The sequence below is a fragment of the Pelobates fuscus genome, chromosome 7 (assembly GCF_036172605.1).
Source record: "Pelobates fuscus isolate aPelFus1 chromosome 7, aPelFus1.pri, whole genome shotgun sequence".
Classification (NCBI taxonomy): domain Eukaryota; kingdom Metazoa; phylum Chordata; class Amphibia; order Anura; family Pelobatidae; genus Pelobates; species Pelobates fuscus.
This window is the reverse complement of record NC_086323.1, coordinates 138,997,754-139,069,842: the sequence shown is the minus strand read 5'-3', so window position 1 is coordinate 139,069,842 and position 72,089 is coordinate 138,997,754. Positions and strand designations below refer to the sequence as shown.

General features: G+C 41.2%; 2 protein-coding genes across 4 annotated transcripts; both read left to right on the top strand.

The window, feature by feature from the left end:
- The first annotated feature begins 13,159 nt into the window (after nt 1-13,159).
- IMPDH2 (inosine monophosphate dehydrogenase 2) lies at nt 13,160-44,357 on the top strand. 2 transcript variants are annotated; one of them, XM_063426698.1, is made up of 15 exons: nt 13,160-13,399; nt 16,320-16,368; nt 16,539-16,640; nt 17,120-17,194; nt 20,091-20,297; nt 20,596-20,683; nt 20,943-21,142; nt 27,762-27,852; nt 28,879-28,974; nt 29,980-30,051; nt 35,678-35,821; nt 36,520-36,664; nt 37,628-37,771; nt 43,670-43,753; nt 44,115-44,357. In XM_063426698.1, the coding sequence occupies exons 1-15, from the start codon at nt 13,302-13,304 to the stop codon at nt 44,134-44,136; spliced, it is 1,617 nt and encodes a 538-aa protein (XP_063282768.1). In that variant the 5' UTR covers nt 13,160-13,301; the 3' UTR covers nt 44,137-44,357. The 2 variants fall into 2 exon arrangements, with proteins under 2 accessions (XP_063282768.1, XP_063282769.1); XM_063426699.1 differs by lacking the exon at nt 29,980-30,051 and having other exon boundaries at nt 13,161-13,399.
- Nucleotides 44,358-51,286: 6,929 nt separating this feature from the next.
- Nucleotides 51,287-71,132, top strand: NDUFAF3 (NADH:ubiquinone oxidoreductase complex assembly factor 3). 2 transcript variants are annotated; one of them, XM_063427524.1, is made up of 6 exons: nt 51,287-51,391; nt 56,800-56,915; nt 64,218-64,410; nt 65,227-65,293; nt 67,160-67,260; nt 70,701-71,132. In XM_063427524.1, exons 2-6 carry the CDS (start codon nt 56,824-56,826, stop codon nt 70,791-70,793), a joined length of 546 nt encoding a protein of 181 aa, XP_063283594.1. In that variant the 5' UTR covers nt 51,287-51,391; nt 56,800-56,823; the 3' UTR covers nt 70,794-71,132. The 2 variants fall into 2 exon arrangements, with proteins under 2 accessions (XP_063283594.1, XP_063283595.1); XM_063427525.1 differs by lacking the exon at nt 51,287-51,391 and adding an exon at nt 52,524-52,584.
- Nucleotides 71,133-72,089: the final 957 nt, after the last annotated feature.

Genomic DNA, 72,089 nt, shown 5'->3' with positions numbered 1-72,089 from the left:
GAAATATTGCAACTATTGGAAGCAGTATGGGAACCGAAAGAAGTTGGTATTATACATTGTCGGGCGCATCTGAGAGGAGATGGTGATGTAACCAAAGGAAATCGGATGGCAGATAATGCAGCTAAGCGTGCCGCTGAATCAGGAAGACAGGAATATGTGGAACACATAGCTGCTCTTATACCGACTCCACTGTCTCAATGGACTCCAGTTTATACAGCTCAAGAAGAAGAGTGGTTAAAGACTGAACCTGGAAAGTACCTGGAGAACAAATGGTATCAGTTAGAAGATGGGAGAATAGTTATTCCAGCATCACTAGCTGTAGAAATTGTCCAGAACTATCACAACGGGACACATTCTGGAAGAGATAATATGGAAGAATCTCTCAGAAAACATTTCTACATACCAAGATTGTCCAACTTGACTCAAGCCATTGTACGAAGATGTGTAATATGTGCTAAGAATAATGCAAGGCAAGAACCAGTAAAACCACCAGGAGTTCAGTATATGGGGGGACTCCCTATGTCCGATCTACAAATTGACTATACAGTTATGCCTAAATCTGGTGGACATCGCTACCTACTAGTAGTTGTGTGCACCTATTCAGGCTGGGTAGAAGCATGTCCTACTCGTACAGAGAAAGCAGGAGAAGTTGTGCGATTCCTGCTACGAGAAATAATACCCCGATATGGACTACCATGCTCTATAGGATCGGATAATGGTCCAGCCTTTGTTCACCAGTGCCTACAACAACCGACTCATATGCTTGGTATTAAGTGGAGGCTTCATACGGCATATAGACCTGAGAGTTCTGGTAAAGTAGAGAGAATGAATAGAACTATTAAGAACCAGTTGGCAAAGATGTGTCAGGAAACCCAACTTAAGTGGAATGTTCTTTTGCCTATAGCTCTGTTACGTATTCGAAGTACACCTACCAGAAGGATGGGTCTCTCACCTTTTGAAATCATGTATGGGCGTCCACCTCCCGTACTTGGTAACTTAAGGGGGGATTTGAGTCAGTTGGGAGAAGGAATTACTCGGCAGCAGGTTGTAGAGTTGGGTAAAACTATGGAGGAGGTACAGAAATGGGTACAAGATAGATTACCTGTGAATATTTATCCCCCTGTTCATAGTTACCAACCAGGAGACCAAGTGTGGATTAAAGAGTGGAATAGTATACCGTTAGGGCCTAAGTGGAGGGGTCCTTATGTTGTTCTTTTGTCTACCCCTACAGCAATAAAGGTGGCTGAAGTGACTCCGTGGATTCATCACTCCAGGGTTAAACCAGCAGCAGTAGATTCTTGGCAAGCTACACCAGACCCAGAGAATCCCTGCAAGATCCGGTTAAAGCGCACGACTCAGTCGGAGTGACGAGGAGACATTCGGATTACAATTATATTTAAAGAGATTGGTAAGTGAGTGTTTTGACGGCCATAATAAGGCCTGACCACTCACCCACGTATTATAAGTCAGGATGTCTCGAAGGGACCCCTGTGAAGAAGAGCAGAACTCCATTCCCTGCAGCCCTTACATCCTGGAAGCTGAGGTGCCATCGCACGGACGAAGACTGAGGATGACGACGCCGAAAGAAGTGTTATTGATAATGTTTATATATGTGTCTTTTTATATTCAGGAAGGTAGAGGTACCGACACTCCTAGCTGTGAGGTTTGCATTAAGACTACTATAACAGGTAATCATATTTCCCAGACCCTAATTTGGCATTCACAATATGAGTGTAAGGGATATGTGTCTAGGTGTAGATACCTAGGTATAGAATATAGTGTATGCCATTTAGGAGTAGGAGAACCTAAGTGCTTCAATCCGGAGTATCAACCCCGTACAATTTGGTTGACCCTCAGGAATGGAGATCCACAGGGGACCCTAATAAATAAAACTGTGTTAGAAACCGTACATTCTTCGGGTGTTCTGCTATTTGATGCATGTAAAGCGATATCAAGTGGTAGGAAGCCGTGGAATGTATGTGGGGATCTTAAGTGGGAGAGAACGTATGGGTCTAACGATAAATATATTTGTACCAGTAGTAAAAACAAGTACGTAAGTCCGAGATGCCCAGATAAGGAATATAATTATTGCTCATATTGGTCTTGTGTGGGGTGGGCAACTTGGGGACAGACAGCAGACAAGGATATGATTGTTACTAAGTTGCCTACCAAACCATATTGTAAGTCTATGGAATGTAACCCAGTCCATATACTTATAAATAATCCTGAACAATTCTTAGATAGGTTCGGTAACTTATTTGGGTTTCAGATATATGGGACAGGTTTAGATCCGGGGACAATATTGTTTATAGGGATAGAGACCGATACCGTAACATCCCAAACTCATCAGGTTTTCCATTCTTTTTATGAAGAGATGAGTGTAGATAATAAGATCCCCCATAATGCTAAAAACCTGTTTATAGACTTAGCTGAGAGTATTGCTGGTAGTCTTAATGTGACCAACTGCTATGTGTGTGGAGGTACTAACATGGGAGACCAATGGCCTTGGGAAGCAAAGGAGGTAATGTCCGGTTCTGAGGCAGTTGAACAAATAATATCTTCACAAGCCGATTATCAGATGAGTGTTAGAGGTAAATCTGAGTGGAGATTGAAAACCTCCATCATAGGTTATGTTTGCATGGCAAGGAAAGGAATAATGTTTAATACTTCTGTAGGAGAATTAACTTGTCTAGGGCAAAAAGCTTATGATGACAATACAAAGAATACAACTTGGTGGTCGGCTTCAAATGTCTCAGAACCACCCAACCCGTTTGCAAGATATGCCAATTTAAAGGACGTATGGTTTGACTTATCCATCACATCTAGTTGGAAAGCCCCAGCAAATTTGTACTGGATCTGTGGTAAGAAGGCCTATTCGGAGTTACCACAGGACTGGGAAGGGGCATGTGTGTTAGGTATGCTCAAACCCTCCTTCTTCTTGTTGCCCATTGAAATAGGTGAGACTTTGGGAGTTAAAGTGTATGATGTGAATCATAGGAAGAAAAGGGGACCCATAGAGATAGGCGCCTGGGAAGATGATGAATGGCCTCCCCAGCGTATTATAGACTATTATGGGCCAGCCACGTGGGCAGAAGATGGTACTTTCGGATATAGAACCCCAATATATATGCTCAACCGCATTATAAGATTACAGGCGGTGGTTGAGATAATTACTAATGAGACCTCACAAGCGCTCAATCTTCTAGCGAAGCATAATACCAGGATGAGGACAGCAGTTTACCAGAATAGATTAGCTTTGGATTACCTATTGGCAGTAGAGGGAGGTGTATGTGGGAAGTTTAACCTGAGCAATTGCTGTCTTCAAATAGATGACGAAGGGCAAGCAATAGCTGAGCTTACTAGCCATATGTGCCTACTCAGGTATGGAAAGGGTATAATCCAAGTAGTTGGTTTGACTGGTATGAGCAGTTTGGAGGGCTTAAGGCATTGGTAGGCGGAGTCATGCTGATTTTAATGTTGTGTCTACTCCTACCATGTCTTATTCCTTTAGTAGTTAGGTCTGTGCAGAGTGTTATAGAAAATATAGCAGAGAGGAAGGCTGCTGCACAGATAATGGCCATATATAAATACGAGGCTCTAGATCAGGGAGAACCAATGCAGGAAGAGGAATGTTGAGGGATTCACATCATTAAAAAGTCTGGTCTGGTTCATGGCAACCTGAGGTATATGCAAACTAAGGTTAAGTGATGCCTCAGTAATTGTGAAATATCAGAGGCATCAAAGGGGGGAATGTGGTGGAATCTCGGTAAAAATAAATTTAGTAGGCCGAGATTACCACGTGGCATGTGTACGTGCATATACTGGTGTATCGGTCGGTTGGTTGCACGTGGTAAAGATACGATCAGTAGTGTACGGAGCATGTGCGAGAATACCGGATATAGTATTCCCCTCCTCCATTGTGCTGGACAAGCCATGCGGTAAGGCAGGAAGTTAGTTCTTGTTCGTTTCGATTGGTTAAGAGAATGTGTGGGTGGAGCTTATTATGGGAGGAGTTATGTGCCTATATAAGGAGCCTACACTATTGCCCGGGGCTCAGAACTTGTTGTATTTTGGTGACATTAGTCCCTCTGAGTCCCGATCGGTGAACCGAATAAAGAATCTCTTCCTTCCTGAAGAAACCTGTGTCCATCTCTCTGTGCTTGGCTTCCGTCAGTTTCTCCGGTATCAGTACAAAAATACTGAGAGACAACCACATTGCTTATAGATGGGGGTTTCCAGTAGCCTTGAATGTTCAACACGAAAATTCATCCCTGGTGTTTAGAGACCCTTCCCAAGCACGCCAGAAATTAATAAAAATGGGACTAAGTAAAGAATACGATACTCAAGACCAAGAATCGAGGAAATAAACAAGACTTTATAGGCCTAACAGATAACAAAGAGGTGTTATTCCTTTGCATGGATAGCATAAGTAAAGAAAATCATAGGTAGATTTACGCACATGGCAATTTCCACTTAACAGCCACTTAACACTTACAGTGAAAAAAGAAAGAAAAAAAAAGTTTGCACTAATTTTTAAGACATACAAATCGATCTACTAGGCACTTAAGAGTATATAGCAAGCGGAGTGGATCATTGGTATGGATAAAAGGCTGAATTATTTTTTATTTATTTTTTGTCTACTCTGAAGAGCGACAGTTAGTGTTACTTTAATACAACTTTCTTCCTCCTGAGCTCTCTCACCTGTTAGACGTCAAGGAAGATTAACACATAGAGTTATTGTGTTATTTTGGTATGAATGTTGTGTATTCACTGCAGTTCAGGCTTATTACCTGGACTGTATCGACAGTGTGGAATTTGGAGAGAAGCAGTGAAAGGGAGGGCGGAACAGGTATTGGCAGGAAGGGAATAGAAGGGGAAGGAAGGGGAAGTATAGAGCATACATTTCAAGATATCTCTCAAATAAACACTGAAATAACTCTAAAATAAACACCAAGGGGTTGAACTCCCCCTAGAAGAGAGGGTGTTTATATAACCTCCTGAGTGACTATAATGTCTATGTGGCATTCACTCAGGAATCTCACTGGATTGTAGACCCTACAAAACTGTGGAAGTCCACAAGATTTCCTTTGCTATTTTTTTTCTAATTACGAAGCTGAAATAACAAAACAAAAAAAAGAAAAGAGGGGCAGCCCTAATATTCTCCAGTAAACTGAAAGGTGAAGAGATTTTTCAGAAGAAAGATCCTAATGGGCATTGTCAAATCCTTATAGCAAGAAATAAATGACATTTTATATACTCTAATTAACATAAATGCTTAAAATACGTCCCATCTCAGAACTTTCAATAACTCAATTGCTAAAATAGATACATTTGCGATGGGTACTCTCATAATAGGAGGTGATTTCAACAGTGTTCCTAACCATATTTATATACAGGAGTCATGTGAAAAACGCTCCCATTCTTACAGGCCCAGATACTACCAAATTTCAAAACGTATTATGGCAAGACGCTCTGTACGATTGTTGGCGTGTGATCAACCCCATAGTTAAAAAATATACTTTTTACTCCAACACCCACCATTCATATTTGCTTATTGACCTGTTTTTAACTTGGAACAACTCTTTACCTTTGATTGAAAGCATTGACATTAGCCCAATCACCTGGTCAGACAATGCCCCACTGATAATGAGTATGAAAAAATAATGATCATTATAAAGTAAGATCTAAATGGAAACTAAATGACAACCTCTTGAAGACGAATGTTCATTTTGACTTACTGTTTGAGGAAGCTCAGAGGGCCATACAAATAAACGATAATGGGGAAGCAACGGATGTGACCCTCTGGGTTTCTCTTTCTCTCTGGGCTTCTCCCTCTGTTTATCAAATTGGGTTCTTCCATTAAAAGGAATACCAGAGAAAATCTGCAACAATTATATATAAGACTATCAGACATAGAAAGGCAGCATAAAAACTATTTAGATGCCAATCTATAATTAGACTACAAATTAATAGCCTGACAAGGGAAAAAATAATACAAATATACTTCGTGTAAAGGAGAAATGGTACTATAGCAATAATATAATTGGCAAATCTTTAACCAATAAATTAAAACATAAAGGTAAGTAATCAAAAAAATGATTGATGATAGTCACACATATTTATTTCCACAAGGCATCTCTAAAGCTTTCCGAGATTATTATTTTAATTTGTTCAATCTAGACTCAAAATGGAAATCCATGCAACAAATTAAATCCTTTCTGTCTAAAATAAAACTTCCAAAGATAACTAAAGAGGGGCTAGACTTTTTAAATAGACCAATATCCTTGAGGGAGATTATCAAGGTAATTGCAACTCTCAAACCAAATCCAGGCTGGCCAAACAGAACATAAGGTCATTTTATTCGCCAATGACGCTCTTCTGACTCTGACGAACCCCCTTTTGTATTGAAACTGATGATGGAATACAGCAAATTTTAAAATTTTAAAATGAACACTTTTGGGCTTGATTGTTTAGAGAAGAAACAGCCCATTTGACCTATACCTATGAATGTGGATGGAATGCTGATTGATTTCATTAGAAAACATTTCTGATGCATTGTGACTGCTGTCAAAACATATATATTTATAATAATGTCAAGCTCCTCTGTTTGTACTCTATATGTATCAGACTCTAATAAAGATGATATAAAATAATTTAAAAACAACAACTTTTATTGCAGCATTGTTATATATATACACGGAGATTTTAAATGTATGATTTATTTAGGAACACAGGTTATTAGTCTGTATAGAAAATATGTACCAGAAAACAGAAGTAAACTCTAAAAAGGTCAGAAAATGCACTATAAAGTTCAGACTTCTGTGTAACAGCACCATCTTGTGGACTAAAACCAAATAGAGCAAATCTAGAACTATATTTATATATATACAGGGAGTGCAGAATTATTAGGCAAGTTGTATTTTTGAGGATTCATTTTATTATTGAACAACAACCATGTTCTCAATGAACCCAAAAAACTCATTAATATCAAAGCTGAATATTTTTGGAAGTAGTTTTTAGTTTGTTTTTAGTTATAGCTATTTTAGGGGGATATCTGTGTGTGCAGGTGACTATTACTGTGCATAATTATTAGGCAACTTAACAAAAAACAAATATATACCCATTTCAATTATTTATTTTTACCAGTGAAACCAATATAACATCTCAACATTCACAAATATACATTTCTGACATTCAAAAACATAACAAAAACAAATCAGTGACCAATATAGCCACCTTTCTTTGCAAGGACACTCAAAAGCCTGCCATCCATGGATTCTGTCAGTGTTTTGATCTGTTCACCATCAACATTGCGTGCAGCAGCAACCACAGCCTCCCAGACACTGTTCAGAGAGGTGTACTGTTTTCCCTCCTTGTAAATCTCACATTTGATGATGGACCACAGGTTCTCAATGGGGTTCAGATCAGGTGAACAAGGTGGCCATGTCATTAGATTTTCTTCTTTTATACCCTTTCTTGCCAGCCACGCTGTGGAGTACTTGGACGCGTGTGATGGAGCATTGTCCTGCATGAAAATCATGTTTTTCTTGAAGGATGCAGACTTCTTCCTGTACCACTGCTTGAAGAAGGTGTCTTCCAGAAATTGGGAGTTGAGCTTGACTCCATCCTCAACCCGAAAAGGCCCCACAAGCTCATCTTTGATGATACCAGCCCAAACCAGTACTCCACCTCCACCTTGCTGGCGTCTGAGTCGGACTGGAGCTCTCTGCCCTTTACCAATCCATCCATCTGGCCCATCAAGACTCACTCTCATTTCCTCAGTCCATAAAACCTTAGAAAAATCAGTCTTGAGATATTTCTTGGCCCAGTCTTGACGTTTCAGCTTGTGTGTCTTGTTCAGTGGTGGTCGTCTTTCAGCCTTTCTTACCTTGGCCATGTCTCTGAGTATTGCACACCTTGTGCTTTCGGGCACTCCAGTGATGTTGCAGCTCTGAAATATGGCCAAACTGGTGGCAAGTGGCATCTTGGCAGCTGCACGCTTGACTTTTCTCAGTTCATGGGCAGTTATTTTGCGCCTTGGTTTCTCCACACGCTTCTTGCGACCCTGTTGACTATTTTGAATGAAATGCTTGATTGTTCGATGATCACGCTTCAGAAGCTTTGCAATTTTAAGAGTGCTGCATCCCTCTGCAAGATATCTCACTATTTTTGACTTTTCTGAGCCTGTCAAGTCCTTCTTTTGACCCATTTTGCCAAAGGAAAGGAAGTTGCCTAATAATTATGCACACCTGATATAGGGTGTTGATGTCATTAGACCACACCCCTTCTCATTACAGAGATGCACATCACCTAATATGCTTAATTGGTAGTAGGCTTTCGAGCCTATACAGCTTGGAGTAAGACAACATGCATAAAGAGGATGATGTGGTCAAAATACTCATTTGCCTAATAATTCTGCACACAGTGTATATATATATATATATATATATATATATATATATATATGTGTGTGTGTAAAAGCAGTTTATTTACAGATTTTGTGAGCTGCTATATTCATCACCTCGAGGACGTGAATGAGTTTTGCATTATAGATCATTTTTAGTTTAGTAACTTTTCAATGACATTTTAAGAAATCTCTGAATTCATTGGCCCACAACTGATTAAAAATAAGTGCCAAAAAGCTTGAGTTTCCCTTCCTCCTTCTAAAGTGGCCTCTAATGCAGAGAAAATAGACAATGGTTTCAGATAAGAATCTGCAAGTTTCAAAATAGAGTGTTCTGAAAAGTAATCTAAAGCACTCAATGTAGAGCAGTCACTATGGAAACAAGTGGAACCACTCTGCCCTTTTCCATGTTTGCAACCCTTGTTTTATACATAACCCCCATAGAGCAGCTAGAGATATAACTGAAGCTTGGGTCCTAATACATAAATAGCAAACCTAAGGGCATAACTCCAGACACCAGGCTGGAACAAGCCATGAAATTGCAGGCACTGCACAATAAAATCAATTGTACACTTTTATCAAAAAGGGAGAGAGAGAAAAAAATAAACTGAATTTGCATTTGTTAAAGCCAGATTTCACACTCCACATTGCTTTAAGAAATTCCAATCTGTTGTTATTGGAATGACTCAAAGGAACACTACAGTGTCAGGAATACAAACAGGTTTGGTCCCGGCCCCCTTATCCAACCTTCTCCAGCACTGCTTGGGTCTTTTGCGGCTGACTCCTGAACCCTTGACTGAGATCATCAAACTTGATAAGCTCAGCCAATCGAATGCTTTCCCATAGTAAAGCATTGGGAGGCTATCACGTATTTGCGGCAAAATGCCATGATGCGCCAATCAAAATCTGCACCTGTATGCAGAGCACAGAGACGCTGAACGGCATTACTGCACTGACCCAGGAAGCTCCTCTAGTGGCCGTCTGAGTGACTGCCACTAGAGGTGTCCCTAGGCATCAATTAAAATGTAAATACTTTTAATTTTAACTTTTAAATACTTTTAATTTTAGTGTTTACATTAAAAATCTTGCAGTTACAGACTATAGACACTATAACAATGACATTAAAGTGTAGTTGTTCTGGTGACCAAAGTGTCTATTTAACTATGCCTGCAAGAAAATTCAGAGCCTAGAAGAGAAACGGGAAACCTTGTTATGGCAAAGAACACATCAGTGTGCGTAGATATTGAGAATATCAGGAATTGGGAGACATTCTAGCTGAACATTACATTTTACATTGACTGTATTATATAATGATAAAGAATAGGAGTGTGAGAACCCAAAATTCCATATGGTTTTATTTAATAATGTGAAAAGCAAGTAGCACAGTATTTGGATGGTAGTGATACCTTAGACGAGAAGACCCAGCTTAACAGATGTTTAACGATATAAGCTTACTGATCCTACAGTCAGTTAGAATAGCCTATCTAATTCCATACTTAGCGATGCTGATTCACTGACGTGCCTATCTTTTTTATATTATAAAATTGTGCATGCCTTATCTACTACTCCAATAGTATTGCATGATGCAAAGCCTGGGGATTGCCGTTGGGGTACCTCAGGCCTGCCTTCAGGGCCGCCATCAGGGGGTGACAACCATGATGGCTGTCACGGGCCTACATCCACTACAGACACTGCATCCACTAAACACATTTCATCTAGTACATACAAACACTACATCCACTACACAAACACACACTACATCACTGTACACACACTACATCCACTACTCAAACACACTCTGCGTTCACTATACACACTGCATCCGCTACACAAACACACACTCTACATTCACTGCACAAACAGTATCTAATACACACAAACACTACATCCATTACACACATTCTAATTCACTTCCACTATACACACCACATTCAGTGCTGCATCATTGTCAGCGGACCAGGTAGGGCGTGGGCGGGCCCGGGAGGGAGGGGTGGGGGGGGGGGGGGCCCAGACCTTGTGCTTTGTCAAATTTCTGATGGCAGCCTGCCTGCCTTTACTACTCTTATGCATTGCAAAAAGAAAAAAGCAGCTCTCAACCCAAAATACCCCCTCCACCAAACTCATTTCATGTTGCTTCTGGAGACAGTTTGGAACTTTGTAGTGCTCTGTAGCTAGATGTTTCCACATTATTAGGACTAACAGTTCAGTTGAGCAGATCTAGTAGAGCTGAAATGTCATGAACTGACCTGTGGCAAAGCTGGCAACCTTTGAGAGTCCCATATTTAAAGTCACCGAGCTCTTCAGTAAGGCCCATTGTACTGCCAGTGTCTATGGAGATTTCATGACTACGTGATTGTATGTACCAGTTAGCAATGGGTGAGGCTGAAACATCTAAATTAAATAATAATAAGAAGGGGTATCCACATGCTTTTAGCCATATACACTGAACAAAATTATAAATGCAACACTTTTGGTTTTGCCCCCATTTTCCATGAGCTGAATTCAAAGGTCTAAGACTTTTTCTATGTACACAAAATGCCTATTTCTCTCAAATATTGTTCACAAATCTGTCTAAATCTGTGTTAGTGAGCACTTCTCCTTTGCCGAGATAATCCATCCACCTCACAGGTGTGGCATATCAAGATGCTGATTAGACAACGTGATTATTCCACAGGTTAGGCTGGCCACAATAAAGTTATACAATGCATTCATATCCGAATGGGTAAACTCTAACCTGAAGTGTCTGTTTCATACTCCATCTGTTAGATCATTCTGGTCTTGGTAATGTACCAAACATTAAAGAGATAGTTTAGGCACCATGACCACTTCATTTTGGTGTAGGGTTTAAAGTGTCATTACACTTTGTCCTATTTCTCAGTTCTTAGCCAAGACCTTTTCGAGCAGGGGACCCCAAAAACAACTGCAGTTTGTCTCTTTGCTTGGCTACAGATAATGTGTAGTACCTTCTCCCTACTAGCAATATCATTTCCATCCATGTTTTACAGCCATTCATTGCTGCTACTAAACTGTGAGTAAACCATTTAGTAGTGATGTAAGACCAAGTGACATTTCAATAAGTTGAAGTGTTCATGGTGCCTACAGTGTTCCTTTAATTAAAGAGACATAGTGAGCATTTTACCAATAAGAGTTTTTGACATCTGGTGAACTTTGAATTCTCCTTAAATACCGAAAAGAGCAGTATTTTATCTTTTGGCACCCATTGAAAATGTATACCTCGTAGATATATTACAGTTCAGAAGAAGAAAGTTGTGTACGTTTGTATTAAGCCATTTCAGTATCAGTTGAATATTAGGAAATATAATATCATGGGCTTCCCTAACATCCTGATGGAGTTAAAAGGATACTATAGGCATTGAAACAACAAAGGAACACAATAGTGTTAGGAATACAAAACTCTATTCCTAACACTATAATGTCCCCCTCTTTCCCGGGTGTTGAAAGGGTTAAATACCCTTTAATCAGTTACCTTAAAGGGACACTCCAGGCACCCAGACCACTTCTGCCCATTGGAGTGGTCTGGGTGCCAACTCCCTCTACTTGTAACCCTGCAACTGTAATTATTGCAGTTTTTTATAAACTGCAATAATTACCTTGCAGGGTTAACTCCACCTCCAGTGGCTGTCTAGTAGATAGCCACTAGAGGGCACTTCCTTGTCCACAGCACAGAAAACCTGTGCTAGAGCGTCGCTGGACGTCCTCACCCTATGTGAGGACCTCCAGCGTCGCTCATTTCCCTATAGGAAAGCATTGAAATGCATTTTCAATGCTTTCCTATGGGGAGCGCTAATGCGCATGCCTGGCATTGCCGCGCATGTGCATTAGGTCTCCCCGGCCGGTGGGCGGTATCAGTCTCGCCCACCGGCCAACGCAATTAGAGGGAGGAGCGTCGCGGAGGAAGAAGCAGTGACGTGGGACATCGTCGCTGCCTCAGGTAAGTTACTGAAGGGGTTTTCACCCCTTCTGCAACCGGGGATTCGGGGGTGGGAGGGAGAGGGGACTTGCAGTGCCAAGAAAACTGATTGTTTTCCTGCACTGGAGTTTCCCTGTAAAGTTAGATTTCTATGGGAAAAACAAGTCTTATGGCTTGACTGGTGTGTGTATTTGTGTTTAGCAATGTATTAACTATCCACTTACTTCCGGTGGAAGGGGTTTTCATCCACACTTTTTCCCTACCACAACTATGTTAGTATGTATGTATGTATGTATATATAGTTCCCTGTATGTCTAGGGAACTATTCACTAAGCATTGCATAGGTAAAACTATTCATTATCTAGCAAATTGAAACTTCCTTATGAATGGCAGAGCATTCTGAGAGTTGCAATTCTTAGATACCATGGCACAAAAAAAAGTTGGTAGCTGCTGCTATAAGCGATAGAATACCAAAACACACCATTTTTATTTATATGGATATTTATTCTCACCAGCAGCTCATAAAAATGTTTTGTTTGAAGCCTTACTAGAGGAATTTGTATACATATATAGCCAAATTCTATTAGTTTTCATGAATAAATTGCCAGGCAGGAATCACAATTTGAATGCTGTCACTTGTTAAAAAGCCCTAATTTCAAGGACTGCACTCTGTCACCCTATTACAACCCTGAAGCCATTATATCCATTGCCCACTAGCACTGGCTTGATGCCACCCATGTGAGCAGCCGGTCCCCAGGCGCATGTCCCGACAAAGCGACTTCCTGTGATGTCATCAAGGTGGGCGGTGAGCCCTTTAAATGGGGGGAGTGCCATGCTGTTTGGCCTCTTGCCGGGGAGTTGATAATCAGGCAGGGAGAGGAGGCTGGGGAACCACACTTGCCCTGCTTGCTCACCTACTGTCATCTGATTTCAAGGGCGCCCTGTGTGTGCTGGGGGGAGGTAGAGATGGCAGATTACCTGATCAGCGGGGGGACCTGCTATGTGCCGGATGATGGGCTCTCAGCTCAGCAGCTCTTCGGAGCCGGAGAAGGGCTCACCTACAAGTGAGTGGGGAGGGATGGGGGCATGCTGGGTCCTTAAAGGATCTGCTCAAGGTCCAGACATGGGGGCAAAGTCACTCTGCTCTTCAAAACCTACCAGTGTCAGCAAGCTGGGATCTGAGATTTCTTCTACAATAGTTATCCACTAGCACCACTGCTAGATAGTATTATCCAGTGCTGGGGGTCTCCACTCCTCCAGCTTCTCCTCCTACTGGGGCACTACTGCCATTACTTCCAGGCAGCCTATGGAGCCTAACAATGACCGCTGGTAGTATCCAACCATGATTGTCCTAGTTCATAGGGAATGACCTTCAATGTACCAGTAACACAGCCACAAAATACAAGGGCTCACAGTTCATTAGGCTAAATTATCATTATGTATATATTTTTTATTAAAAATATTGTGTCGTGGAGCATTTGGGTCGGATTTCAGAGGCACCATCCTATACCGTCACACTGTGCCAATACTTAGTAAATGCTGCTAATAAGTAAAACGTGGGGCAAGATTCTAACAATGAAGCAATCACCACAACACACGATAGAATAGTCACCAGGAACAGTCTAGCTGCAGTTGCAAAATTTTACTCAATTTTTCTCTTGGTTGCACCTCCCCCTCCCACCTTTCATTGGCAGTTGGGTTTTGGGTTTCATTGTCACATTCCTATTTTATATCTACGTTTGTTGCTTTTAACCTCCATAAAAAGAGGGCAGACAGGTTTCAGGATTTAGAGTTTAGGTAAACTAAGATCTCTTCATCATGACTGCTAGAGTTTATAAAAGAAGAACTCACAGTAAATTAAATTGCTGCATTGAATTACTTATCCTTCATTACAGCTTTGTTGACTGTTACTGATTGACTAGGGCCACTAGTCTTTCTACTTTCTTATCATAATTTAAAAAGTGTCTTTGATCCCTAGGTGTAATCTGATGAGTTTGTATACAACATATTTTTGAGTTAGATAAAGCTTCAAAACAACCAAAAAGTTTAATGTAATTACAGCTAATTCTAAAGTAAATACAGGACCGAAAGGCTGCATAATACGTTTGAACTATAGATGTTTATATTAAAAAACAAAACTACTTTATGAATATTCATCTTTTATTTCATTTTTTAAAAACAAGTGTTTAGACCACAATACCAGAGTTTGGTGGACAAAACACACTGATCTGGATAATTTTTCCAGTTTGTCTCTTTTTGTCAAATCATTTAGAATTCCTAAGTCTTTACATTTTGGAGAATAACCCAGTAAGTATTCACATGTGACAGAGCAATAATGCATGAAGTTACCCATTTTCCAAAACCGAGTGTTGTTAAATTTGTAGCCCTTGCTTTACATACTAGTGGAACTTGGAAGGTAGTTACTGTGAAAGTGCAAAGCATGATGCATCACATTTAGAAACCGATCCTTTTCCAGGAAGTAGAGTGAAAAAGCTTTGATGTCCGATATTTAGCCTCTGTCAGTCTGACCTATTCCACTTAATGCAATAAAGCACTGTCTGAGCACCATTAACGGTGACAGTCTGCACTGGACCACTTCCGAATATACTGTTTGTCATCAGGATACAAAATTATGTTTTTCAATAAACATTTAAGTAATTACTTAATTTCTGATCTTTCCACCAGCAGTCTACATTAAGTTTTTCATTTTATGTATGCATTTATTTATTGCTGCACAATAACGTATATCCTCAATAAACCTCAAAAAGGGAACCAACACAGCGATAAGAGTAGCTTTATAATCTGTCCATAAAAGTGTCCATTATGCATTTTTTTATTTATTTTTTACTCCTATTGCACGTGGTGCCCCCCTTCTTTCATTCAGTAATGTCTGATTTCACAGCAACCTTCTAAAAGGCACAAACAATATAATTTTTTTCCAGACCAATTTGTATTTCCCAGCATTGTGAAATGCATGGTATAATTGTAATGGCTTTTCTCTCAAAAGAATGTGGCATCTTTACATTTTAATATTTTTTATATATGACACAGTGCTGTATCCTCTGATTAGGGCATTCCGAACATCCTTGTCCATATTTATAGGGTTATTCTCTAAACCAGAAACTTATGGGAATTAACCAGGAACCAAATTTTAGGTCAATATAATCACATGAAAAACTCTATAACTCAATTTATCTTTGCTAGCTCAGGAAATGTTACCTAAAATTCACTGGTCAGCTCCAAAGCATTTCAACTTTAATAAATAAACCTTTTAGGGCATGATACGGGTATACCTGCCCACCCGACATTATGGACTGCTACTCCCATCAGTCTTGGCTAGGCAAATCCTGACCGCCTGATTCTAGTTAGTCCACTGAATCGTTCGTGTCCACTTTGTGAGATGTGATCTATGGGGATCTTGCAGGATCATTCATAGACTTCAGTGATGTTCTTTTGCAGCTCCTGGCAGATGATGTGTTAGGAGCTAACCATAATCCCTAGGGTAAAAATGGCAGTGACTACCTACCTTTAATTGCACTCCACAGCCACTGGACCCTAACAAGAGATGTCACATTTGGGGTCTTTGCAAAATATAGACATTTTGAGTCCTGTTATTAGAAACATAGAATGTGACGGCAGATGAGAACCATTCGGCCCATCTAGTCTGCCCAATTTTCTAAATACTTTAATTAGTCCCTGGCCTTATCTTATAGCTAGGATAGCCTTATGCCTATTCCATGCATTCTTAAACTCCTTCAACCCCTGCTTAATCTTAATCTTAATCTTCAAGGAAATGGAGCAGTTACTAGCAGATAAGCTGTGGTGGCACCCAATTATATTGTTAGAGTGAATGTCTAAGACCATTCATTTATTTAAGAGCACCTGCTCCTGAGAAATCAGATTTTTAATATTTTTGTTTAGTTTTAATCTTGTGATTCCCCATTACAAACTGCTAATGTTTTATTTTGAATTTTTTTTTCCCAGTGACTTTCTCATTCTCCCTGGGTACATTGACTTCACAGCCGATCAAGTGGTATGTATCAGAACCATTTAACCAAACAGTAGTTATAAAACCACATGCAGTAAACCAATGCTTAAGTTTTCTATTAAGATGCTCTGTCTTGTCTTTTCCTTTTCATATTTTATTATGGTAATTTAAAATTACATTGTGGATGACCATGTTCTGGTTTTTATCATTTTAAGGACCTCACCTCGGCTCTCACCAAGAAAATAACCTTAAAGACACCCATGGTTTCCTCACCGATGGATACAGTAACGGAAGCTAATATGGCCATCGCTATGGCGGTAAGTTCTTAAATCAAGATTGTGTCTGAGCAACAAGACTGTCCCTGGCATATTTGGTAGATTGTCTTGTTTTTTTTAGTGTCTTATGTACTGTATGTACAACTCTTCAATGATATACGATATTTGTTAGCTATATGGTGTTTGTTAGTTTGGAGTTTGTTTTACTTTGATCTTGAGCAGGAAACAGTTTGAGCTACTAAAGGAAGTGATGAGTGTGCAAAATAATATCTTCCCCGGTTTACTAAATTAAAGCAAATTAAGGGCAAATATTGCATGCTTCGTTTAATAAAATATATTTTATGCTTATTTTGTTTGTTTTTTTGTTAAGGCTTTTGTGTAGATTTAGAAATATTCCGACACCTTATGTTAATGCTATAGCCAATTTTGTGTCGGTATTAGGTTCCTTTTTAATTTTAGGTTTTAATCAGGAACTAGCAGTGGCTGCTTACATGTTCATCTTGGTTTTACTTTCTGTCTAGCTAACAGGAGGCATTGGAATTGTACACCATAACTGCACACCAGAATTCCAAGCAAACGAAGTTCGCAAAGTAAAAGTAAGTATGGTGTGTAGACACTGTAATAACCACTACCGTCTCCTTAGACTACTTTTAATGATGGCAATGTCTTATGTTGGTACCTTAGCTTCAGAGAAGGATTAAGGCAGGTTACCACTTAAGCCCCTTCCCCCTTCCATGATTCTGAGGCCAATGTCTAATCTTTGGTCCCTAGGCGGCTGCCTAAAGTTACCTTATGGCTAGTCCTATTCTGCTCAGTTTTTTTAATTACATTTTCCATGCTGCTTATGGACCCTAAGCATTATTTGAAATGTAGCTCTCAAAGATTAGCCATTGATGTATGATATTTTGAGAAGGGGTGTAAAACTTTGGATTCCACTTGTGGTGGGCTTAACCCCCTAAGGACAACGGGCGTACTCCTGGGCCATGTGATCGCGAGGTCCTTGCAAGGACCTCGCGATCACATGGCCCAGGAGTACGCCCGTTGTCCTTAGGGGGTTAAGCCCACCACAAGTGGAATCCAAAGTTTTACACCCCTTCTCAAAATATCATACATCAATGGCTAATCTTTGAGAGCTACATTTCAAATAATGCTTAGGGTCCATAAGCAGCATGGAAAATGTAATTAAAAAACTGAGCAGAATAGGACTAGCCATAAGGTAACTTTAGGCAGCCGCCTAGGGACCAAAGATTAGACATTGGCCTCAGAATCATGGAAGGGGGAAGGGGCTGTTGTGTCCATGGTGGGGTGCCGGTGGTTGTGCTGTCGCGGTCAGGCGGTTGCCCCCTCGAAGCTCTTGTTCCGGTTGACCGTGGGTTATTCATTTTTTTTTTTTTTTTTTTTTTTTGCCGGTCAGACACCAACCCTGCTGCGGTGTGGTTTTTATTGGGAGGCGAGTGCTTCTTCCTGCGCCGTACCTGCTCCGCCATCTTGCTTAGGCCCTGACGCCCCCGTTTGGGCGTGGGTTTAGTCGCTTGGGCTTAATGGGAAGCTGTAGCCGGTGCGCTGGTGCCGTGATGACCCTCAAAGGTGGGGGGGGGAGAGGGGGAATCAAGAGCCCCTTCTGCCTCTCCGTGCTCCAGCAATGCAGGCAGCGGGGAGACCGGCCGTATCTCCCCAGCCGCTGCCGCAAGCAGGCCCCAAAGAAGCTTCAGGTTTTGACCGCCGGTTTGTTTTCTTAGGTGGAAAATCTTTATTTTCAGTCGTTTGGTTTCACTTGTCCGGAGCTCACTTCATGTGCGTCTTGTCTGCATGGCGGTCAGGCCCCGCCCCCCCCCTTTTTTTTTTTATTCTACGTATATATTTATGTAATATTTTTACATAATTAAGTAATTTTATTAATTACAATGTGCGGGACCTGCCAGGTAATGATAATCCAGGCAGAAAGTCAGAGAATTTAATTTGCTAGTACTATAATTAACCCTGTAACTTTCTAAGACCCCATAAAACCTGTACATGTGGGGTACGGTTTTACTCGGGAGACTTTGCTGAAAACAAATATTAGTGTTTCAAAACAGTAAAACATATCACAGCGATGATATCATCAGTAAAAATGCAATTTTTTTGCATTTTTTCACACACAAATGGCACTTACACGGACAACATAATTGTTGTGTTGTGATACGTTTTACAGTTTTGAAACACTAATATTTGTGTTCAGTGAAGTCTCCTGAGTATAACAGTACCCCTCATGTACATATTTTATGGTGTTTTCAAAAGCTACAGAGTCAAATATAAGGCTTGTGTTTTAGTTTTTTCACATTGAAATTCGCCAGATTGGTAACGTTGCCTTTGAGGCCGTATGGTAGCCCAGGAATGAGAATTACCCCCATGATGGCACACTATTTGCAAAAGTAGACAACCCAAGGTATTGCAAGTCTTTTTTAGTAGCCACTTTGTCACAAACACTGGCCAAAATTGGCGTTCACATTAGTTTTTTGCATTTTTCACACACAAACAAATATTACCTCTAACTTTGACCAGTGTTTGTGACTAAGTGGCTACTAAAAAAGACTGGACATACCCCATTTGCAATACCTTGGGTTGTCTACTATTGCAAATGGATGCGATCATGGGGGTAATTCTCACGGTCTCAAAGGCAACGTAACCAATCTGGCGAATTTCAATGTGAAAAATGTTACATGCTATATTTGACCCTATAACTTCCCAAAACACCATAAAACCTGTACATAGGGGGTACTGTTTTACACGTGAGACATTGCTGAATACAAATATGTGTATTTTATTGCAGTAAAAGCAAACAGTATTATGACATTCACTGTTAAAATGTCATGCAGGACTAATAAAAAATGGTTTTTTTTTCGTAATTTCTCAAAAAAAAATTTATATTGTATTCGTATTTAAATTATGTTTCAAAGCTAAATATTTGATGTTTCTCCTGAATAAGATGATATATAATCAGTGTGGGTGCACTTAATATGAAAGAGGTGAATTACGGTTGAACAGACATATAGTCAAATTCCAAATTTTGTTTACGTTTTATTTTGATCAATACTTGTACATTTGACAACCTACACATGTTTCAACTACTCTACCAATGTTATTAAGAAAGTAATTTTTGTATGTGTTCTCTTTAAAAAACAAAATGTGCTGTATAATCTGCCATGTCTTACAATGTTAAAATGTTGTGAAATAAGCATGCAACTGCTGTCGTGGCCCTGTATGCCAAATGTTCTTTCATGCACAATGAAAATAAAGAATAAAAAAAAAAACTTGTACATTTGGCTCAGTCCTCAAGGTGTTAATTTCCCATAATCTCCTGTTAGACTTGGAGTAGCAGATCGTGGTTTAACCTGCTATATGACTCTGTGGTGTGGCACATATGTCGTCTAACATTTGGAATATATGGTCTGACATTGGTTGACATTATTTTTTTAAAACTGTTTTATGTTGGTTTCTTTCTTTTCCTTGTAGAAATATGAGCAGGGTTTCATCACAGATCCTGTTGTGTTGAGTCCCAAACACAGAGTGCGAGATGTATTTGAGGCAAAAGCCCGGCATGGCTTCTGTGGAATACCAATCACAGACAATGGGAAGATGGGCAGCAAACTGGTAGGAATAATCTCATCCAGAGACATAGATTTTCTGACGGCAGAGGAGCACGATTCAGCTCTTAGTGAGGTGAGTCCCAGCCAATGACTAAGTTTGCAAAATGCATGGTATGTGCTGATTAACGGCTATCCTCTCCTAAGGATGAATTACCATTTGTTATGTGATGTTGGCAATAAAAAGGCTTGATATGTTTCATTTAAATATATACATTCAAGTGCATTCTTGAAGAGTTCCACAGCTCTGTATAATTACAGATTTGCTATTTTACCCTAAATTTAGCAGTTTGGTTTTTAATTAATTCTCTAGCACATTAACCCCAGTGCTTATATTTGCAAATAAAATCTTTTTTTTTCTTGTGTGTTTTCAGATTATGACAAAACGGGAAGATCTCGTTGTTGCTCCCGCTGGAGTTACCTTAAAAGAAGCCAATGAAATCTTACAAAGGAGTAAAAAAGGTTTGTGGGTGTGCTATTTCTTTCTTTCTTCCCTTCGCTTTTTGCTTGGTATTTCAGAGTTATGTGCATAAACGTGGCTCATATACGCCCGCAAATAGACACACTGAAATCTCAACATAGTCACAAATAGGACGTGCAGAAGCTACATTTATAGTAAAAGCATATTATTTCAATCATGCCCATTTCTTGGTGTTTTGGAGTTAAATGGTTTGGCACGTGGAGCATTTTGGTGATTGTAAACGATCTTCCCTTGTTTTAGGTAAGCTACCTATTGTTAATGAGGATGATGAACTGGTCTCAATTATTGCTCGTACTGACCTGAAGAAAAACAGAGATTACCCACTCGCCTCCAAAGATTCAAAGAAACAACTGCTGTGTGGTGCGGCCATCGGTACACACGAAGATGATAAATACCGGCTGGATCTCTTGGTGCAAGCTGGGGTAGACGCCGTTGTCCTTGTAAGTCATGCACAACCTATAGGGTTCATTCAAAGTAATTTTACAGTTGATGCAGAAAAGTCACATTTTGGGGGAAAATACTAAAATGAAATCCACACAAATGTATAAGCTGAATGCATCTTTTGTAATGTGTAATTTAATGATGATATCCACTCGGTAGAGTATATTTATACATCACTTTTTTGTGTTCTTTATAACATTGAAAACTTTTTTGTGTTATGTTTAACATGGAAAACAGTGGTTTAGACAACATTCTAGCACCTAAACAGTTAAACAATGAAGTGTGGTGAGTGAAGGGAGGGGAGCGAATGGTCAAAAGGAGATGCAAGGGAAAGGTAACTGGTGGGAGAGTAAGGGCGAGCCGGGCTGCTACAACTTGGTTGAGTGATTCATTGTCTATTGGACCATATTCTTTAAAATTTCACTAAACTTTCTTGAATGTAATGTAACATTTTTCTATAGTGTTTCTAAATTGAGGCAAGTCTTGACCTCTTGAGTAATAGTGAGTTTGTCTTTTCACTTTTGTGCTGTAGTTTTTTTGCTGCCGTAAGGATATGAAGCGCTAATAGCTTCTGAGGCCCCTTAGCTTCTATAGGTAGCATATCTAGGAGGACCATTTCAGGAGATGCTGGGAGATTTATGTGTTTTTTTTTTTGTTAGGATTAGATGGATTATGTCTGTCCAGAATGGTTGTAGCTGTGGACATGTCCTGAAAATGTGTAGAATTTTCTGGATGTTACCCTAGATTTGTGAGCTCTCCAAAATGTTTCAGATGTTTGAGGGTATACATGTCAGTCTGGAGGGTACCATGTACCACATTTGTTGCTCTTTTCAAAGTGATTCATGCATCTTGAAGTTTTGTACATCTGTAACATCGTGTTTTACCAGGTTGCTAATGAGAATATTTGGTGTAGGTTTTTTTCCCACCTAATCATATAGCGTAGCTTCCCCGCTGATCTCATTGTGAGGAGTTGGCGGTAGCTAGTAGCAAGCGGTTTGGAGTGTGATTTGTGGTTTAAAATTATTTATTCAAAATCATTAAGTCCTGTAAGTGTGGAGGCTGGATTTTTTGAGATTTCAATAGATGTTGAATATGCAGGAATGGGAATATTTTGTTAGCGGGAAGGTTGTGTAGGCATGTCAATTGAGGGAATGGTAAGAGGTCTGATTCAGAATACAGTTGATGGAGGTTCTTAATTCCTGCTATTTGCCAATTATTCAGTTGCAAGCTATGAGTGAAGTGTTTTTTGAAGGTTGGGAAGTGTTCAGATAACTCATTAATGAGTACTGTATCAGATGCCGTATCAGAAAGAGGAGATAGCATGGAATCTCGGGTGCCAATTTGGATTAGTGGATTAGGCGCATGTTGTCTCGGTGGTTTAGTGTGATTGTCTGTAAGTTTGAGAGGGTTTGCATGCTTTCCTTGGTGCCATATGGGTTGAGGTAAGGGCCCGCCAGTGGGTCAGGTAGGAGAGAGGTATGCGTGCGCACAGGTCAGTGGTCAGCAGCCCCCACCTCAATTTTTTATTTTATTTATTTGTTTGATGTTTAATATTTCTAACAATTATGGCTGTCACCTGATGTATGAAACACCTTATGTGTGCACGTCTAGAGTAGGAAATAATGGGAATGAATTGATTTCATGTTTCTGTACAAACGTGGTGTATTGCAATATATTTTCTTCAATTACCATTGTGTAACCAAGCATATTTTTTAGAACTGTTTTTATACTCCAAATGCTTCTGCAGCTCAGAGTTAGGTGTTACCAGGTTAACCAGGTTAGGTGAGAATTTTAAACAAATTTTCAAGTTTTAAGCCAAATTAAAATTAAAATTAATTTTTTTTTCCATGTCAGGTTATTATTTCGATTAATTTGATTTAATTTAAAATTTTGTTATCAATTTAGAAATTCTAACATACTTTTGTGAACAACTCTGAGTCGTTTTGTATGTTCATTTGAAAATCTTTGTTTTTAAGTTTGTTTTCCTTACTGGCCCTGGAAACCTGGTCAGATAGTGTAACGGATCACCTGGCACCCCGACTTGGTACCTCCGTTAATGGATGCTCCTAGTGCTTCCTGAGGACTCCAAGCACACTGGCAGACACCACAATCACCGAATCCGAGAAACCTTTTAAATTCTCCCAAGCATATGAATGCTGTAGACCATTGAATAGGAACCATACGAATAGGCTTGTACTCCTAGCAGTCAACTGGAACAGCACTCAATAAATCCTTCCCCCCAATAATGAGACGACACATCACTTTGAGGGTAAAACAGGAACTCTGGACTGGCTCATCCTGCCTGGCTTTTATTACAATAATCCGCATACAGGCCACACCCAGGGGGAGGCATAAAATAACCAATCACATACATGGTTCAGCCCACACATCCCCTCCCCTCAGATAACATTAAACCCAATTATCCGGTACACTTTTCCAGCCAAGTTCTGGATGTACCCCAAAAACAGGGGGTACACCTTTAAATCCAGCATCGCTGGATAGCCCTTATTCAGGGGGGAAACATATCCAAAATTCAAGTCATTCGGATGAACAGTTCTGCAGATATGGGTTTCCAAAGATTTGACCGACCGCATGGGTAAAGTATCCGAAAACAGTTCCATGCATTTTGGCCCTGCGGTCGGTCACAAACAAGGGAATGAAAACAGACGAATTGCCTGTGTTATAGAGCCTAGAGAGGGTTTGAATGAATTCCCTTGTTTGTGGGGTTCTTTCTACCGAACGGCGGGTCATTCGGTAGTTTCTATACGAATTCCTGGAAGTATGGAGGTCTCAGCGGTGTTTGCCTAGTCAAGTGTCCGATTTTAGTTCCAGACACTCGACGGCAAAACACCGCTGTTCGGTAGTTTAAGATGGCCGCCGCCACGTGTTTGTTTCCCGATTGGCGGCCACCCAGAGGACAAAGCATACATTACATGGATTGCCAATTACCTGTTTGCAACATTGTTGCAAACTGTAATTGGAGGCACACTTATTCCTGGGTGGTCTGGTTGTTTGGTAGTTTCACTCAATATAATGAATGGAGTGATTCTACCGAACAATCAGCTGAATGCTGCATACATATCACCCAGGTTAAACTTAACACATGAATACATATACAATATTACAGGCAGTACACTAGAATATGCTTCACAGTCTTAAAGGGACAGTAGTCCCAAAAGTCCCAATGTGTCCATAGATGCTGTTAAAAGGGCCAGTAGCAGCAATATACAGTACAATATGCCCAAATATAAATCTTTAACTGTACCAATTTTCCAGGGGCCATAGTCAGCAGGTAAGAGGCAGGCAGCCAGGCCCCTCCAATGCCCAGTGGCGAGGTAGGTTCCGCCACAGATAGCTTATGACCTGAGGTCACTATACCTCTATGTGCTAATCCTGGAAATAGCTGTGCAGAGGAAGCACATGCCTGAGGCCAGGGCTAGTCATTTGATGACCATTTGTGTCTTTTATGGATATGTAGAACAACTGAAGGCAAAAGGTGATGTAACTACATACTGTGTATGTCATTACCCAGAATTCCCAGCAGCATAGTCATATACTTTGTAAGATGAATCTCTGTGCTTTGAATTTACATTCCCTAAGGGGAAATGTCCCTTACCAGGATTTTATATTATGTTTACTTATCCCAATAGTTTATATATATTTCTGAGCTGTGAACAAGACAAATGTAGGGGGTTGGGGCCTGGCTGCCGAACGGACTGGTTGCTTTAATCTTGAATTTACCTCAACAACCTCCACTATATCTAAGCGGGAGACGAGCAGCATACAATCCTGTTACACCCTGACTCTTCTTGGCTTCCTGACGAGCGACCTGAGCTTCAAACACTATTGTGCTGGTGCACGTCATTACATTCCCACTCCGCCCCCCTTCCGGTGGAGTTTATCCCGACCTCAGCATCCAGGCTCTACTCACCTGTCACTGGTGGACCTGCGACATAGCTCACATTCCTGCAGTGTAAATCTTGTCCCCTTACTGGAGCCAAGATGGCAGACGCCACGACACCTACCACACCGCGAGGCCTAATGGAGACTACTTTGGTGCGACTAGATGCCATCTTCATGGCCTTTTGGTTCAAGCTTGAGGAAAGGCGAAGAGAAGTAAGCCTGCCACAACACTTGCCTCCCAAAGCCAAGCTTGATAGTGATAGTCATTAGACATCGAAAGAAATGGGGAAAAGGGTCCCGACCGCTTTCCGTACTTCTGAGTCCCGCACGGTCCAAGACCCGCTCCTGCAATCCCAGGCTGAAGCCCTCGAGGGAGATAATCCCAGTGCCTATCCCACACCCTCAGAGGATGATTCAACGCTGTAATCCTGTAACCACAGCCTTCCGAGATCCTGGTCCCGGTACCAAGAGTGGTCGGGGCAGTGGGAACTGCACACGGGCTCTTCAAGTGGCCTGGGGCCAGCAGAGGCGAGCATGGACCTCTGGGACTCAGTCCAGATATGGGACACTTGTGGCAAGCATTGGGGTTGGGTAATCCCGCGAAACAAAGCCTGGATGCATGTGGTACACGAAGCTACTTTGCCCCCTTAATGCCCCATACCGTGTGCCCTACCTGTAATGTCCGGGCAATCCACCCACCAGTGATAAGCCATAGCGGGGCAGTAACTATGCTCTCTGTTCATCAGTGGTTAAAACTACGCTCAAACCATCTGTTAATATAGCCTGATCCTCATAAGCTATCACCATGTCTGGTTATATGATATCAGTTAACAGTCCTTATTAATTGTATTAGTTTTGTTTCATATGCTTACTATAAGCTTAGTTAAATTTTATGCAGCACCTTACTATGTCCTGATTGGAAGGCTATCTCAGATCTAAGCTTTTCTCTTCTACCTACATAGGCACTAGTCCTGTTTGATTCATTAAGCTATATTCTACGGATCAGGATACATAGATAGAAACTAATGCCCAATGGAGCTGCAGTGGAACTACCCTCTAGACACCTATGCCTAGCATACTGTTATAAGCATACTGTCAGTTTACTCAGCCTGACCAATCTTATGTTCTTTTTAAACTACATACTAGATTTATTTGTCTGACTCATTATTATTATTATTATTATTATTATTATTTTATTATTTTATTTTATTATGTATATAGCACCAACAAATTCCATAGCGCTGTACAATGGGTGGACTAACAGACACATAATTGAGATCAGACCACTGGACGTACAGGAACAGAGGGGGTTGATAAAGCATCACCACTTCACTCTTAGTTACTAATCTCATGTCTATCTATGTTTCCAGTTGATGTAACATATTTTGTCCAGTGAAGTATTTAGACATATTGCTTAGCCTGTTTAGTAAAAAAAAAGAAAAATGTGCAACTTCTTCATACTCCATGGCAATATATGTACTTGTACGTAAATTCATAGCTTGATAATGCTAAGAAAAAAACAAGACAAATGTAGAAATCCACACCCCTTTTTCCTACAACTGGGTGCCTCCATCTTAAAGGTACACTGTAGGCACCCAGACCACTTCAGCTCATTGAAGTGGTCTGGGTGCAATGTCCCTTAACCCTACAGTGGTAATTATTGCAGTTTATGAGAAACTGCAATAATTACCACTGAAGGTTAAATCCACCTCTAGTGGCTGTCTACCAGAATTGAAACAGACCTTTGGTCCGTTATCTGACGCTGGACGTCCTCACACTCTGCACGATGACTTCCAATTTCAGATGATTTTTTTCCCTATAGGAAAGCATTGAATAATCCTATCCTATGGGGAAAATCTAATGCCGCACATGCGCTTTAGTTCTCCCCCATCAGCGGGGGTGGGGCGTGGGCGTTAGGGGTTTTAACCCCTTCAGCGCCGAGGGAGGGGGGCACTGTAGGATTCTATAGTTCCAGGAAAATGGCTTTGTTTTTTGGCACTATAGAATCCCTTTAACTATCTGTCTTTTGCACATGGCAGTTATCATAGAGGCAGGATACAGAGAAGTGGATATATGAATCAATGTTTCTAGTCATTACATTTTTTAATTGAAAAGAAAATGGAGTATCGGGTGGAACAGAGTACACAGTGATTTTAAATGTTTTATTCAATGGTAGACCGTACAATTTCTTGTGTATTAATGTGCATACCGAGCATACAATTTATCTGCTGGTGCTAGAAGGGCACCAAATGGAAAATTCAGGACATAAACTAGTAAAACAATAGCATGTAATTCTCACGTGATTTAAAGCTTGCCTACCTTGCCCTACCATTAATTACTTTTCTTTATGAGTTTTGGATCACTTGTGCGATTACAGAGGAAACCTATTGCATATTAGACTGGACTCACTACAGGGCAGTCCAAAAGGTCACTCAAGTCCTGTCATCAGATGATCCTTTCGGACTGCCTTGCAATTCTAATAACACAATATAAAGAACTTTGTAATGTATGCAGGCACATGCCCGCAGGTTCATTTTGAATTTGATTCCCTGGCTGTTTGTTAGATCTCTCTGTACTTGACTATGTGTTCTGGACATAGCATTAACCTGTAATTAGAGAATAGATTGATCTCCTGCCACAATTTCTGCATCTGGGGGTAAAAATAAATTGTGTAGTTTTGATTTCTTTTCTTATTTTCTTTTCGTCTCTTTTCAGGATTCTTCACAAGGAAACTCAATTTACCAGATAAATATGATAAAGTACATTAAGGAGAAATACCTGGACATGCAGGTCATTGCTGGAAATGGTAACTATTACATATTGCTTGATATAACATTGACTAGTTTTGTTGTCAATAATTTAAAGATGTTTATTTGTCTTTGTAGTAAAGTACTAAAAAAAAAAAACCTGTATATTTACAATACTGTATCGACACACTTAACTGCCATCTGTCTAAATTAATTTTTAAGTAGATCAAACATACGGCAACTAAAAAACAGTACAAGGAATTCTGGGGGAGAATTGTGAATGTGTAGCAGTTGTAAGGGAAACCAATTGGTTGCCGGAATCCTAGAACTTTCCCCACAATTGCAGAGAATGAACAGTCATCCTGTTTATATCAAATTGATGGTTCTCAGTTGTCTCACGTGCATTGATATTAGCTTATCACATGCCAGACTGTTGGAGAGTCTAGAGGAGTAATTTCCATTATAAATAGAACTTGTACACAAACACATTCTAATCTGACATTCCAACTGAGATATAGAGTGTAAAATCAACTTGATTGTCGGGAACACATGCTTGACCACAAGCCAGTGGTTTATGGGAAGCACCTGTGCTAAAAGGGAATATTTGTTTATTTTTATTAATTGCATAGGGATCCATTGCAGGTCCATTTTGGTTGTAGGGGGATCTTACAGATCACCATTAATGTTTTTGTTTTTATTTTGTTTTGTTTTCTTGTGTATTCTTGTGTTTGTATTTTTGGTTTGCAATTTTCATCTGCATTATTGTAAGAGTTATGGTCATGTTGTGCTGGGGGTTTTGTGGCTATTGCAATCCATTTAAATTGTTTGTAGAATTGCCTTTCCTTTGGTGCTGGTTGTTTTTAGTAAGTGCATTTAACCACCAGTAGAAACATTATATGCTGAAAAGGTAGTTAATGCATGGTAATGTTCACTGTGCATCTATATGCCCACTACCCAGTAAGCCTTCTGGGATGAAAACCGTTAAAATCATGGTATAAAGTTAACACATGCTTTGCTGCAACCAGTTAAATCTCTGAGATTTTCCTTTAAGATATCTCTTATTCCTTCCCCCTCCCTCATCCCAGTGGTGACGGCTGCCCAAGCGAAGAATTTAATTGATGCTGGAGCAGACGCCTTAAGAGTGGGAATGGGAAGCGGCTCAATTTGTATCACACAAGAAGGTAATGCCATGTATTTATTCTGTATTGGATAATATTTTTCTCCCCGCTTCCTTCTCTGTTTTCTCGTATTTCTGGTCCTCCTACTGTAGCTGATTAGAAGGCAGACTACATATGTTATCTTCCTCCATACATTCAGACAAATATTTTATTATAATACATTTAAAAATAAATATATCTTTAGTTAGAAATTAAGGGGACACTATAGTCACCAGAACAACTACAGCTCAATGGAGTTGTTCTGGTGAGTATAGTCATTCCCTGTAGGCATTCCTCAGACGGCCACTAGAGGTGCTCCCTGGGTCAGTGCTGACGTTCAGCATCCCCACATCCTGCATGGAGACACTGAACTTTGCTCATAGAGATGCATTGCTTCAATGCATCTCAATGCGGATATGCTGATTGGCCAGGGCAGCGTTTGGCTAAGCCACCTCCCCCTGACCCACATCCTTGGCTGAGACCTTCAGAATTGACAATCTCGGCCAATCCAATGCTTTCTTATGGTAAAGCATTATGATTGGCTAAGATTATCAATTTTGATGATTCCAGCCAAGGGTGTGGGGCCAGATGCAAGGAGCCCCACACGGCGCTGGATAAAGGTGAGTAAATCACCTTTCTCACCGTAGGTAAGGGGGCCGATCACCTACATGGTGGTTTTAGAACTGTTGTGTCAGGAATACTCGTTTGTGTTCCTGACACTAAAGTGCTCCTTTAAATGAAATAACTTGTATATCCCCCCTCCCCTATTGCTCTTGCCAAGTATACCCAAATGGTTAGATAACCATGGAAATTAACTTTCACTTATAGAACATTTGACCAGTGAGATTTGTGGTCCTCAAGTTGGCGCTGGCATATTCTGTGGAGTAATGAATGTTAATCAACCTGGATTTTACCAAACTGTAGGCCATGGCCTGGATTTAGTAGCTGCCATACCATATTCCTTATATGGAAGTAGTGCTGGGCTCAGCCCTTGCAAATGAATGTGTTTTATTTTGTTTTTTTGTTTAGCTGCACCAACGATCCCTCCAGACCTAAAGTCTCACAGCCCCAAATGCCCTTCTAGTGTGACAGGCACTTATAGTAAGTTGCAAAGCCCAACCCTGACTGAGCCCAGAGGCCGCATGGTCCTCTGCTGCACTCCCTATTGCTTGATGACTGATATGCTAGATGCAGTTTGCACTTGGGGTTCTGCGGCTTTGGGAATCTGGTTAGTAAAAAGGTGGGTGGTGGGGTAGGAAATGCGACTTGTCATTGTGAAAGCAGGGTTCTAAATTATAAATATATTCTAATTATGTTTGTTCTTAAGTTCTGCCACTCACACTGTTCTCCTGTGTAAGTATTTTATATCATTTTTCCATATTTATTAGAAATATCGGGGATACTTTTGTTGCCTGAAGCAAAAAAAAAAAATTAGAAAAATGCAGGCCAATTTTAAAAGTAAATGCAAACGCACCAATATGTACCCTTTAGCAGGATTCAAGCTACCTTTCTCTGCCCTCAGCCAAGGAGAGGCGGGCTACTGATGGTTGTTGTTGAAAGGCCAATGCATTTCCCTGACGTGGCAGATAAGCGGCAGATACTGCAACTGTACCACCTCTGTGTCTTTAAATTTCTCTGAATAATCACTGCATTTTCTTCCATTTCATTTTTATTTTTATTATTTTGATGTGAACCCTGCTTTTTTGGGAAGCGTGTGCACTGTTCTAATCCATTGGCACATAGACTTGGGAGATTCTGATGCTATGGAATAGGATATCCCAAATCATCTGTTGCCACAGCTCAGGATTCAGCACAAAGGGTTGGTCTCGTAAGCGCTCTATAAATACATTCAGACTAAAACGCCGGCTGCTTAATTTGGCAGAGAGGCTGCTAATTATAAATCACGCAGCTTTGTTTGCTAGATATCCATGTGTGGTATGAGATATTATAGGCAGTCTGTCACTTTAACAGTGCTTAGCATTGGCGTGCAGAGCATATCAATGTATACATGATTTGTGAGATGTATCATTCAAGAGGAAAGTTTATCCTCTGTTACCCAAGTTTGCTTTGTGAATAAAAACCTGTAACTCCACCTTAATTTCTATTCACTGTAGCGGTGATTTGAATTTGGAGTTGCAATGTCAAATGTCCCTTTTTTGATCTATGCAAATCTGCTACCATAGCAAACATGACCATGTAAAAACTGCAGTTTCGGTAACACTTCTCTCAACACGTTCATTCTTGGTTAGCGGAGACCATCTCTTAACTGACTGACATGTCTGTGGCTCTGATGTTAAAGGAATTGTTTGTGGGGGGACGGGGTGTAATATATGTAACTTCTTCACTGATGTGTGTGTTTTTCAGACTAGCCTGTTTCTTAACATAAAGCATTCAAAACTGTCAAACATGGGTGCCCAAAAGGAAGATCCCCAGATGTTTTAGAACCACAACTCCCATGATGCTCTGCATGCCTTTTGAATGCTTTAGAATGACAAAGCATCATGGAAGCTGTAGTTTTCCAACATCTGGGGGCCTACCTTTTGGGTACCCCTGTCATAGTGTGTTTTATCACGATTCCAGAGTTTATAATGTACACACTGAGATCATGTGTTTGAGTTACTAACCCTGCATGTATGCATTATGTTACTGTAAAGGGGAATTATCACCACAAGCATTCTTTGTGTTAATTAAATAAAGCATCATCATTTGTATAATGGAAGTAATACGATTATCATGTGAGTTTTAGTTGATCGATTCTAGCCAAATACCTATAGTTTTTTTTCTTCATTTCTTGATTACATAAAGCAATTACATTTAGTGTGTAGACTCTGCACAATTGTGTCTCCTTTAGTCAAAACTAAAATAGGGTGGGGGATGATGTGGGAATATATAGATCCTTAGTAACCTGATGTGCAGGGGATTCAATGCAGCGACGTCATCTGACTAATAGTTTTTGGCAAGAGAAGTGAGGTTTGATAATTCCCCTTCAATCATAGATTAATGTACTTGCTGCTCAACTAAATCTGCAGCAAGGGAGCTGAATGTAAACAATACACACGTTTATGCCTGCTTAATATTTTATATAAATTTGATGCACACAATGTAATCGCTTTTTAAACACCTGACATACTGTAACTGAATTCCCATTATTTTTGTATATGATCAATGTATGATCATACACTATAACTAGAGAGAACTTAATTTTCAGTTATTTAAGTCGTTTATACACAAGTGCCGGAGTGAAGGGGTTAAAGGACAACAGTGGCATAAACATTTTCACCCACATATTCTATAAGCCGTTCACATATATGTATTATTCTATACTCTCTCTCTGTGTGTGTGTGTGTACACAGAGCTTAACATTACCATTTGCCACTAGCCATTGGCAAATGAAAATTCAGTCTTGGCGAGTAGACATTCACACCTGGTAAGCATGCAGTGACAATTAACTTTAAAGACCTGGCTAGTAGCAGGGTGTTATGTGTTGACACTTTACTATAACATTGCTCATACCCTATCACCCCCACATTGCAGCCATGGACACATGTCCACATATACGCACATGCACAGACTATGAGACACACACAATGACAAATACAACCATACGGTTCCAATGTGTATCTGGCTATGTGTATTTCTGGCATTGTCATCCTGTGTATGTGTCTGACAGTGAGTATCTTTGTGAATTTCTGTGACCTTATTTGTGTGGGAAAGCTGATTGTGGTGTGGTGTGTTGTGTGTCTGTCTTGGTGCATTGTGTTTATGGTGTGGCTGTGTGTATGTATGATGATGACTGTCTTCAAGGGCTGACAGTTATAAGGTGAGTAGGAGGATAACTGTGGCAGGGTGTGGAATGTGAGTGTGACAGGTTAGTGGAGTGACTGGGAGAGTGAGTGAGGCAATGACTAGAGAGGGGATGACTATGTATGAAAGCTGAGTGTTGGGGGTTGATAGTGTGTGAGCAGGCTTTGTTTTTTGTTCAGCTGTCCCACACTGTATAGTTGTAGTTGTCTGGCAAGCTCTGGCATTTGAAGTGTTAGAGCATTACTGCGATAACCAGCAGAGAAAGAAAGATATCTTATACAAGCCTCCCCAAAAGGTACTGGTACAATAGCAGCAACCCTAGGTGATACATATAAAGTTAAAATATAACTTTTAATAAATTGGTTAAAATAATAGCAACGCGTGTAATTAAAAAAGGGACGTTAACTAACTAGAGGGTGGTGGAGGTTGACAGGGGACTAGACTGCAGTTGAAATTATACTTTATTTACTCCAGTTTACCACCCAGCTTTGATGATTTTATAATGTACTACTAGGTAGCCGGTTGACAGTTTGGCTGCCGTTTTATCGCTGAGAGGATAAGATATTTTGTCAATTAGGTGGCTTAGAGAGATGGGAGTTGGGGGGTTATATGTTTGGGACTACTGAGATTACCATAGACAGGGTCCTTTAATTCTTACCCTCTATACCCCTTCGCCACGGATGTTGCCATCAGACAAGGGCAAATAAGGCTATCCTTATAATTTGTTCTGAGATTTTATACTTCTCAGCCTCAAGTACGATTTAATTACCGTATATACTCGAGTATAAAAATTTTTTGTGCTGAAAAACCCCAACTCGGCTTATACTCGAGTCAATAGTCTGTATTATGGCAATTTACATTGCCATAATACAGACTGGGGCTGCAGAGCTGTAACTTACCTCTCCTGCAGCTCCTGTCAGCTCTCTCCTCCTCCGCGCCGTCCGTTCAGCACCTCGGTCAGCTCCCAGTGTAAATCTCACGAGAGCCGCAGCTCTCGCGAGACTTACAGTGGGAGCTGACAGAAGAGCTGACCGGACAGCGCGGAGGAGGAGAGAGCTGACAGGAGCTGCAGGAGAGGTAAGTTAGAGCTCTGCAGCCCCCCTCTCCCCCCACTGAACTGCCAATGCCACTGGACCACCAGGGAAGGAGAGCCCCCCTCCCTGCCATATATCAAGCAGAAAAAAAAATATAATTAAATTAAATTTAAATTAATACAAATAAATAATATAAAAAAATAAAAATAATTAAAAAATAAAATAAAATTGCCCACCCCCCACCAAGGCTCTGCAACACAAACACACTGCACTCATACACATACACACACTGCACTCATACACATACACACACTGCACTCATACACATACACACACTGCACTCATACACATACACACACTGCACTCATACACATACACACACTGCACTCATACACATACACACACTGCACTCATCCACATACACACACTGTACTCATACACATACACACACTGCACTCATATACACACACGGCACTCATATACACACACGCTGCACTCATATACACACACGCTGCACTCATATACACACACGCTGCACTCATACACACACGCTGCACTCATACACACACACGCTGCACTCATACACACACACGCTGCACTCATACACACACACGCTGCACTCATACACACACACGCTGCACTCATACACACACGCTGCACTCATACACACACGCTGCACTCATACACACGCTGCACTCATACACACGCTGCACTCATACACACACGCTGCACTCATACACACACGCTGCACTCATACACACACGCTGCACTCATACACACACGCTGCACTCATACACACACACTGCACTCATACACACACACTGCACTCATACACACACACACACACTGCACGCATACACACACACACACTGCACTCATACACACACGCTGCACTCATACGCACACACTGCATTCATTATACACACACTGTAAATAAATATTCAATTGATATATTTTTTTTAGGATCTAATTTTATTTAGAAATTTACCAGTAGCTGCTGCATTTCCCACCCTAGTCTTCTACTCGAGTCAATAAGTTTTCCCAGTTTGTTGGGGTAAAATTAGGGGCCTTGGCTTATACTCGAGTATATATGGTACATGCTTTGCTATTAGTTTAACCAATTTATTAAAAGTTATATTTTAACTTTTATATGTATCACCTAGGGTTGCTGCTATTGTACCAGTACCTTTTGAGGAGGCTTGTATAAGATATCTTTCTTTCTCCCCCCCCCCCCCCTCTCTTGGACCACTAGTACTCTTTCCTTTGCTTTGCTTTATTTACTATTAGGGGTTACCCCCCAGTTCTAATCCAGCGACCTGACACACTCTCTCTTCTCCACTTTATTCCAATGTAAAACATTTCTAATTCAACAATTAGGCCCCAACTTGGTGTTTCCTTTGTCAATTCTACACAATTCCCAGAGTAGTGTATAAAACCTCTCTTCATAATGGTAGATCAGCTGCAATAGTTGGGTTTTTCTTCTTTCTTTCCTCTTCCACAGTCCTGGTTTCTAGAAACAGGTGACGGAAAAAGATGATCTGGCAGGCATGTGACCGTGTGGGCTCAGCTTTGACAAGTTGTTTTGGAACCTTGTAATTCACTGTATGCTTCTTGTGTTTTAAATGATAGGACGGTCATTCATAAAACCACTATATGTTTTAAAATTACAGATGTAAAGCTGTCTGCATGACACGTGCTGCTTACTCTGTGCTTTGTCTTTACCCAAGAATAGATTTCCTTAATATATACACATTAAAACCCTTACATAAACATATAGGCAGAGACCTCTGAATGAATGTAATCTATCTTTGTATTTTGAATATAAAAAAGGCCCCACTTTTGCAATGAAGCTAATATCACATGTCTTTCTGTGTGTGTCCTTGATACAGTGCTGGCGTGCGGTAGGCCTCAGGCCACAGCAGTATACAAAGTTTCTGAGTATGCAAGGAGGTTCGGCGTCCCTGTAATAGCAGATGGCGGTATTCAGTCTGTTGGGCACATTGCTAAGGCTCTATCCCTTGGAGCATCTACAGGTAATTTTATTAGTTTACAGTATTCAAAGTGAAAACCTTTCCTATTTCTTGCAAATCTAATTTGTTATACAATCCAGAGGTTATTGATGGGTTTTTGTTTTTTTATTCGAAAATAAATATTACAATCATGATTTTGTGGGTTGATATGTGACACATTGTAACTGGTGGCTTATTTAACATAACATACCAGTTCTTGCGAGCATTGCATTTGTTAGACAAAATCAAGCGTTACCAAATAGTTTTTCTACACAGGTAGATAGTAATACAAGGTAGGTGGAGTTCTGAGTCGGGGTTCCAGAAACTCCGTTGTAGAGTGTTTGTAACCGGCATATCATCAGGAGGATTATAAAATAAAACATGGGCTCAGTATTGCATCAGTAAGACTAAGTCCGCTGTTAATGGACCTTGTAGATATCCAAGGCAAAATTTAGCAAATAAAAAATTACTGGAGATTTTCTATTATACACTTCTTCCATTTGCTCATAATATGCATTCCGGCACTAGTGGAAACACTATAGTTGAGTAAAACAGCCAATTTGCCAAGTTTAGCTTTATTACTGTCTTTGTAACTCAAAAGAGAAGCACACAATTTAGACCCTTATTTGACATATCCTGTGTCATGGTTAACTTGAACTGTATACCTTGGACTCTAACTCTCTATACGTGATCAGTAACACTTTGTGGTTTCTTGATTGTAGTCATGATGGGGTCACTGTTAGCTGCCACCAGTGAGGCCCCTGGTGAATTCTTCTTCTCTGATGGCATACGGCTAAAGAAGTATCGTGGCATGGGATCGCTGGATGCCATGGACAAAAACTCAAGCAGCCAGAAGCGATACTTCAGGTGAGAGCGCACTTTGAGTCACAATAGACTAATTCATGTAGTTTTAAAAGTAAGGGAATGTTAATTGCATAATTGTGAAATCGCAACCTAACCAACATTTCAAGCTGGTACTGAGAATATGCGGTGCAGTCAGAAATGTTATGGTTCAGTAACTCACTTCAATAACCACACTCGAAAGGGGCAACTGCTCAGCTCCAACCGATGGTGTATGCTGCATCTAAATCTGGTCTCATCCGTGTGTCATTCCCTTTCAAAAAAAATAAAATAAATAAAATCTTTATGAAATACTCAGATTGACTGAGGGTATGGATTGAGAGAAAGGGACTCCCGGGTTATCGTTGGTAGACTTGTCAAACCTTGAGCTTTACATTTCTTTCAAGCTCTTACTGACGTGTCTCTGACAGAAGCTTACTTTCAGATTTCTTGTCTCTTTGTATAAAGTCAAACAGCAGGTGCCCAGGTCAACCTCCTGTGCTGTCCTCCTGGAGGTTGTCTGCTCTTCTAATCCAATGCTTCTCACAGAGAAGCATTGGGATTAGAAGCATATGCGCAGCAAACGCCGAGCTTGTCCAGTCAAATTCGTCCCACAAGAAAGCATTGAATCCAGTGGGCGCCTATAGTAGTTTTTTAGATTGTGAGCTTGTTTGGTCAGGGCCCTCTACTGTTCCCGTATGTCATACGTGTTTTGTTAAAATTAAATATTTATCTTATTTCTTATTGTAAAGCCCTGCGGAATATGTTGCTATGTAAATAATTGTAATTAACCCATGCAATTACATATGAAACGTCAAAGTTGCACATAACCCCCATCTGTCCTGTATTCATTGGTACTTTCTCAGCTCGGGTCACTGTTCTGTTGACCCACAATTATGCCCTGTCAATAACCTGTGCATTTGCAAGGTAGGTTAAAAAGTTGGATTAAGTACTTATTGCGTGTTTGTTTGTTTTTTTCCCCCTCTTTAGTGAAGCTGATAAAATTAAAGTGGCTCAGGGTGTCTCTGGGGCTGTCCAAGACAAGGGATCCATTCACAAGTTTGTTCCATATTTAATTGCTGGAATCCAGCACTCCTGCCAGGATATCGGTTCAAAGAGCTTAACACAAGTCCGGTAAGTGTACATTTAATAGGAGGGTGATTTGCATGTTTCTTTTAACCCATCCTGTCCTTACAATGTAGTTACACGTATTCCTCTTCTCAGAAAGAACTTATCTCTTTAAGGGGGCACCATAACCACTACTGCTCTTCTTTTTTTTTTGCTTTTTTTTTAGGGGTTTGGCTAATTTTATAGTCTGATACATCATATAAATATGTCCAGTCTTAGATGGTAATGATAGGCTGAGGGTGCTAGGGGTGAGTTAGCTGCGTGCTTCAGCATTTCATTTCTGTCCACGTTGCACAGAGTCACACTTGATAATGTGGAAGTTAGTTTTCAGTTTATCTGTTTACTTTACATAGCTTTTGCTATCTGTAAAAACCACATATGTGTATGAAACCACATAGGTGTATGAAATCAGTATCCCCGTCACTTATTTACAAAAGATATTAAATTTTCTACACTTTTTCTTTTATTTCTATGGATTCTTAAGAATGTTCATTCATTATCGGATGAAATTAGGACATTATTTTTCCCTTCGTATAGTGGCAGTACTCACAAGTGGGATGTTCCTTACGTTGTTGGACAAGAAGCTCCCCCTTCTTTGAATCTTATAGCTGTGCTCCGCCTGCTGCCTCCATAAAACCTGCAAGACCGAATCACCCGCCAGTTCTTCTTGTCCCGGCAACGGGACGGACAGGTTCCCCAGTTCTGGTGGAGAAAGGTGCGATCAGCACAGGCTGCAGATCGGGGAGGTGAGTGCCCGATAGCTCCCCAGGCGGGAACTGAGTGGCACAGTACTTCCGGTCTAGCGTTACGGAATGGGACCGGGTACTTCCTTTTTGTGGCGTCTACGGTGAGTTCCCAGGCGGTCCTCCTCGATGGCATTACGCATGCGCACAGCGGTGGAACGCACGCCCGGGAGGCATTGCGTTCCACCAAACATGGAATCGCGTGAAACCGTGTTTTTGGCACCAAATTTATTTATTTTTTTTAAAATTTGTATATAAGCTGTGCAGAACCTTTCTGACCCCAAGGGTGGGTGTACAGTTCTGGTTCTCCGTGTCACCAGCCCTCCTACACGGACATTAGGTGATTTAAGGTGAGATTTAACTCTTTAAACTCTCCTTTTATTCACCTATTATTATGCATGCTTCTATTTATTTTTATTTTATTTTATTCTGGTTCCACAGATATGTCCAGTCCTATAGCTCCGGATAAAGCTGATAAAGACAAGATGTCAACATCTGTCCCCAAAAAAGCCACAAGCAAATCTAAACACTTATGTTGTCTGGAATGTGCTGTACCTCTACCTGACGGATGTCACAAAAATACGTGTAATCAGTGCTCTACGGAATTGCTAGAGAAAGCAAAGCAGACTGATATGGCATCCTTCCTGGGCTGGTTTCAGGAAAATTTGTCCCAGACATTTGAGTCTTTTAAAGATGCTGTGAAGAAAGAACCGGCTATTCAAGAGAAGCTGCCTAAGAAACGTAGGAGGAATAGATCTCCTTCTGTGTCTGACGTCTCTTCAGGAGAATGCTCTTTTTCTTCACCTTCTGATATTTCCAGCCTAGCTTCAAGTGTGGAGGAGGGCTTCCCACCAGAAGAGCTAAAGAAATGTATTAAAGAAGTGAAACAGCTGTACAAGAAACTGAACCTACCCGATGTCACCTAAAATCTTGGATCTCCTTCATAGAGAATGGAAGAATCCTGAAAGACGTGCATTTATTTCAAAACATTTTAAACTGCTGTTCAAGCTACAGTCGGAAGAAAAATGGGAAAATCTTCCTAAAGTAGATATTCAGGTTGCCCAGCTGTCAAAGAAAACCACTATACCCGTTGGCGAAGTCTCAGGACTTAAAGACCCAATGGACAAACGAGCCGAAACTTCATGTAGAAGAATCTTTCAAGCCGCAGGATACCAATGCAGAGCCGAAATTGCAGGTTCAGCGGTTCTCAGGGCTCAGAGCGTTTGGCTACAAGCCCTGGAAGAGTTCCTTATGGGAAAATCAGATACAGATCCTTCCCATCTTATGTTCCTACTGAAATTATCCAATGAATTCCTTTCGGATGCCTCTGATGAGTCTCTTCGTTTAGCAGTAAGAATTATGGGGTTGTCGTCAGTGGCCAGAAGAGCTCTTTGGCTACGAACATGGACAGCTGATTCAGCGTCTAAGGCAGCCTTATGTGAATTACCCTTTGAGAGGAACAAACTTTTTGGAACTCCTTTGGAAGACATTATTAGACAGATGTTGGAAACAAAGAAAACCCTTCCTCTGGAATCAAGAACACAGGGATATAAAAGATTTCAGTACAAGGGTCAGCGGTCCTTTCGTTACCAAGGGCGGTTTCGAAGGTTTCAAAAACAGGGTGGAAACAGCAGCCAGTGGTCTAGACAAGAATCCAACAGGCAAGACAAAAAGAGGAAGTTTTGACGCCAAAAGAGAGGGCGGACGCCTTCGGTTCTTCGCCCACGAATGGAAAAAGAGTACATCAAATGGGTGGATTATAAGAACAATTTCAGAAGGTTACAGAATAAAGTTTTCAACAAGACCACAACCTTCCTTCCTACTGTCAAGCTATCCTTCAAGGAAAAAAACAGAAGCACTCCTAACAGAAGCTCTTCTTCTTTTAAAAAAAGATGTGGTAGAGAAGGTACCCAAACGTTGGGAATTTCAGGGAGTTTACTCACGCCTGTTCCTGGTTCAAAAACCAGATGGATCCTTTCGGCCGATCCTAGACCTAAAACAAGTCAACACCTGCATACTGTACCAGAAGTTCCGCATGGAAAGTATTCTGTCTGTAACATTTTACAAAAAGGAGATCACATGGCAAAGTTAGATTTAAAAGATGCTTACCTCCATGTACCGGTTTCAGAATCTTCCTGCAATTCAAGGCTCTACCCTTTGGCCTGTCCTCAGCTCCTCGAGTTTTTACGAAGATCCTGGCACCCATAGCAGCAGTCTTACGTCTGAAAGGTATCTTGATTGTTCCATACCTGGACGATTGGTTCTTGAAAGCCCAATCGAAACAACTGCTAAAAGATCATCTCAAGATTGCTATGAAGGTTTTAAAAGATCAAGGTTGGATCCTGAACCTGAAAAAAATCCAAGTTGACTCCGTCACTGAGTCTAGAATTCTTGGGTCTACGGGTAGAATCACAGTCCCTGTCTCTGTTTCTACCAATAGAGAAACAAAGGAGGATTTTAAGAGCTGTATCAAAGCTGCAGAAAAACCTAAGCTCAATCAGGGATGCTATGAGGTTACTAGGCCTCCTCACTTCTGCAATCCCAGCAGTGGCCTGGGCAAAGGCTGAATCAAAACCATTGCAATGGGACATTCTTTCCCAATGGACACGAAAACAGGAAGATCTAGACTCTGTCTTCCACCTATCCGAAGTGGTGAAAAAGCAACTAAACTGGTGGAAAGACAGAAGCAACATTTCAAAAGGCCTATCGTTTGCACAAAAACAGTGGATTACGATAACCACAGATGCTTCCCAGACTGGTTGGGGCGCCCATGTAGGTTCTCAGTTCCATCAAGGTCTTTGGAACAGGGAAGAGGCATGCGCTTCCTCAAATTTCAGGGAATTAAAAGCGGTTTGGAAGGCACTGGTATCCTTCAGTTCAGTCATCACCAATCGGACAACGCCACTACAGTGGCTTATTTAAATCGCCAAGGAGGCACAAAGGTAAAAGCTCTACAAGATCTCTGCTACCGTATAATGTCTTGGGCCCAAGCAAATCTTCTCGCAATCTCAGCTACCCATATCAGAGGGTCTCTAAACGTTATTGCAGACGACCTCAGCAGAAGTCATTGGTCTCAGGCAGACTGGGCGCTATCAAACCAAGTTTTCTTGGAGCTAGTTTCTTGCTTCGGCAGGCCAGAGATAGACTTGTTTGCCACAAGGAGAAACAGAAAAGTACAGAGATTTGCTTCTCTCCAAGCAGGAGATTACCCAGATGTCCTGGACGGTCTATCGATCCCTTGGAACTTCGACATGGCTTATGTTTTCCCTCCTGTCACTCTTATTCCACGGATTGTTCAGAAGATAAGATTGGAGAAGGCAAGAATTTTAGCAGTCCTGCCCTTCTGGCCAAAAAGAAGTTAGTTTTCAGAAGTGGAAAACATGACCATCTCACGTTGGTCTCTCCCAATCTCTTCCACCATATTAGAGAATGTGACTCTTCCCGTAGAAACCCTGGAAATGTTTCACCTGATGGCATGGTTGCTGCAAGGATGATCCTTCAAGGACATGGTCTTTCAGACCATTTATGTGACGTTTTGTTATCTTCTGTCCGCTTGTCCACTTCGAAAATCTATTTCAGGGTTTGGATGAAGTTCAGAACCTGGTGTTCACTTCGAGGTTCGGATCCTGCCAAAGCATCTGTCCTGAAAATTCTTTCTTTTTTGCAGGATGGTTTTGAAGCCGGCGTAGGGGTCTCTACGCTCAAAGGCCAGATTTCAGCTCTTGAGTCACTTCCTGGTTCGTGACATTGCCTCAAACATGCTTGTACGAAGGTTCATTAAGTCCATACGGTTGAAGAGGCCTCCCAGGTTAGTACCTTTTCCTACCTGGGATTTGTCTCTGGTGCTTCAAGCCCTTTGTGAACCACCGTTTGAACCGTTAATTCAGGTCCCCATCCATCTGCTTACCTTCAAGACGGCTTTCCTGGTGGCTATCACCTCCGCTAGGAGAATAGGTGAGATCCGAGCTCTATCTTCTTCTCCGGAGTTCACCATATTTCATCAAGATAAAGTGGCCCCGCACCCCAGGCCTTCTTTTTTGCCTAAGGTTATCTCAAGTGCTGCGATTAACCAACCTATTATTCTGCTGGCCTTTTTTTCAATCACCTACATCGGATCTGGAAAGAAAGTGGCATCTCCTGGATGTTAGATCCCTGAAGATCTACCTTCAGAAGACTGAGGGGTTTAGATCCTCAGATCATCTCTTTGTCTACTTTCAAGGCAAATACAAGGGTCGTGCTGTCTCCGGACCCTCCTTGGCTAGATGGCTGACAAATACCATCAGGTTGGCTTATCACTCCAAAGGGATTCCTCTTAGATTCCCGTTAAAGGCTCATTCCACTAGGGCTATGGCGACCTCCTGGACTGAAAGAGCAGCAGCATCACCTGAAGACATCTGCAAAGCGGCTACTTGGTCTTCCTTGCATACCTTCATCAAGCATTATAGGCTGGACATATTTTCATCATCTGAGGCTGCTTTTGGGCGTAAGGTGCTGCAAGCTGTGGCCTGCTGAGTCCCCACCCTTTTGTTTGGTTACAGGGATCTTGCTATATCCCACTTGTGAGTACTGCCACTATACGAAGGGAAAAACAGTAATTTTACTTACCGTAAATTCCTTTTTTCTTAGTATAGTGGCAGTACTGGGTTTCCCTCCTCTTTCATATGGATTAAATGTATTTGCATTATTCAGTCTCCGTTTGGTTCTTTTTTATTACTGGCGGGTGATTCGGTCTTGCAGGTTTTATGGAGGCAGCAGGCGGAGCACAGCTATAAGATTCAAAGAAGGGGGAGCTTCTTGTCCAAAAACGTAAGGAACATCCCACTTGTGAGTACTGCCACTATACTAAGAAAAAAGGAATTTACAGTAATAAAATTACTGTTTTTGTTTTCGAAATTTCATTTGGGTGATATTGGTTCGCAGTTTTTCCTTTTAACACTGATTTGCTATATTCACAATTTATTTATGTGTTTATTTTTATATAGTGCAACAAATAAAAGCATATCTTTAGTTTTCACCATTAGTACAAGGTTTCTCTTGATGTCTTTGAAAGCATTACAGTAGACATGGTTTCCGAGTACGATACCACATTGCACCCTACTATTAAAAAAAAAAAAAAAAATAGGTCACAGAAATGAACTTTTTTTTTTTTCTTTTCTTTCAGAGCAATGATGTACTCTGGTGAACTTAAATTTGAGAAAAGAACAATGTCTGCACAGGTGGAAGGAGGAGTGCACGGACTTCATTCGTAAGTATTTTTTCTGACCGGGACAGATTTTGATAAGGTGCTAGGAGGCTATGTGCACTGATTTTCTGTCATATTGTTTTGATGTTGTTTTGACAAAAAAGTTTTTTAAAAAAAGCTCTTCCTGGTACAGATATGTCAGACCCTGTGCGCATTAAACTTTGCGCAATGTTGGACAGCAGAGATTAGGAAGTCCAGTGCTGTTCAAATGATTGTACGTAATAATTCAGACATGTAATCTGTGTATTATCTGTGTGGGAGCGCACTTGTTTAAGATGTTGTATTCCATAATGTAAGTTGCATCTGTACGCGTGCAATTTTAAGAGTCTGCTCAGTTTATAGCAATCTCTATTTTGTGTTCCAGGTATGAGAAGAGACTGTTCTAAAGACATTAAAATGTGACAATTTCTTCACCTGATGCCAGCTACGACCTACAGCGCATGAATGTCTCAGCTACTTTCACTGCATGCCTTCAACAGCGAGTGTTTCTGATACAGCACTTGCTCGACCTCACTGAAAGGAATTCTGGCTACTGCAGGGGCTATAAGATGAAAGGCTACTATTACGTACTGTACAGGGGTTTGAAATAAAACTCTGAAACATCTCATTTGGTTTCCTTATTCTAGTCCTAAATGTCGGGTAGATATATGAAGAGGGGTGGGGTTAACTGTAATTAAAATATCTTTTTATCAAACTGTATGCTGAGTCTGAACAATAGACCCCATTGATTAGTTAATTAGGCCACGGCTTTAACTAGGGATGCTCTAAAGATATGTTACGTGGTTTGGCAGAGATTGTGATATGTGATATGGCCATCTGAACATTAGACACACACAATTTTCAAAGTTGTACAACACTACCCTTACTGTGCAGAGTGGATGAGGCAAGGTGTGGGGCTTTTTGTTTTTTGTTTGGAATGAAATTTTAGAGCAAAAAGTGTTTTCCCACCTTTTATTAAAATTTATAATAGGAACCTTTACTACTATTAATGTGTGTTGTATTAATAAGGTCAAATGTCTTTAAAGGCATACTGTCATCTAAAGCGGAGCAGCTCCAATCAGTCGCCCCTACTCGTGATTACTTGCTGGCAAATGTCATTAAATTAAATCTGTACTGAACTAAAAAGGGGCTGCTCACCCAGGCATTGACTAGGAATTTGATAACTTCAGACCAGGACTTGGTCCAAAATTCCATTAAATAGAATAGTCATGGTTTGTTAAAAATTCCATTAAATAGAATAGTCGTGGTTTGTTAAAAATTCCATTAAATAGAATAGTCATGGTTTGTTAAAAATTCCATTAAATAGAATAGTCATGGTTTGTTAAAAATTCCAATAAATACAGTAGTTTGTACATTTATTTTTTTCTGACCTGTATATGTGTTAGCAATTGCAGCTCAATTTGTTCCATTTATTTACGGGAGGACGGAAGCTTTTCATCTGATACATCCCTTTAAACTCGTGCCTGTTTTAATTATTTTTATATGCAATTTGATACTGAACATGTCTGATTAAAATATATTGCAAGAGTAATAGGTGATTGTTTGCTCTTTATTAATCAAATGTACACATCTTGCGAACACGGGGCTTTGTTTAATGCTGTCACGCATTCACTGGTTAGCAGGAGTTACGGTATATTATCCAATTGTAGAGCTGTGGAAAATATATCGAAGAAAAGTGCTCCGACACCTCACATAAAGAATGCCGATCAAACATACTAGTATGCTAGCATATCGTGGAGGCAATCCGTCACTTGTTGTTTTTGCTCTCCCTTCCCCCCCTCTTTTCCCTTGGTATCATGTAGCAGAAGGGAAGATAACCTAAACTTATTTTTCCTTGGTGTGTCCAACACTGATGCCTTCTTGTGGATTGGGCTTGTTCAGTCCAATCACAGGCTTTGCAAAATGGATCATTTTACTGGCTCAGAGCACATGATGCATGTGAGCAATCTGAGTTCGGAGTGGAAATTGGTTTGGCTTTGTTAATTTAAAAAAAAACAAAAAAAACTGATCTGTTATTTTGCTCTGCCTGCAAAGGAAGCTCTATAATCTATATGCTGATGACTGATACAGTTTATGCCCAGAATTGACATTCGGTAGACCAGAAGAGACTTCCACGAATTGTAACTTCTTGAACTGCTTGTAAACCAGTTGGAAAACATATGTGTGTCTCGTTGGGTGCCTGTGCTGCAGGGTCAGATGCCTTCACAAAGTTACAAAGGTGCTATACAGGACCTCACTCATTGCCTAAGTAGCTTAGCTGACACTTTCAGCCAATTAATGGAGAATCAAGAAGTCTGCTTTTACTCTGGTAAGGCACCCCATAGGAAAGCATTAATTCAGTGATTTTCTATAGGGTTTTTAAAGATGCTGGATGTTCTCATGCAAAGCTTGAGGACGTCCAGCATCATTTCACATAGTTGGACACCTTTAGGGACCTGAAATCACCTCTAGTTGCGCTTGTAGGCAGCCAATAGAGGATTAGTCAATTGGTCAATAATTACAATTGCAGGGCTATGGTGACATGGACACTGCACCCACACCACTTCGATGAGATGAAGTGAGTGGTCTGGGTGCCTATAGTGTCCCTTTAAAAATATGTCAATAAGCAGAGTAATAAGTTGCTCTTTAAAGTCATCACAGTTATAAGCCAAACTATGTGCACCATAAAATAGCGTAGGCCCTATTTCCTAACAGTCCTGGATTGGTTGGGAGAGTCCTAATTTGGGGTTGTTGTCCTATGATCCCAGGATTACTCTCCAGTGTCCCACAATAATGAACAGGTTTAACTAAATTCCAGGTACGTATTTCAGTGCACAAATTACTGTAGAATCCAAAATTGTTAGTATTTGTAATCTTTTTATAAGTGGCCGTATAAAAAATGTCACAAACCATATTTGCTCTTTTTAAAATTTCCCAAAAAGTGTGTTGTCCATTAATTAGATACATAATAATTGCGCATGTGGCCTATCAGATATAGTGAGTCACTCTATACTCTTAAGAAGCCTTGTATCCTCCTGACTAGGGCCTGGATGAAGCTTTGATGAGACCTTCCTTTACAATACAGCACTTTAATATCCAATAGTCTCTTCTGCAGGGACTCCCCAAATCTGTTTGGTCCTTTCCTTTGGAGCTGTAAAAATCCAAAATATACCAGTAGTTAAAGGACCACTATAGTGCCCTGAGGGTGCCCCCACCTTCAAGGTCCCACTCCCGCCGGGCTGAAGGTGGAGGAAGGGGGTTAAACACTCACCTTTCTCCAGCGCCGGGCTCCCTCGGCGCTGGGGACTCTCCTCCCTCTTCTGACGTTACCGGCTGAATGCGCATGCGCAGCAAGAGCCGCGCGCACATTCAGCCGGTCCATAGGAAAGCATTCTCAATGCTTTCCTATGGATGCTGGCATCTTCTCACTGTGAAAATCACAGTGGGAAGCGCTTCTAGCAGCTGTCAATGAGACAGCCACTAGAGGCTGGATTAACCCATATGTAAACAAAGCAGTTTCTCTGAAACTGCAATGTTTACAGCAGGCAGGGTTAACCCTAGAGGGACCTGGCACCCAGACCACTTCATTGAGCTGAAGTGGTCTGGGTGCCTATAGTGGTCCTTTAAAATCTTACCAAATCTTAGCCAGAAAGCATATTACAATCTATATCTTATGTTATTTTGACTTACAAGCATCTCTGTCAGCCCCATGAATGAAGACAAAATACAGACAACTTTATCTTAACTTTTCCTACTCTTGACAAGAGTTATAGCTACCTGGCGATAGCTAAGGTGGGGGAAACAGATCTTTCTATGGAGATTTACCATAGTCATCAGTTCTATGCACGTGGGTAGAGTGCTTCTGTCAGCTCCGGGCAGATAGAGTGACCAGGAGCTAAAGCGGACCTTGATGAAGAAGATGGCAGTATGAACAAAGGACAGTTTAAGTCAAGTATAAACTCCCATCACCTGCCCTCCATGGCTGGAATATAAGTGGAACAGTCACAGTATATGCAGTGTTTAGGTGATACGGTCACTATGTAAGCATTGTTTAGGTTATACAGTCACAGTATAAGCGGTGTTTTGGCGATAGTCAGTGATGTGTCTACTGCGAGGCAAACAAGGCATTTGCCTTGGACGGCAATTTCCAGGGGGCGGCAATAAACACCGCCCCCAAATGCCCAGGCAAATACCTTGTATACCTTGTTTTATGGGAGCCCAAGAGCTGGCAGGCTGGCCACCTTTGGGCTCCCCCGGGAGGGCGGCGAGGGAGCACTTTCCCCTGAGCTCTCTCTGCTCAGCACCCTCGCGTGACCCGCAGTATTGCCGGGAGCCGGAATATGACATCATATTCCGGCTCCCGGCATCAATCTGTGGCGCGCAAGGGAGCTGAGCAGAGAGAGCTCAGGGGAAAGTGCTCCCTCGCTGAAAACGTCTGCCCGCCTTCCTGCCCAGCAGCCCCACTGGACCCTAGGTAAAAAATATACACCCAGCTATCCCAAAAGTAGGGAGGCTGGGTGGATTTCAATTTTAAAAATGAATAATAATTGTGAGTGGGGGAAATGTGTGTGTGTGTGTCCGAGTAAGTGTATGTCTGTCTGTCGGTGAGTGAGCGTCTGTCAGTCAAAGTGCGGCCTTGACAGGAAGGGGTGGGGAAAATGTAAATTAGGGGCGGGTGCCCGAGCACCGTCCTGCCTAGGACAGCACAAATCCTAAATACACCACTGGATATAGTCATTGTGTAAGCAGTGTTTAGGTGATTCGGTCACAGTATAAGCAGTGTTTAGGAGGTACGGTCACAGTATAAGCAGTGTTTAGGAGGTACAGTCACAGTATAAGCAGTGTTTAGGAGGTACGGTCACAGTATAAGCAGTGTTTAGGAGGTACGGTCACAGTATAAGCAGTGTTTAGGAGGTACGGTCACAGTATAAGCAGTGTTTAGGAGGTACGGTCACAGTATAAGCAGTGTTTAGGAGGTACGGTCACAGTATAAGCAGTGTTTAGGAGGTACGGTCACAGTATAAGCAGTGTTTAGGAGGTACGGTCACAGTATAAGCAGTGTTTAGGAGGTACGGTCACAGTATAAGCAGTGTTTAGGAGGTACGGTCACAGTATAAGCAGTGTTTAGGAGGTACGGTCACAGTATAAGCAGTGTTTAGCTGGTACAGCTTAGTATAAGCAGTGTTTAGACGATACAGTCGTCAAGTATTAGTCACTCACATTGATTGAATTGGCACATGAATACACATGTAAGCAATAACGCCACATCAAGGCTTTAACCCTTGTTACAGACCATTCACAAACCACACTTTTCAGGCATCAAGACTTCCATCCTTGCTACTGTCTGCATACATCTTTCATGTCTCCATTCACACACAGAAGCATGCATTATGGATTTAAGAGCATTATGGGAGATGTAGTCCACAACATTTGGGTTGTCTACTCTTGAACTATGTGATGATCACAGTCCACGACATCCCTGTGCAACCAGGCAGGCAGAAGAAACTTGTCACGTGTCAGATGCCACTTTGAAATCAGTACTCCACCCTGGACATGAGTATTAAGCATGGGCCTCTTCATCCTCTTCATCTGCCTCGTATCCCATAGGAGAACATGCTCGTCAGAGTTGTCAAATACAAAAAATTAATAAATAAAAAATGGTTCGAGTTAATAGCATAAGAGACACAGTGCATGCAAACTGACGTGCCACACATATACAGCAGACAGACACAAAGATTGTGGGAGCCATGCATACACAGTATTAAATAAAAAAATAAAAAAGAATTGGGAGTACTATACATACACAATGCACATAAAGGCAGGGGTTACAGTGACACGTAGATTGGGGAAATTGCCTCATACTGGAGTGCAATAATACTGACAGACAAGGGTTCGGAGAGATTGGGGCAGTCTTTTTTTACATCCCTGGTGAGTGTCTGGATGGCTAAGCATTTGTAGCAAAAAAATATGCCATAGCTTTACAATCTCTGGAAAAAAAAATTGTTGTCAAGCTAGGGTTGCACACATCTAATACACTGCCGACCATTTATCACAAAGCCCCCAATCTCATGTATGCCCCCGTCTAATAAGTGCACAGTAACGGGTGAGGATATCTGATGGAAATTTGCACTGTGAGGTCTTTCTACTCGATCCTGCGATTCAGCTGTGGGGAGCCGATGGCAGTCTTCTGCAGCGTGTGCAGATTGTGCCATGGTTTTTCCCTACATCGCTTGGTTATCGGGTGCCAGTGCGGCACCACATCTCCCCCCCGTTCCCTAGCTGATAATCTTTGCACAAGCGCTGTGTCCCCCGTTCCCCAGCTGATGATTTTAGAGCAGGCACAGTGTGTGCATTCAATTTCCCACAGTGCTCCCTATATCTTATTGCTACCGTGTGCTCACACTGCCCTCCAGCTGATTCTCATCATTTCTGGTGCGGCCGCGTCACCGGAAGTGACGAGGGTAGGGTGGGCAGAACATCATGGGAGTTGTAGTCCAAGAAGATCTGGGGATTTACTATGCTTTAGCACAAGAGGCAAGAACAGGGTTTGCTTGTTACATAGTGATTTCCTGGACACATGTTGATGAGTGACATGTAAAATGTGCTGCCCAGTGGTATGAAGAATGATCTGCTGTCCTGACAGGAGGGACAATAAATCACAATATAGAAGGATACAGGTGTGGTGGGTGGAAAGGTTAACTCTCGCTTGTTACTTAGGGATCCTATCAGCCACTCACAGAGGGAGGGGGGGGGGGGCTGTAGTAGGACAGTAGGTCCCCTCCCTTTTCTCATTTAAGGACCTTACCTGCCACTCATGGGTGGCGGTTGGGAGGGAGACAGTATGCCCACCTTCTGTTATTTTAGGGCCCCCACACGCCACTCATAGGTGGGGGCCAGGGAGGAGGTAGACAATAGGTGGGGGCTGAGGGGGGACACTATGTCCCCCCAGTTCATTTTTGCAATAGATGCCCCACTATGGTGGCATGGGGGACCTGTGCTAGGTCTCCCTTTATTGGATTTGGTGTTTTTTTGTTTTTTTTACAACAGTGAGTAGACATGCCCCTAGTCACGGCATTGCGAATAGGGGCATTTGGGAGATTTTAATCCCCCATTATGCTCATATGGGAGTAATATTGACCCTCAAAGAATGACAGGGACATGGGTGGGGTTTAGGAAGTGTTCTATATTCACATAGTACAAGGAGGGAGTAGCTCCCTCCTTGTAACCCTCCTTGTAATAAACTAAACATACAAATACTGAAATTCGGTTTTCGTTGATTTGAAATTTCTATTCATTAGTTTGTTTATCTGAAGAATTAACGAAAAGCTGAAATTACCGTCCGAATCTCGGACAATAACGAATGCCCAAGTATTGTTTATCAAACATTTCCTGTAAAGAGTCATCCAATGTTTAAACTGCCTTTATTGCAAATTCTAAACATAATAAACATTCTGGGCATTGCCAAATCCCCTGTTATGACTGCTAGCTGGCATTCACCTCCTGTCCACGGGAGGGCGCTGTGATTTACACTTCGTGCCCAATGGAGCTTCATGGATTTTTGTGATGTCTCTATGATAAATGTCAGTTCCAGGCTACCATGCTGTGTGTGCAAGGACAAATGTCATTTTAATATTTACCAAGTTGTGTTCGGATCCTTACTAGGTAGGTGTAATACTGTCATACATACTTAGTGTGTGGGTTCATAAACGGTTTAATTTCTGTGCACTGATGCTGTATTAAATCCTTCCACACATGCCTTACATGTGCACATTTGTTATTATCAGGTTATAGTAACCTCCCTCAGGCAGTTGTGTCAGTAAAACAGCGAATTTCTTGTACACTAGGTAAAGACCATTTATAAAAGTATTTAAAGTTTTTAAAAGTGCAGCAAGCGATACAAATGTTCTCTTGGTTGCCATGGTGATTGCTCCACGTTTAGAACGTTGCCCCTGAATTTTTGGCTGTATTTGGACACCAACAGAGAAAAGCTGTATATGTGTGCTTGGCATTCCTTCAATCGTACTGTAATACCTTGAGCCCCTGTTCAAGCAGCAGTCTCAGTTCTGAGCTTTTCATAAAGAAATAATCTTTCTGAAAAGTTATGTTTAACTGTGTTGGAATTTCTTTGAAAATTCCAACAGAATCGTAGATATCGTGAGGCTTAAAAACTTTGTTTGTTTTCTTGTAAGGACCATATTCAGGATTTGTGCATCACATTAATAAAGTTTTAGCATCCAAAACTTAACTTAAAATGACACTATAGCCACCAAAACAACGTTAGCTTAATGAAACCGTGTTGGTGTACAGATCATGTTACTACAGTCTCACTGCTCAAATCTCTGTCATTTAGGAGTTAAATCACTTTGATTATGTAGCCGGAGTCACACTTTAATGGATGTGAATTGCAGATAAACCTTCCCTGTAAAGAGAGCTCTAATGTTTAAACTTTCTTTATTGCACATTCTGTTTAATTTAGAATTTCTCATCTCCTTTTCTGTTAATAGCTTACTAGACCCTACAGAAGCCTCCCTGGTGTGATTAAAGTTCAATTTATAGAGGAGGAGATACACATTTCTAAAGGAAGGTAATCTCGGATTGAAAATTAAACCATTTTTTCATGCTGTGTGAATCACATCCAGGGGAGGTGTGGCTAGGACTGCATAAAAAGAAACAAAAGTGATTTAACTTCTAAATTGCAGAGAATTGAACAGTGAGACTTCATGTGCCTGATCTATGCACACAAACTGATTCAATAAGCTTCATTTGTTTTGATCCCTGTAATATCCTCTTATTCTTCAGAATGCATGTTGTTGGACATTCCTCCTTGAATACTGTAGCCAAATATACATGTAAAGGTGCACTGGGGTTTATTTAATAAGCTATAAGATGGCAAATTGACAATGGATTGCACATTTTAATTATTGCTGCTCCATAGTGATTTTCTGAACATGTATATGTCGATGTGAGCCGGTTATTTCTAAATCTTTACCTGCTTAGTATGTTTTTAACTGGTCAGTTTAGCTAACAAAGACATATTGTGATGTTCACAGGTTAAAATATAAACATAGAATGTGACGGCAGATAAGAACCATTCGGCCCATCTAGTCTGCCCAATTTTCTAAATACTTTTATTAGTCCCTGGCCTTATCTTATAGGTAGGATAGCCTTATACCTATCCCACGCATGCTTAAGCTCCCTCACTGTGTTAACCTCTACCACTTCAGCTGGAAGGCTATTCCATGCATCCACTACCCTCTCAGTAAAGTAGTATAGATGAGACCTTGAGAGACCAGAAAACAGGGAGGAGAAACTCTACCCTGTTACCGTCTCTTAGGCAAAGAATGGTCACCTAGACTGGGTAAAAGGGGGTAACCCTAGGGTAATGAAACAAAATACAGAAAATAAATCCAAAGGTTGTCTAACTAAGAGACAACCATGAGGAAAAGTACCCAGTCCAATTCCGATAGTAAATGTTTAAGGGAAAAAAATAATAAATAACTTTATTAAGGTATATAGTACAATGTATACATAAAGTTCCAATCTAAATAGATAGAGTCAACCAAAAAGAATAACCCACCATCAAAAATAGAGATAGAGAGAGTGGCTAAATAATAGCCTACTATATATAATCCTTCTAAAAAGAAAGGAAAAAAAAAACAAAAACTAAATGATGCTTTGGCTGAGGGTATAGAAGCGCTAATAGGGGTGAAGAGAATAGGTGGAGAGAAATGGGTAATAAGATGTGTAGGTTGAATATGGAAAAGACCATAGTATCGTATTCACATCTCCCCACATAAAGTAGACTCCTCCACAGATAATCTCCCTCTGTGCTCTAACCCTACACTCCTGGGAAACACCTTCAAGGGTGTTCTAATCTAGACTCAATCTATAATAGAAAAATACACAAAACTGAAAAATAAATAAAAACTAATGGTAACCAATCTAAATAGAGAGAGAGACAGAGAGAAAAGGGAGAGACCAAGCACAAAATAAAAAGTGGCTAGATAATAGCCTACTGAAAAAACTACCTTTCTAAAAAAGAAAGGAGGTATACTAAATGGTGCTTGGGCTAAGGGTATACAAGCAGTAGGAGAGGAGGGGAGAAATAAAGGAGAGAGGTAGGTACATAGGCGTATATAGGCGTATAGGTTAAGTATAAAAACCAACCATAAGGTATAAACCTCTCCCCCCACTTTTGAACTCCCAGCAAACAATCACTCTCTGTGCTAAACCCTATACTCCTAAAGAAACACCTTCGAGGGTGTTCTAATCTCAACTCAATCTAAAAATAGAGAAGGTTCCAAGAGTTAGAATTAATGTGAGATCATCCGTGCAAAGTGCTCAAATCGTGAGTGAAGTGATGGCTAAAACCCGACGCGCGTTTCAGCGTGTTCCACACGCCGTCATCAGGGGTAACGCAAGTGCAGCTAGCCCGGCAGTCTGTTTTATACCCTGCTTATTTGACCGGCATTAGTGAGTCCACCAATCACCGATCGTCCCGCTAATGACGCAAACGGGGCGTGTCTAAAAGCTCCGTTGCGTGACTCATTCGGCGATCGGGTGGACTGAGAGCATTGCAGGATTAACCCATAGAGTACCCAAAATTTGATCCAGGATTAACCCATAGGGTACCTGATTGTAATACTACATATCAACATAAAAAATGTTAGGTACACTGTATATCTGCAAAAATAAATATGACACCGAAGAGAAATTGGCAGATGAAGCTATATATCCGGCTAATTATATTGTGTTATGCCTGTACTGATGTAAGTGACCAGCTGTACCTACATCAGTTTCAAATGGCATATACACTGTATATAATTGTAAATAACCAAATTACACTAGTTGTGCCAGTATTGATGTAACAAACTGTACATGTATCAATTACAAACGGCATGAACAGTGTATATAATGGTAAGCAAACAAATGAAACAAGTTATGCATGTACATAGCAAACTGTACATGTACCAATTGCAGATGGCATGAACAGTATATATAATTGTGGGTAAGCAGATTAAACAAGTCAATGCTCCATTCAAAAAATAGGGTATAAATAAAGGAAAATCTTAAAGTATCAGTATTAAAGTGATATATACATATGTGAATAAACTTAACTAGAAATATCATTGGAAATCAGTTTGTCAAATAAATGGGGAATAGGAGAAGCCTTCATTAAGCCCTGATGGTGACAGGGTTTTTAATTGGTAAATCCAAAAGGCTTCTCTCTGTCTCAATTTCAAATCCCAGTTCCCTTTGCGTGGCGGTTGTGGAACATGTTCAAGGCCCATGAACCGAATACCAGCAGAGGAGTGGTTATGGTGTAAATGCAGATGTCTCGACACGGGTGTCTCTAGATGTCTCCTGACAGAGTTCACGTGCTCGCGTATCCTAAATTTAAAGTGACGGAAGGTCTTGCCTACGTATTTTAAACCACAGGAGCAAATTAACAAATAAATTACTCCTGTGGTTAGGCAATTAAAAAAGGAACGAGGTTTGAATTGCCTCATACCACTACTGTCAGTGGTTAATTTGGAGTGTCTCTTGATAAAGGGGCAAGCACTGCAACGGCCACATTGAAATGTGCCTATTGGTAGGTACTTCTGGAAGTAACCAGAAGGTGCAGTAGTCTGGAGATGACTGGGTGCTAGCATATTCCTTAAATTTCTCCCCCTCCGTGCTGTAATAGAAGGGGAGGGGGGCAATACTTCCTTGAGGTGTTTGTCAGAGTATAGGATAGGCCAGAATTTTTGAAAAGTTTTTAACATAACATCCCATCCTGTGTCAAATGTGCCGATACAACGTATTTTTGTGTCTTCGGTCTTAGTAATCCTATCAGTAATCAGGGTTTCACGTTCTGAAAGGATTCCCAGGAGTGTAGGGTTAGAGCACAGAGGGAGATTATCTGTGGAGGAGTCTACTTTATGTGGGGAGATGTGAATACGATACTATGGTCTTTTCCATATTCAACCTACACATCTTATTACCCACTTCTCTCCACCTATTCTCTTCACCCCTATTAGCGCTTCTATACCCTCAGCCAAAGCATCATTTAGTTTTAGGTTTTTTTTCCTTTCTTTTTAGAAGGATTATATATAGTAGGCTATTATTTAGCCACTCTCTCTATCTCTATTTTTGATGGTGGGTTATTCTTTTTGGTTGACTCTATCTACTTAGATTGGAACTTTATGTATACATTGTACTATATACCTTAATAAAGTTATTTATTATTTTTTTCCCTTAAACATTTACTATCGGAATTGGACTGGGTACTTTTCCTCATGGTTGTCTCTTAGTTAGACAACCTTTGGATTTATTTTCTGTATTTTCTCTCAGTAAAGTAATACTTCCTGATATTATTTTTAAACCTTTGCCCCTCTAATTTAAGACTATGTCCTTTTGTTGTGGTAGTCTTTTCTTCTTTTAAATAAGAAATCTGTGATTGTCATACCCAGGTCATTAACTTGGTGCTCACCTGCTATACATTGGTCACTCTAATCTGTACCAATTTCACCATTATGGTTCTTGATACTTTACAGCAGCCAATCTACTAGCGCTGTGTAGTTCTGTTGATATGATGGAATGCTTTTTGTACATGATATTTTTGCATTATCAATGTATTTAGACGGAAATGTTCAATTGTAAAGCCTTCACCGAGATTTTTAGTTTTTTTTTAATTATATTTGCTACCCAGGTCATACTTGAAAATAAGAGAAATCTCAATGTATCTTTCCTGGTATTTTATTTTATATATACATTTTTTTAAAAAAATAAGATTTTGTTTGTGTTAGGTAATTCTGCACATTTTCATTTTTCTGTTGTTGTATTATCCATGAAAAAATTAATAATAATCGGCATGTATTTTATATCATACCTTTCTGTTTATTAAATCTATCATTTAAATTCTGTCAGCACTAGAACCTAGTAAATCAAAGCAATATAACAACATATCAGTGAAAAGTTGTCTGTATGTATATATAGGGCTACATGATTCAGATTTTTTTTGTTTCACTGTTTTGATCTTTAGGAGTCACATATCAACCTATTAAATGAATTACGTTTTCTTGCAGGATTAATTGAGATTGAATAGGGCCATGGCTACTTTAGCAACTCTTGGCCTTCCTATGCTACGCTCCTCTTTACCACGGTGGAAATTGTGTGCTTCTGCTCTTGCAGCATACACAAGGTGAGTTTCCTCGCTGACATTAAATAGGATGTGAACAAAAGCAGATGAAGGCGCTCAAAATTATTATTCTATTGATGGCAGCAATGAATCTGCAGGGATTCACAAAACTTTGTGTGAGGTACAAAATGGGACAAAAAGAAATGTGTTAGACCGTGCCAGAAATCTTATAAATAAAAAGACCAGTGTTTTAGAATGACCTTATTGTGCATATATACATACACTTTATAGGAGCTGATGAGTACAACTCAAAATACCTCAGATCTTCACTACCAGAGCAAGTCATTGCTCTTAAAACTGTAAGTAGGATATCTACTGCCAGAGCAAGTCATTGCTCTTAAAACTGTAAGTAGGATATCTACTGCCAGAGCAAGTCATTGCTCTTAAAACTGTAAGTAGGGGAGGGCGTGGCCTGACCGCGGCGAGAGATGGCCGCTTAAGCAGAGAGCTCTGCACCCTGACCGGCACAAAACGCCCAGCAACACGCAACAAACCCGACCAAATCCCCCCAAAAATACCTTCCTTCGGGAGTTAGGCATCGAGGTCCCGGTGGACTTCCACATCCCCCAGAGGGGCACCCAAGCAATGGGCTTGATACCCAGAGACGGCGCAGCTCTAGAAGGCAACGCACCCTAACAGTCGCGCAGCTCAACCCTCTTTCCACTGTGCGACAACATCGTGCAATAGTGGGGACTACAAAACCCCTAACATAGAAACTCTTGGAGATCCACCTGCCAAAAAGTTAAAGTAAAGTTATACGACAGCTGTCCTGGACATTCCACACTGCCACACCAAGAACTAGATAGGAATAAATAGACACTGCACTTGACGTCCCTTCAACGAAACAACAAAGAAACGAAAGCAACGCAAACCCCCCCCCCCCCAAAAAAAAATTTAATTAAATTAAATTAAATAAAAATAAATAAATAAATAAATAAAAAAAAATAAAAAAATAAAAAACGGAGAGAAACGTACAAAAACAACAAATATGAATGACAACTCCACCCAATACAATCCAAGGCATAAAGACAATCACAGAATGGACAAGCGCGACCGGCTACGACAAACGCGCAAAAACCCGACAGCCAGACCGAAAGATAAGGAACACCGAAAGCTGAATTAACGGCGAAAGGCAGAAGAGGGCAACCGACGATCCAGACGAGATCCATCGCCGGAGAGAGAACACAGCCGCAATAAAATCTATACACTCGACAGGACTTTGCCACCCACCCTGAGCGCAAAGACCCATCAGTCCTATGGACTTAGGTCACCTGTTACACTGCCGGGGAGGAACCTAGAATGCGGTACCCACCATCTACCTGACCAGATACGCAAGTTTTATACCTTATGTCGTATACTGCAAATTTCACTGTTGTGGGCCAATCGGGATTTAGATAAGGTTAGAAAGTACACAGAAGGGAGCACACAGGCATATACATCCCATCTCATAACCGAACCGAAAAGGGACTCTGACACCAACACACACATTAAGTTACACGACACTACAGCCTCACTGGGAGAGGGACAGAGGAAGACGACACTAGTAGGCACACGATAGACCACATGAATCACCCCCTCCCTCCTTAGGGGTGTACGGGAACACATGGGCCCTAGGGCCCAAATGGCAGTAAGACGGAAGGCTGGGACAGGAATTTAATCCTTCATGTAAATTACACAGTGGAGATAGCTGGGAAATTGTAGACTCTGTAGACAGAAAGAGGTTTAAATAAATGTTTTTATGGCACCTATGTTTTATTCTATGTCTGGATTACTACTGTATATAATGTTGTTGGATAAAAATGTATATGTCGGAACACACACACACGACCTGAAACACAGACGTTCTTGGGATTTGAGTCAAGGGTAAAGATAACCCTGCTCATAGTGCCGATGTCGGGGTGCTCGGCGACTGACCGCCCCCTCCGTGCCCAAATATTTTGCCGCGGAGCGGGTGGCCATCCCCCGAGATACCCGGCAAAGTTAGATAAGACCGGGGAATTCCCCAGCATCCCCTAACCAAGGTAGTTCTCCCTACTACCTCCCCCTGACTGCACCTCTCCACTGCCCCCCCCCTTTTTCCCACCAAATCCTATCCCCCCTCCCTCCCCCCTCACCGGCCCAGCCCGGCACAAAGCCCAGGGCCCCAGAAACCCAAGGGACCTCCAGGAGGTCACCCTAACATCAAGGCTCGAAGGGGCGCACGGCGGGTAGGTATCGGAACCAAAGCATCAAGGCCAATAGAGACCTAACAGTAACATATAACATGGCGACACTGAAAATTACTTCCCTGAACGTTAATGGCCTAAACACACCAACTAAAAGACGTCTGTTAATGAGGGAATTAAAAAGACAAAAAACTGACATAGCATTTGTCCAAGAGTCACACCTCCTGCGCTCAGCCCGGATCCAACTAACGGACCACCTATACACTAGGGCATACTCCTCCAGGGCATTGGTAAAGAAAAACGGAGTAGAAATACTCATGCATAAAAAATGCCCCTTCGCCACCCAGACGACGAGCACAGACACTATGGGCAGGTACATCATCCTCACGGGGACGATACACGCCACCACATACCACCTGATCAACGTATACGCACTCAACCAGCCAGACCCAGATTTTTGGGAGCGACTTCACACGATAGTCCACGCTTTACCGTACGGAATCATAGTCATGGGGGGAGACCTAAACGCTACACCCTGCCCCACAGTAGACCGTAGTACCCCGACTGGCGGACAAAGGACGCAGAACACGAGGGGCCAAGACAAACTCCTCACCCAATTTATACAGAAGACGAAATTACTCGACTCCTGGAGGCTGCGCAACCCGGGACAGAGGGACTACACCTTCTTCTCGGCAGCGCACTCCACATACTCCGGTATAGACATGTTCCTGGTCAATCAGACCGGGATACCATGGGTACAGTCTGCGCGCATCAATCTTATTACATGGTCGGACCACGCAGATGTAGAAATTACTCTCAGACTCCCAGGTCCTAAACCTCCATGGAAGTGGCGACTGAATAGCTCGCTCATAAAAGATCCAGAGATTGAGACACTTATACAGGGCGAACTCTCGACCTATTTCGACGACAACGACGACCCGGACTTGACGCAATCCACGATATGGGCCGCTCATAAGGCGGTGCTAAGGGGCATCTTCATCAAACTTGCAACCCGTCGGAAGAAGCAAAGGGCAGAAACCCTCTTTAGGCTCCAAAAGGAGCTGAGAAGGGCAGAAGCCAGACATAAACAATCCCCTACGACACAGGGACTACAAGACCTTAGGGATCTCCGACATCAAATTAGAGCCGCAGCAGTAGAGGACCTGGGGCGAGACCTAGTCCGTAAGAAACGCCTCTACTACGAACGCTCCAACAAGATGGACACCCTACTAGCCAGGGCACTAAACCCCAAGCCCCACTTCCAAACCATAACAGCGATTAGAGACAAAAGGGGGCAGATCACCCAGAACCCTACGGAGATTAACCAGATCTTCACGGAATTCCTCGCGCACATCTACAACCACTCCCCAGACCAAAACAGCAACAATAGGGATTACACACAGGCGGTAGCCGATTACGTAGCAAACACACACATGCCGGAACTGAACCCGGAGGCCCTACACACCTTGGGGGCGCCCATAGAGGAGGAGGAGATAGACAAGGCGATTACGGCCCTCAAAGGTAACAAAGCCCCAGGACTGGACGGCTTCGACGGCTCCTACTATAAACTGTTTAGGGAAACGCTGACGCCAAAACTGGCGAAAGTGTACGCCGAATGGATGGAAGGTGGACACCCCAACCCGGAAATGCTCACAGCAGATATAGCACTGATACCCAAACCAGGTAGGGACCCGACAGAAGCGGCAAACTACAGACCCATTTCCCTAATCAACTTTGACGTAAAAATCTTTGCAAAAATACTGGCGACGCGATTGAACCCCCTACTGGGCACTCTGGTCCACCCGGACCAGGTTGGCTTTGTGCCGTCACGACAGCTGTATGAAAACACCAGGAGAGGGGCGGACGTCATATGGTGGGCGGTGAGGACCCGGACGCCTTCTCTGATCCTATCTTTGGACGCGGAGAAGGCGTTCGATAGGGTGCAATGGCACTACCTCTTCGCATTGCTCGACCGACTACACATGCCAGAAACATTTGTTAAAGGAGTGAGAGCCCTATACACTGAACCGAGGGCACAGACTAATGTACCGGGAACGGCCCCGACCCCATTTGCGCCCGCTAACGGCACCAGACAAGGCTGCCCCCTTTCCCCCCTGTTGTTCGTCCTCTCGTTGGAACCTCTCCTGCAGAGAATAAGGGAGGACAGGCACATATCAGGCATACAAGCAGGGGGGGAAGAATTCAAAGTCTCCGCATACGCGGACGATGTCCTGGTCACTCTCACCAATCCAAGGGAGTCCCTGCCCCGACTGGTGGCACTCCTGGAGGATTACGGGAGTGTCTCGGGTTACAAGATTAACCTAGACAAATCTGTGGCCATGCCTATAGAAATGGACACGGAGGGGATTAACTACATCAAAAACACCCACCCTCTCAGATTCACTAGAACAGACATTAAATACCTTGGAGTCAAACTCACTGCGGACCCGGAGAAACTATATAGCGCCAATTACACGCCCGCTATCCAGGCACTCAGCCGTGATCTGGACAAATGGCATGAAAAGCCCATATCGTGGATTGGAAGATTGCACGCAATCAAAATGACACTGCTCCCACGACTGTTGTTTCTATTCCAGGCCCTACCGACTAAAGTGACTAAACAAGACCTACAGACGCTTCAGAGGCATATAGATGACTTTATCTGGGCACGGAAGAGGCACAGGATCGCTCGACTAGTCCTGTACAGACCAAAAACGAGGGGCGGGCTGGGACTCCCAAACCTATACCTATACTACCTGGCGGCTCAACTGGCCCAAATAATAGCATGGCACACACCGGAGGGTTCACATAGGTGGGTAGACCTGGAGACGAAACTAATGAGTACAGACCTCCCACAGTTCTGGATATGGGTGCCCAAAAAAGACAGACCTCCACTACGCACCACTTGCCCGGCAATCCTTAACTCCATAAGGATCTGGGATCTCACGGCCATTAAATATGCATTAAAACACACACCCTCACCGCTAACTCCGTATCTACGGAACAAAGCATTTGAGCCCGGGCTGAGCGCACGAGACTTTAGGGGGATAGAAAACACAGGTATACAAAGATACGGGCATATGTACGACGGAGACTCCTTTAAAACCTTCGACACTTTAAAAACCATGGCACCCTTAACAACTAGGGACTTCTTCCGATACGTACAACTACGTGACTTCGCCAAAAACCCTGTTGTAAAAAAAGCAGCCCAGACCCCAATGACATTTTACGAACAACTATGTAATACGGAAATGATTCAAAAGGGTCTGATCACGGCCATTTATGCGCAACTCAGCGCCCCGGAAAGGGGAGCTACTGACCCCAGTTACATACACCAATGGGAAGCAGACCTGGGGGGGGCCATAGAGGGAGAGGACTGGGTAGATATATGGGAGGCGACGGCTAAAACGTCGCTGTGTAACGCAACAAGAACAATCCTACAAAATGCTTATGAGGTGGTACACCACACCTGTTCAGCTGCAAAAAATGGGAAAAACCTCAACAGACACATGCTGGAAGGGATGCGGAGGTAAAGGTACCTTCCTTCACATGTGGTGGGAATGCCCTGAAGTAACCAATTACTGGAAGAGAATCCAGTCGCTGATGACAGATGTTCTCACACGCCCCATTGACTTAGACCCTTGGGCGATCCTATTGTCCCGACCAACAGACGGCCTCCCTAGGAAAGAACAACAACTGCTGAACAAACTCACCCTGGCAGCAAGGAGAGCCCTTGCACAGGTATGGCTGAAACCCACGGTCCCCACTGACAATGACGTAATAGTTAAAATCAAAGACACATACCTGATGGACAAACTTACAGCCCAAATACGAAACACAGAAAAAACATTCCAAAAAATCTGGCAACCATGGGAGGACAAACCGACCTTCACGACTACCTGAATGCTAAAGGGAGTCACCCAGAGCAACCCAATTGGGCAATAAACTAAGGTTATCTAGCGCAGAACACTTAAGGCTATGATAGCCCACGATGGCACTTAGACAAACTCAAGCACATGACCCGACAGGCGGTCCTCCAGGGACCCACCCCACGTCAGAGACGAACACCACAAACAGGCTGCTGACACCTCCAAGGTGATCGCCCCCTCAGGGGAGATCGCCTGACGAGGACACAGCTGTACATGACCAAAGGGGTCTGACCCACGAGGCGTCCGCTGCCAAGACAGATTGAAGCCAAGCTAGACGCTCTAACACACACAACCGGTACACACCAATGAGAACCGCTCTGAGTGAGACACACACGACCACAACAATGTTGACCCTGAAGCGCGGACACCCGAACCGCACAAAACTTGTAAGGTTTTAAAAGAAAAGTTAATTTGCCAAGTATTGCATTGACTGGACTCAATTTATGTTCATGTTCGAACACAGGGCCTAAAGTGCCCTACAATTTTAAAATTTAAAAACCACACCGAACGGCGCTAAGAAATGATATATGCTGTACACACTTATTTGTTTCTATGTAAAAAGAAATGTACTATATGTCAATGATCGGCCCCTGCGTGGGCCTTCTACTGTTTTTGAGCCGCATTCGGTGCTGACACAAAAATAAAGAATTAAAAAAAAAAAAAAACTGTAAGTAGGATATCTACTGCCAGAGCAAGTCATTGCTCTTAAAACTGTAAGTAGGATATTTACTGCCAGAGCAAGTCATTGCTCTTAAAACTGTAAGTAGGATAAGAGCAAGTGATTACCATTCTGGCTCTGAACTGGCTACATGCTAAAGAGGGCCAAACGTTGTTTACTGCTGTTTTATTTAATAATACTTCTATTGCTCTTATGAGTTTAACCTGTGAGTAAAAAATGTATTTTCATCAAACTTTCTGATCTCTTTGTTTTGGGGTTAATAAGAATGGGAGGTATTTTGCTGTGAAGGTGTTTTGCACTAAGACCAGCCCTGGCTCTCAACCTATCACCAGCACCCCAATGAAAGGCTTCCATATTGATGCCTGGGGCCAGGAGTACAATTTAACTGCTTATGTTAAAATGGCACCCAACACAGGACTTCCAGACACCATTACTACTTTATTAAACTGTAGTTGTTATGGTGCCCGAGATTGGTTCTTTAGTGATACTTGAAGTTGTCCTGTCTCTTAAGTAGTTGTTCTTTCCTCTACAGACAGCCATCACGTTGTCACCGACTTTCACCGTCTGATGATGAACTTTACCAGAGGACCACAGTGACACGTCTAGAGAGAGACTCTCCCGATATAATGATTGTCGACAGTTTCAGCAGCCAGGGATTCATCATCAATGGTGACAGAGTAATTGGACCCTGTGTGGTGATTCCTAAAGCAATACTTCAGTGGAATGTGAGTAAGTTACTTAAAGGGGTTAATGTTGGAATACTTTCGACGTCTAAAGGAATTTGTTTATATAAAAAAAAAAGAAAGAAAACTCAATATGAATCTAACTTACTAAGTGGTGTAAAAATGCAAATAAAATGAATTCCCTTGCAGAAAATAACTGTACTATTTACACAATTTACTATCTAACACTTACCATGGGCTTTCGGGAGTAACACAACTTCCAGCTCTATGTGTTACCCCAATCAGACTACACAAAGTAGCTTTTTGTATGCTATGGGTCCTTTACACTCCCCAGGCCTAGGATTGAAACCAAACAATACACAAACAAACAAGGCTCTTTAGTTCCTGAATATGATAAATGTCAAATATCTGCAATTTGTGTAAAAATCTTACTACAATGTTATTGTCCATTATAATGCGTTGCCGTTTTCAGTATGTGACATAGCTACTATTTTATTCATTTAGTTTTTTTGTAAAGCATTGTTTTAGAATGTCAGTAATGACGAATACCACCATGTTATCAAAAAAGTAGTATCTGGTGCAAGTTATGACATGTAGGCAGACAGGACTGAGATGATTCACAAGGGGATGTAAAAATTCCGCTACTACTGCTTTGAAAGTGGAATCAGAAAGAAACTACAACTGGAAAAAATGAGATTTTACCTACTATTTACCTTGCAGATTGAAAGTGGGAAACCTAACCGACCAATCATAAATATCAATGTCAGATTGACACTTATACCCTTTTATTACTTGTCCATATTCCAAAGATGTGCTTACAAATGAAAAGTAATTGCTGTTTTTATATTCTGTTTGCAGGTTGGATCCTATAAAGATATCTCTCTGGAAAGCCTTGCTTTGTTCCATTTAATTGTTCCCAAGATAGGTAATAATCTTCAAACTTTTAATCCATCGATTCCATACAACTGTATGTTTTGTCCAAAACCAAAGGCTCACCAAACAGCGACTATGTGTAACATACTTGTGGTGCAAACCAAAGTGGAGTGCTGTTAAAATGAATCTAATAAATACGGTACTCTCACCTTTTATGTAAAGGGAGTGACAACGGTTTATGAGAACTAGAAACAATAATAAAGCAAAAAATAGTTTAATATTGCTTTAAGATGTGAAATACACTGCAAATCATCACATTCACATTTATTAGAACATTCAAAATATTGGTTTTATTGTATTTGCTTCTGTACCTTTAAGGTGGTACAGTACCTTCTTCCTTAACCCTGCACTTGTAATTAATCCAGTTATTCAGAAAATGCAATAATTACATTGTAGGGTTAACTCCACCTCTACGAGACAGCCACTAGAGGCACTTTTGGGTGGTTTCACCTAACTGATGCTGGAGGTCCTCACACTATGCTTCAGGACATTCAGCGTACTCTAAAACCCCGTAGGAAAGCATTGAGCATTGATTTTCTATGGGGTCGTCCTAATGCGCATGAGGTGCATGCGCATTCGGTCCAACCCACCAACTTACGTCAGCAAAGGTGGTGTCTGACCCAGCGCCGAGGTACATCTGTGCTGGAATCAGGTAAGTGACAGAAGGTTTTTTTTAACCCTTCCAGCGCCACGAGAGGGGAGGAGACGGTAGGGGCGGAATTTAAAGGGAAACGTTAGTACTTGGAAAATAACTTTTGTTTTCCTAGCCCTAAAGTTTACCTTTAAATGCTCTGTAGTGCTTCCAAATAAAACAGGAATACAAGACCAATTTTTCAGAATGTTAAGCTTGGTTAAATAATAATTTGGAGTAATAAAACCTGCTCCCCTTATTAGGAGCCCAATAAAACATGACTTATGGTATAAACAGCTTTGGTGTCAATTATGCCTGAGGTTCCTTGTAATAGCTCAAGAACTTGAAGTGTCCTCAAAGGAGATTCTGCAGAAAATCTTTATTAAACTCTAACAATACAAAGATCCAACAAGAAAACAAAAACATGCATAAATCCTCTTCATCCAAACGGTGTTTCACTAAAAGCTTCCCCAGTCAGTTAATGCTACTGTTTTTTCCTCTCCTCCTTTTAAATTTCATTCCAGCCAATTAGCTGGTAGGAAGGGCAGAGTCCTGGCAACAGGAAGTGATATATCGCTGCTCCCTGTGGCGTCACTTTCGGTCAAGCCCATGTAAGATTGGGAGTCACATGAATCTGTTGTGCCTCCTCATTGTTACCATGGAGACATTTACAAGAAAAAGAGAAATCACAAATCATTCACAAATTGTAAATAAAACACAAGTCTTTTCAAATGCCAAACAGTGAACTGAAACCCATAGGTAAACGCATTTATGTTGAAACACCTGACTTAGGAGTAATTAGCCAAATTGGAGAATTTTGCAACTGTGTTGCCATCACACCATTTAAGAAATTACACTCCAGGATGATACTAAGAGTGCCTTAGCCCTCCCCAGCATTTAACCTCATTGGGTGCTGCTCTCCACCTCTGCCTCCTGCAGCGCTGGGCTTAATTCAGTAGCTACATTGCAGGGCTTAGGATAATTAATGGGAGTTTGCAGGAAAACAGAGAGCTGCGACCGATGGTACTTAACTAAGAAGTTAAACTGTTGCTTGAAGTGTTTCTTTAAATGTTATTTATAGTAGAGCTTTTAACAGTGCATGTGTGTATATTCTTAATTTTTATTATTTTTATTTATCGGATTTATTCCTAGATGTTGCAAATCTTTGTCCACCCAAATCAAGATACATTTTAGAATGTTCTAATCATCCATTTGTTTATTTTCCAGAAATCCTAGTAATAGGCACTGGAGACAGAGTAGAGAGACTGGATCAAAACATTCTCAAGACCATGAGACAGAAAGGGGTAGCTGTAGAAGTGCAAGACACGGTAAGAATTTAAATAAATAATGTGATTCTCTAAGTAAATTCATGTGATTTTCTTAAGTACCATGTATAACTTGTTTATAATTTTTTTTTATTATTATTATTTATAAATCTTTATTGAATATTAAAGGATCACTATAGGGTCGGGAACACAAACATGTATTCTTGACCCTATAGTGCTAAACCCACTATTTAGGCTTTCCCCCCCTTATTCCCCCTATAAAAGTTTAACCCCTTAAGGACCAAACTTCTGGAATAAAAGGGAATCTTGACATGTCACACACGTCATGTGTCCTTAAGGGGTTAAAACTCACCTCATTTCCAGTGCTACGCGGCTCTGCCCCCTTTGTGACATCATCAAAATGGCCTGATCTTTAGCCAATCCACTGCTTTCCCATAGGGAAAGCAGTGGATTGGCTAAAATCGGCACGGGGTGGGCAAAATGCAGTTTTGGCCAATCAGGACCTCCTCATAGAGATGCATTAAATTGATGCATCTCTATGAGGAAAATTCAGCATCTCCATGCAGTGCGTGGGGACACTAAACTGCAGAGCTGCCTACTGTGCAGGCCTGAGCCAGGAAGCCCCTCCAGTGGCCATCTAAGGAGTGGCCACTTGGAGGTGTCCCTAGGGGCAATGTGAACACTGCCTTTTCTCTGAAAAGGCAGTGTTTACATGAAAATGCCTGAAGGGAGCTATTATACTCACCAGAACAACTATATTAAGCTGTAGTTGTTCTGGTGGCTATAGTGTCCCTTTACATAGTTAATATTAGGTCATACATATTTTACAACAAATCGAAATTAAACCATTTTTTTTTTAATTATATTTACAAAAAAGAGCCACATCTCTTTAAATTTTTTACATTTTGCTTCTTGAGGCATATAAACTTTGTTCCATCTTATATCGATACGTTCCTTGGTTACAGACTGTTGTCCAATTAATTTCATCTGAAGATTTTCAGTTACAAGCTATGATGATCTTTGCTGCCATTAAAATGGACTATTAAATAATCCTAACTTTTATTCCGATTAGGATAGTCACTATTCCATAAAAACATACATGATGACAGTGAGTTGAAAGAAAATAATTTATCTAGACAGCAGTCAATATGACTTTTAAGAAAACAAAGCTTAAAACATTCCCACTATATATGTATTAGATGACCCTTTTCCAAATAATGCTGCCAGCAAATGTAAGAATTATTTAAGGAAATCTTTTTTTAAACTAATAGGGGTTTAATACCCTCTATATCTATATATAAGCTTATAGTGTAATTCCAAAATGGAAATGCAGTGTATGTGTTGAAAAACATGTTTGATACCAAATACAATTCTTCAGTAATGAAATAATGTTTAACCAGTTCAGAATCCCATTTTTTGAATTGGGAGGACCTTACTCTGCTCCGATAGTTATTTATACCTAAAAAACATAATATATCCTTAGAAAGATCAATGTTGCTCTGGCGTTGGAAGAAGAGCAAGATCTCTCCTTTATCCATAATATGTAAGATTTGAATTTACCAAGCGCTTCCAGTAGGCTTTATTAAAATCTTCTCTACAAGTTATTGACTGGGTGTTGCTGAACGCTTGAGAGACTACACCGTATGCTCCCTGACATCGTGGAGATGCGAGGAAGAAGTGAGCTTTAATATACACATCTGGTGGTCGTGCGGGTAGGTTGGCAACTTTTTGGAAGGCTGTAAACGATACAATGAAAGACATCCTAGACACTAAACTCCCTTTACAACCTCTCCCGATGATTCTTCATCAGACATAACGGCCCCTCTCGATTTTATAAAAAAAATCGTTAACCAAACATCTGCTCAATGCGGCCAAGTTATGCTCCTGCATTGTGGAAAAAGCCTCTCGCTTTCCACTAGTTAGCGTATTGGCTTGGGTGGGCGAAGTAATGTGGTAGACAATGACAGGAGACTCGTATTAGATGGGCTCAATCAAAGGTGAATTCACCACAGTGTGATTGATTATAAGGGGAAATATCCCTTCTCTTAATTTCAAACCAATTTGAGTCTTGTAAACCCAAGTATAATCAGTAAAGTGTGAAAATATGACTGCTTCATGCAGAATGTTAGAATCTGGATATGATGCTCCTCCATCTTTTCTCTCATTAGTCAGAATATTTAGATCAATTCTAGCTTTCTTCCCTTGCCAAATGAATTCTCGAAATAGTTTCATAATTTTACCCAAGATTTTACAGATAAATCTTAAAGTCCCAGATAGATATATAATCTTGAGTAATACATATGCATTAACAACATTAATACGACCCATTGTATAAAAATTTTTTAAATGTATTTTATAATATTTTTGTTATGGATGTGTTGGTAATCGCTGTATAGCAGGGTTAAAATGGTAAATGAAGAAATTCAAATCAGTTTATTTAAAATTGACCTTTAACAGAACTGAGCCTAAATATTGTAAATGTCTCTTAAAGGGTTACTACAACCATCATGACCACTTCTGTTTTTTGAAGTGGACCAAGCGCACTGTTTGAAACATTGCACATCCAGAGATATTTTTAATTGTGTGCTGCGGACAATTTGCACCCAGAGCACACGTGACTTAGGCAGCCCAGATCTCTGTTACGGACTTCCTAATGTCAATTCTGTGCATAAATTACATCTGTCGTCTGCAAGCACTGTAGGCTGGTGACAGATGTAACTGCTTCTTCCTTACAGACCGATGGAAGTCCTCCCTCTTCCCAGTCCCATTCACAATTTTTTATTTTTTTTTGCAGGGGGGATCGATAGAATGATGCCAATAGGGCATTATGCTATCAAACATGAAAAAGGGTTGGAGAAAGCCTTTAAAGGGAAACTATAGGTACCCAAACCACTTCATCTCAATTAAGTAGTCTAGGTGCAGTGCCCCTGCAATGAAAAACATTGCAGCTTTATCGAAACTGCAATGTTTACATTGCACTGCTTAGACTATCTGTTATATAGTTGACAGCCATTAGAGACACTTTTTGCAGATTCACAGAGTTTGGCTTCGTGAAACGACGCTGGACATCCTCACACTTTGCATGAAAACATCCAGCGTCAAGCAAAGCTCCATATGAAAGCATTGATTCGGTGCATTCCTATGGGGGAAGGCCTAATCTGTGCACAACATTCAACGTGAATTAGGTCCCCTACCCCCTCTGTCAGCTGATATTTGGAATCAGGTTAGTAAATTAAATGGTTTTTAACCCTTTCATGGATGGGGAGGCGGTTCCAAAGGGACACCATTGTGCTAGGAATACATCTTTGCATTCCTAACAGTAAAGTGTTCCTTTAAGAATAGAGAACTCATCTGTCATTCCGGTTTCTTTCAAGGAAGACCCATAGAGTTCCTGTGTATGCTTATGTACCAGTATAATCCGCATTTTGTTCAGATATATATTATGAGATCTCTTAAGTGTGTTCTTCTTTTCTTTTCCACAGGCCAACGCTTGTGCCACCTTTAACTTCCTAACCAATGAACGGCGCATGACAGCAGCTGCGTTAATTCCTCCGAGCAACGCCAACTCTTTTTAATATTATTGAATCAAATAATCAAATGGACTATTACCGACAAAGTTACTCTACCCAAAGACATTTTCATCTGGTATGTTTAGTACCCAGTCAGGTATAAAACCAGTGCAAAATAATCAAAGTGGGTAGTAGTAATCGTGTTTTATTTAAAGCAGACATCACAGGAAAGGTAGCCTTCCTCGCTGTGTAACGACATTGAGATACAAAGAATCAAGCATACTTTAATGCTATGAAAAGAGTCTCCTCTTATACCTGGAGAACAAAAAAGATCACAATTTGAGTGCTTGGTTTGTGTGTAGTGTACATATATAACTTTGCATTAAAGAATGTAACATACCTAAATATCAGTGTGATTGAGTGTAATTTGCCAATAGGAGGGACACATATCCCACATCTGGTTGAAGCACCTGAGTTTTATTATTGTCCTAAAAGGTAAGCATTGAACCAGGTATGAAACCTGGCATTTGCACTATATGTCTGTCCAACCATAATTCACCTCTTTCATAATAAATGCACCCACCCTTATTATATATCATTTTATTCAAGAGAAACAGCGCTTTCATTTAACATCAAATATTTAGCTATGAAACATAATTTAAATGAATACAATTTTTAAAAAATGGGAGAAAATAAGATTTTTTTTTATTTTCTTAGTTATACGTGACATTCTAACTGTGAATGTCAAAATACTGTTTGCTTTTACTGCAATAAAATACACATATTTGTATTCAGCGATGTCTTACGTGTAAAACAGTACCCCATATGTACAGGCTTTATGGTGTTTTGGGAAGTTATAGGGTCAAATATAGTTTGTTACATTTTTCATTTTTTTTTCTCATTAAAATTTGCCAGATTGGTTACGTTGCCTTTGAGACCATATGGTAGCCCAGGTATGAGATTTACCCCCATGATGGCATACCATTTACAAAAGAAGACAACCCAAGGTATTGCAAATGGGGTAAGTCCAGTCTTTTTTAGTAGCCACTTGGTCACAAACACTGGCCAAAGTTAGTGTTAATATTTGAAAATGCAAAAAACTAATTTGAATGCCAATTTTGGCCACTGTTTGTGACTAAGTGGCTACTAAAAAAGACTGAACATACCCCATTTGCAATAACCCTGGGTTGTATACTATTGCAAATGAAACGCAAGCCTTATATTTGACTCTGTAACTTCTGAAAACACCATAAAACCTGTACATGAGGCGTACTGTTATACTCGGGAGACTTCGCTGAACACAAATATTAGTGTTTCAAAACAGTAAAACGTATCACAACAATTATATCGTCCGTGTAAGTG

Bases quoted from the DNA above. Each gene is read 5' to 3' on its own strand.
- NDUFAF3 (XM_063427524.1), top strand. From the start codon at position 56,824: ATGGCTACTTTAGCAACTCTTGGCCTTCCTATGCTACGCTCCTCTTTA. The intron at 56,916-64,217 runs GTGAGTTTCCTC...TTTCCTCTACAG, and splicing joins GCTCTTGCAGCATACACAAG to ACAGCCATCACGTTGTCACC. The intron at 67,261-70,700 runs GTAAGAATTTAA...TCTTTTCCACAG, and splicing joins CTGTAGAAGTGCAAGACACG to GCCAACGCTTGTGCCACCTT.
- IMPDH2 (XM_063426698.1), top strand. From the start codon at position 13,302: ATGGCAGATTACCTGATCAGCGGGGGGACCTGCTATGTGCCGGATGAT. The intron at 13,400-16,319 runs GTGAGTGGGGAG...TTTTTTTCCCAG, and splicing joins GGAGAAGGGCTCACCTACAA to TGACTTTCTCATTCTCCCTG. The intron at 36,665-37,627 runs GTGAGAGCGCAC...CCCCCTCTTTAG, and splicing joins AGCCAGAAGCGATACTTCAG to TGAAGCTGATAAAATTAAAG.